The sequence below is a fragment of the Chiloscyllium punctatum genome, chromosome 13 (assembly GCF_047496795.1).
Source record: "Chiloscyllium punctatum isolate Juve2018m chromosome 13, sChiPun1.3, whole genome shotgun sequence".
In the NCBI taxonomy this organism is placed as follows: Eukaryota; Metazoa; Chordata; class Chondrichthyes; order Orectolobiformes; family Hemiscylliidae; genus Chiloscyllium; species Chiloscyllium punctatum.
In genome coordinates, this window is record NC_092751.1 from 106,398,026 (window position 1) to 106,460,595 (window position 62,570).

At 43.8% G+C, this 62,570-nt stretch overlaps 1 protein-coding gene across 1 annotated transcript; it reads left to right on the plus strand.

The window, feature by feature from the left end:
- The first annotated feature begins 56,551 nt into the window (after positions 1-56,551).
- Positions 56,552-60,717, plus strand: pcbd1 (pterin-4 alpha-carbinolamine dehydratase/dimerization cofactor of hepatocyte nuclear factor 1 alpha). The gene is made up of 4 exons (XM_072583549.1): positions 56,552-56,668; positions 58,784-58,915; positions 59,029-59,109; positions 60,384-60,717. Exons 1-4 carry the CDS (start codon positions 56,666-56,668, stop codon positions 60,477-60,479), a joined length of 312 nt encoding a protein of 103 aa, XP_072439650.1. The 5' UTR covers positions 56,552-56,665; the 3' UTR covers positions 60,480-60,717.
- The last annotated feature ends 1,853 nt before the right edge of the window (positions 60,718-62,570 follow it).

Below are 62,570 nucleotides of genomic sequence, written 5' to 3' on the forward strand. Positions count from 1 at the left end.
AAATAATCAGGCCACAACAGCAAGGCAGAGGATGGAAATTCTGCAGTGAGTAACTCACCTGCTCAACTTCCCAAAGTCTGTCTATCACCAACAAGGCACAAGTCAGGAATGTGATGGAATCCTCCCAATTTACCTGGATGTGTGCAGCTCCAACATTATCAATGGCAAAGTAGCCCACTAAATTTAGCACTGCATCCATCACAGAAGCACAAAAAAAAAGCTTCAACTATCCATTTTATCCATGCCTCCCATAATTTTGTAAACTTTTAATAGGTTCCCCCTCAATCTCTGACATTAAGTGAAAACAAACCAAGTTTCTCCAATCTCTTCTCATAGCCAGTTCCACGTGATCTGATGTCATAATGTCAGAGCTCTTTATGCAAATGCTCAGAATCTATCCTTAGAGTTAACGCTTTAATCTATGATCAGCATCAGGAAAACAGATCACATTGCTGTTTGTGGGAGCTTGTCATATAATTTGTCTACTGTGTTTTTAGAATAATGAAATGAAGGTGGGTATACTGTTAGGAATGCACTTATTTGTGAACTTCTTTGCAAAGGATTTATCATGTGAATGCTTTGAATTGTAAAGTCAAAAATTTCGAAGATATTATGGTATATTTATTGTTTACAAAAGAAACTGTGAAAATAATGACCAATAAATTTTTAGGATAGATAACAGGAGAGTTTTATTATCTTAATTGTTGCAGAAACAGACATGAGAAACCCTAATGGATTTGTACTGCCATTGCCTAGCAACAGCCTTTGGGCTAATGTACACACCTAAACATTCTGGGCAGTCTTTGGAGACATTTTGAAGGATGCAGTCTGTAAATGTCAGAGCTCAGAGCTGAAAGCACTATTTCCATATCTCTCAGTGAAATAATTTGAAAAACAATATCCTGATAAAGTTTCAAATATCAGGATTCTTAACCATTATTCATGTGAATCTAAAATCTGGTTTGAAGAATTCCCATCATGCTGTGATCAAGTCATCGCTAGAATCCCTATACTGTGGGAGCAGGCAACTTGGCCCAGTAAGTCCACACTGACCCTCTGAAGAGCATCCCACACAGACTCACCTTTCCCCTGTAACCCTGCATTTCCCATGGCCAATCCACCTAACCTGCACATCTTTGGACTGTGAGAGGAAACTGGAGTACCCAGAGGAAACCCATACAGACACAGGGAGAATGTGCAAGCTCCACACAGACAGTCATACAAGAATGAACTGAAACCCAGGTCCCCCAACACTGTGAGGCAGCAGTGCTAACCACTGAGCCATCATGCCACCCATGATCAACAGTTCATTGACATGAAACTGAAGGATCTGTGAGACGGTCACCTCATTCTGTTTTTTTTTGTTTCTTGATGCATAGAATTTTACCTATTTTTCCCCACTCAGTTTCTCTGCAAAGCTGTGTTATGTAGATCCTTGTCCTCTCAGTTTATGAATGTTTTGGGTGAAGGGAATAACATTTAATTCACATGTAAAAAGTCAAATCGCTATAGTTCCAGGGGAAGGGGGTGATTTCCCATGAGAGTGAGAAGAGTGAAAGAGGTTGTTTGTCCTGAGGGTCACCACACCTCAGGTAAGGGCAGAGGTTGAGAAGATGTGACCATCATGGTGATCTCAACCAGTGTGGAACATTGAATCCATGCTGTTGATGTCACTCTACACTGCACGCCAACTGAGCTAACCATCCCCACCCACTCAGTTACTAACCTGTCTTCCATTTGTGTGAAGAATAAGATTGTCTGCCTGTAAGAAGTACGTAATTTTTGAGTCTTTTGAAAATCCTGGCGAAAGTCTCTTTTGTTCATTGATAAAGGGAAATAAGTTGACCTTTTAGAAGGTGCTTGAATAGGACATTTATAGTTCCAACACAACTCTTAGACTAGTACAGCTTGATTGCCACCTAACTCTTCATCAAAACAGTATCAGCTATATGTGGTCAGGGAAGAGTGCTGCTCCCAATTTTCTTTCCTATGTTAGCCTAAGGGGTTGTTCAGTAGTCAGTGGTGAAGGGCTAACTGCAAAAACCCTCAGTAGATGAAACTCTTGTCTTATGGATACAGTTATTACATTTCAGTAACTCAGTAAATCTTACATTAACTCTTCAGTATATTAACTGTTACCAACACAGGTAAGCAAGACATGAAGGAGACTGGGCCAAATTTAACTCTTCCCAATTTCCTGTGGCAGTGCTTGCTGCTTAGCTCAAAGATTAACTCTTTCACATGCATTACCTTGCACAACGCATTTCTCCTACATTAGAACTGTGGCTAAACATTTTTTTTTTTAAAATCTATTATCCACTCTGTACCACCTTGGGGACACTGAAAAATGCTGAATAAATATAGAGTACTCCTTCCAAAATCAGCAGGTCCCAAGGCATCTGTCGTTATTACTGATATGATCAACACACATGTATCCCAGATGGTAAACTGGTGGATTTTCTTAGCAAGATAGCTACTGACTCTATTGAATATGACAATTGCAGCTTCAGCCTGCTTGTACAGTCACTGCAGGTTATTGGATGTTTGCTAAACCAGCATTTTTTCTAATGGGAGCCAGTTATCACAATGAAGACTTGAAAGGTACGACAACAAAACAAGTTAGGAAATATTCCAAGTGAAAAATAAAAGCTCAGAGCCAGTTGAAGATAATTACCTCAATAAATGTGTGTTCAAAGATCCCACCTTGCAAGTTGCTGAATGAAGTGACAATGGTGGATGCACTGTTCAGGTTTAGACACAAATCTAAAGAGAGACAGTTGAAATCTTCATTTTAATTACCAGCTTTTTCCCCACCCCCCACATCAGCTGTACCATACTTATAGAACAATCAGAAACACACCTTTAGCAGTGAAGGTATCACCAGTGCAACCAAGCTCATCTGTCCATGATATAGCTTGGAGCATTGGCTAATGAAGATAGATGGACTCACCCATGCAACCTAACCACTAGATGCTAATGAAAACTGTTTAATGGTCAATATGTGTCACTGGGAGATGATTAATTAATGCAGGGAACTGCTAATAGCACATTCCTTGCTATTAATAGCACATCAGTCAGTACATTCCCTTTCCTGAAGAGAGGATAACCTTCGTGTTGTACTTGTCCTTCATCAGGATTCCTTCTTGTCTCGAGGTACTGTCTCATACACAGACACGAGCATACACTCTCAAATACACACATACACACCCCACATAGACACCCACACAAAGTTACTCCCACATGCAAAGACTGCACAGTCTTTCACACACATATACACGCAGACGCAATCACATATTTGTATATTCACAAACACACACACACAATTACATTTTTGCACATACCCATTCACACACAAATATGCACACACACAGGCTCTGTCTCAAACTAACACACTCTCACTCATACACATTTTGAAACTTTCTCTCTCTTTCTCTCTCTCTCTCTCTCTCTTTTTCTTTCTCTCTCTTTCTCTTTATTTATTTTTTCTTTCTCTCTCTTCCTTTCTCTCTCTCTCATACATCCACCCCCACACACACACACAAACACAAACACACGCACTTGTCTTGTTTAATACAATCGGGTACAGTCTTGCTCAGAAAATCCACTATTTACCATCTTTGATAATTGTGAGTGTGTCATGTGTAATCAAGCTTTTTCCTGAGCCTGACACACTTTCCTTGTAAGCCTTTTTTGAGTAAGGCTTAATGTGGGCTTCTGCTCTTCTTTATACTAATTTGTTGAAATGTTCTTTGGAGCATTGGGGGTCAGCACTGTAGCACATTCAAAATTCAGAACCCAGTAGACCATGTGGCAATTACAGGCACTGAATCTTCCCAGCCTCACAGAGAGGCAGGACGGGGATGGGAGAATATATGGAGGCCACGCCAGGTTGGTTTCCCAATAATATTCTCGCTGTGAGGCACATTTCCCAGGGACAGTTGGGGAGACAGAGTCACTCCCCAGTCCCTGAATTCTTTGTGATATTCTTTTTGAGCTTCTATACCATTATAAATCCCAAGCCTAAAACATGGTTTGTCCCAGCTTCTTAATATCCTCTGAATCATCACCTTTCTAAGTATTTACAAAACAGAGGAAGACTATTGAGTCAATTTAACCATGCAAGTTTTATATTCCTGAAGAGAGCCACCCACACTCCACCTAATCTCAAATTCTCTCCCGAAGGTAGAACTGTAGAATCTCTACAGTGCGGAAAGAGGCCATTTAGATTAGATTCCCCACAGTATGCAAACAGGCCCTTCAGCCCAACAAGTCCACACCGACCCTCCAAAGAGCAACCCATCCAGACCCATTCCCCTACCCTGACTAATGTACCTAACACTATGAGCAATTTAGCATGACCAATTCACCTGACCTGCACAGCTTTGGATTGTGGGAGGAAACCCACGCTGACACGGGGAGAATGTGCAAACTCCACACAGACAGTCACCCGAGGTGGGAAGGGAACCCAAGTCCCTGGCGCTGTGAGGCAGCAGTGCTAATTAGTGAACCACCATTTAGCCCATCAAATTTGCACCAACGCTCTGAAAAGGATCCCACCAGATGTATTTAGCATGGCCAGCCCACCTAACCTGTATATCTTTGGACTGTGGGAGGAAACCAAAGCACCCAGAGGAGACCCATGCAGGCACAGGGAGAATGTATAAACTCCACATGTGGATAGTCACCCAAGGCTGGAATTGGTCCGAGGTCCCTGGCGCTAAGAGGCAGCAGTGCTAACCACTGAGCCACCATATTCACATTCCCTTAAAAGTATCACTGCAAACTCTGACTTCACCTTTTTCGTGAGTGTGTACATTGAACCTGCTAGGTAACGGACAGTCATGAAACTACATCTGATAGTTCAATATTTTCTATTCTATTTCCCATTGCAGAATCCGTTGTGAGGTCAAAGGTACATTCCACCAATGCTTTGGTTCCTGAGGTCTACCTGACAAAATATGATCTGCGGATTTTAATAAGACGATTCATTTTTATTATGTAAATTAAAGAGACCCATCTTTATTCCACCATAGAATAAGATGTGTCCCATCCATAATTGTTAAGGCCTTTTTTGAGATAACTACATGGGTATGCATCTGGAGGAGCAGACCAGGTAAAATGGGGCAGATTACCTCCTATCAGTGAGGCAGACAGACTTTAACAACAACTGATGATTAAAGCTCAGACCAGATTTACATTCCAGTTCCTGGTTACTTTCAAATGCCTTCAGAAGCCCAAGTGGGATTTCCACCAATTCCCTCAGATCATAAAGTCAGATCACTGGAATACTATCCCAGATACGGTCTCTCACGGCCAGACTGGGCAATGGCTTCTTCCACCAACCCATCAGGATCCTTAACACTGCATGATCACACTCTATTCCATTTGCAATTTTTGGATGACTTTTCAAGTTGCTGCTAAAACAATGGTTTATTAATGATTATTCATTGTAACACTGTAATTTGTCCACCATTGTGCCTATTGTCCTGTCAGGAATTACTGTGCTGTCTTGCGTGTTTTGCACTTTTCCATGCACTTTATGCTATCCTGTGTATGACTGTACTCTAGTGTAGTCTGTGAGTTCATAAAGCACCTTGGTCCTGGAGGAACACTGTCTCCTTTTTATTGTACCAGCTGATTATGGTAGAAATGACAAATAAAGCTACTCATTTCTCTATTATGCCACCAGCATCTCGCTTCCACTAATATATGTTGCAATTATTTGTATGTGAAATGATCATAATTTTATACTGTGCTATAATTTTAATAATTATGATTACTATTTTTATTGCTGTTAAAATTTGACATCTGTTACCGTGTTGATGTTTCAATAATTACCACCATCAATTTACTGCTCAGCAACAGTCTTTGTGTTTTGATCAAAGAAGCTGACAGCTCCCATTGCCTCGAAGTTTTCCAATTCCACCTCGTACCCAGAGCGTGTCTGCTCCTAGTGCTGGTGACTCCCAGCAGAATATCTCAGGGTCAGTCCCGTTCTGCCTAAACATGGAAACCTCTGGGTCTTGTACAGAGTGAGCAAAGTAGCATCACCAACTGGGAATGCTGGTCTAGTGATGGATTATAAACCCAGAACACTGGGCTAATGCTCTGAGTTTGGAGGTTCAAATCCAGCATGGTAGCCTGTGAAATATATATATACAGCTAGAACAAATCTGGTAATGAAGCCATTGCTAATTGTCATTAATAACTCAAGTGGCTTATCAATGCTCTTTGGGAAGGAAATCCAAGCTCTCTCAATTTCTCCAGTGTTGCTAGTCCATGCACCCACAGTATTTTATAGAAAGATTAATAAGGGAATTAAGGGTTATGGGGAAAAGATGGAAAAGTAGACTTGAGGACTATCAGATCATCCATGATCTCATTGAACAGTAAAGCACGTACTCTAATCCCAGCTCTGAGGTTCAGGTGGACAGAGGAAGTGCTTCAGGGATACCCTCAAGGCCTCACTGGGCGAAGTGCAGCATTCCCACATACTCCCAGTAATCACAGGCCCCAGACTGTCCAAAGTAGAGAAGGAGCATCCGGGAAGGAGTCAAGCACCTCGAGATTTGCCGTCAGGAAAATGCGGTAGCCAGGGAAAATAGCGAAAGGAGCATGCTGCCACCCCGATGCCCCACCCACCCCCTTCCCATGATCCACCACCTGCCCTTAGTGTAACAGAGCCTGTGCTAGCCCCAATTGGTCTGTACAGCCACTTACAGACTCACCCTGACAGTGGGAGAGAGTCATCCTCATGTGCAAGAGATCACCAATGATGATGATCATGAAGAATAGCGGAGCAGACTTGATGGGCTGAATGGCCTACATCTGCTCCTGGTGTCTTATGGTCTGTGGTCAAGAAAATCCTGTCAGCAGTTCACATTTACCATTCACCAATTTCCCTTCGGCGATTTATGGACAAATACATTCAGTCTTGATGCTAACGAGAGAAAATTGCTGTCCTGTTTGCCATGTACAAGTCACCAGTAATTCGTGGGGAGCTGTTTCAATGCTATAAAGAGGTGATGTCAGAGTGCGAACCCAGGGGTCTAAGCTAATGTTCCAGACACTTGAGTTTGGCAGACATGGAAACTAAAGACATAAAAAAATGGAAACGAAAGGGGGCTGAGAGATAAATAGTAGTGTGGGGATGTGGCGATAGGTGGATACAATGGGGAGGTGATTGTTGATAGGTCATGGGGAGGATGGAGCAGATAGGTGGGAAGGAAGATGAACAGATGGGACAGCTCAAGAGGGCACTGGTGAGTTGGAGGGTTGGATCTGGGATGAGGTGAGGGAAGGTAAGGTTTGGAAACTAGTGAAGTCGATGTTGATGCTGTGTGATGAAGGGTCCCAAGACAGAAGATGAGGCATTCTTCCTCCAGTTCTTGGGTGGCTTTGACTTGGCAGTGGAGGAGGACTAGGACTTGCATATCCTTGGTGGAGTGGGAAGGGGAATTGAAGTGGTTGGCCATGGGGCAGAGGTCACCCACACCTCTTCCCTATCCCCCTCACCTCCGTCCAAGGCTCTAAAGGTTCCTTCCACATCCAGCAGAGATTTTTCTGCACATCCACCCACCTCGCCTACTGCCTCCGTTGCTCTCGATGTAGTCTCCTCTACATCAGGGAGCTAGAACACCAACCCACAGAGCGTTTCTGGGAACATTTCTGGGACACACGCACCCCGCCACCTGATGAAGGGCTCATGCCCAAAATGTCGACTCTCCTGCTCCTCGGATACTGCCTGATCTGCTGTGCCTTTCCAACACCACACATTTCGACTCCAAGTCACAGTAATGTCCACTTCCCATGTTAGAATGAAGAAAAAGGTTTCATCTCCCAATATTTCCATGTCAGCATTCAGTTCTGAAATGCTATCATCATACCAAAACAGGTTTAATACACTGCTGGTTTATTCTACTCATCACAAACAATCTTTTTGGCAATGTTTCCAAATACTTCATATAACTGGTTATGATTGGACCGCAGCAGACTGATGTACAATTCAAACCTTGACATTAGAACCAACACAAAAAGAGAAGGAAGCATTAGTTCTGTGCTACATTCTGAATTAACCATGGGAATCAGTTAAAGCTGTATGCAGCTAAAATATTAGATTATGTATATATTTTAGACTTTATATTTGCCTATTCATTTCAGAAAGGTTTTCCATTCACTTTTGTGTGGAGCTCCACATTCTTGTACTGAATCATTTGATCCGTAAAGAAGTATCAACAAAATTACCGATAAACTGATTCTATCGTAACATATTTAATATTATTTTTATTGATGAGGAGTACTTAGAGATATTTCCAAAAACAAAGACAGTAAAAAATACTTTTTTATTATTTTGTGAAAACAAAACCAGTGTTGATGTTTGCACAGTTTGCAACTGTGTTATAAAAGTGAGGCAGTGCGTTGTGCAGCACCTCAAATTTTCTTTCCATCAAGCTTAGAGACATAAATTCCCAGTAATCAAGGATACATTTACAGTATATATGGACACTAAACATATTTTAGTCACTGGGGTAATGAGGGAAAGATGGCAGCTAATTTGCACTCAGCAAGCTCCCACTAAAAAACAAGTGGTATTGAGCTGACTGTGTGTCTCAGTAATACAAAATTAACCAAGACACCAAGGATAGCTCCTTGCTCTATTTTGGTATGGTGCCTGGCATTTTTTACATCCACCCGAGAATACCTACCTCCTTGCTTTAGTGTCGCATCCAGACGTCAATAGCACCAATAGTGCAGCACTCCCTCACAACTGCACTGGAGTGTCACAGAGTCATGCAGCACAGAAACAGACCTTTCATTCCAACCAGTCTGTACAGACCATAATCCCAAATTAAACTAGTTCCCACCTGCCTGCGCTTGGCCCGTATCCCTCCAAACATTTATTCTTCATGCACTTATCCAAATGTCTTTTAAATGTAATTGTATCCACATCCACCACTTCCTCAGGAATTTCAATCCACATACAAACCACTTTCTGTGAACAAATAAATTGCCCTATGTCTTTTTTTAAAAATCTTTCTCCTCTCACCTTAAAAATATACCCCCCAGTATTGAAATCCCCTACCTAATGGAAAATATACCTGCCATTCACCTTATCTAAACCACACAAGATTTTATAAACCTCTACGTGGTCAATTCTCAAACTCCTACGCTCCAATGAAAAAAGTCCCAGCCCATCCAACCTCTCCTTATATCTCAAATCCTCCATTCCCAGCAACATCCTAGTAAATCTCTTCTAAATCCTCTCCACCTTAATAATATCTTTCACATAACAGGGAGACCAGAACTGAACACAGTATTCCAGAAGAGACCTCACCAAACGCTCTGTACAACCTCAGTATAACTTCCCAACTCCAATACTCAAAAGGTCTGAGCAATGAAGGCAAGCGTGCTAAACGCCTTCTTAACCATCCTGTCTACTGGTGATACAAAGATTAAATTCATGTTATTAGATTATCAGCCTAGATTATGTCTTGCATGTGCAATTTAATTTGATATCTCAGTTCAATATGAAGGCCAAGAGGACTTGAACCTCAAATTTCTGGGCTATGTCTCTGCTTGCTTATTCCCAACCGCTGACATTAGCATAAATACCAGCATTTCCTAGCTACTATTAATTCTGAAGAAGGGTGACAAGGCTTGAAACATTAACGCTGCTTTCTCTCCAAAGATGCTGCCAGACCTGCTGAGTTTCTCCAGCAATTGTTTTTTAGCACCACCGTTCTTTGTCTTATTTATCAATTTCTGTGAGAAGGGGGCCATGGCAATGCTGATTTGGAACACTGGAGCAGAAGGTCATGTAGACCTTGAAACCTGTTCTCGTACTCAGTGAGATTGTGACTGATCTGAGACCTAACTCCGTATATGCACCGTATTCCTAACACCTTTGATTTACCCAAATTAATTTTAGATCTAACAGATCTAGCATCAATTGCTGTTCAATGAAGAGAGTTCCAAATTCTGCCAGCCTTGCTGTAAAAATATTTCCTGATTTCAGTCTGGAAAGATCTGGATTATAATTTTTATGCCATGGCCCCTTTCTCACAGAAATTGATAAATAAGACAAAGAACGGTGGTGCTGAAAAACAATTGCTGGAGAAACTCAGCAGGTCTGGCAGCATCTTTGGAGAGAAAGCAGCGTTATTGTTTCAAACCCTGTCACCCTTCTTCAGAATTAATAGTAGCTAGGAAATGCTGGTATTTATGCTAATGTAAGCGGTTGGGAATAAGCAAGCAGAGACATAGCCCAGAGAGTGATAAAGGAAGTTAGGAAGACAAAGGGATGGATGATTAGATTCGCTATAGTATGGAAACAGGCCATTTGGCCCAACAAGTTCACACCAAACCTCCAAAGAGTAACCCACCCATTCCCCTATATTTACCCCTGACTGATGCACCTAACACTACAGGCAACTTGACATGGCCAATTCACCTGACCTGCACATCTTTGGAGTATGGGAGGAAACCAGAGCAAATCCACACAGACAGTCACCCGAGACAGGAATTGAACCCAGGCCCCTGGCACTATGAGGCAGCAGTGCTAACCACTGAACCACCACCCTGCTGGGTTGATAGTAAGCCAGGGAAGAAGAAAGGTGGAAATAGTTCTTTCTATCTCCCCTTTCATTCTCCTCAATGCATTGAAAACGTTAATAAGCTTTAACATGAAAGTACAGTGCAGAGTGATTTGGATGTTTTCATACATGAAACATAAAAAGTTAGCATGCAGACATAGCAAGTAATTAAGAAAGCAAATGGAATTTTGGCTTTTATTGCTAGAGGGTTAGGAGTTTGAAAATAGGGAAATCTCGTTACAACTATATAAGGGGTCGGCTATGCTCCGTTAACTGGAGTAATGTGTACAGTTTGCTCCCTGTGTTCAAGAAAGTATATATTGACATTGGACATTGTTCAAAAGCGATTCACTCATTTGATTTCTTGACTTATCAAGAACTGCTAAACAGGTTTGGTCTTTATTCACTGGCGTTTTGAAGAATGAGAGGTGATCTTATTAAAACATACAAGAGGGTAACTAGGGCCATGTGGATCTCATTACCTAGTAAACAGCCCTGTGCCAATCAGGGAGCCCTGGCTTACAGATATAAACAGAAGACTCTGAAGGCTCCTCAATCTATGGGAAACCAAAAGAACTGCAGATGCTGTAAATCAGAAACAAAAACAGCAATTGCTGAAAAGGTTCAGTAGGTCTGGCAGCATCTGTGGAGAGAAATCAAGAGTTAATGTTTCAGGTCAAGTGGCCATTCCTCATTTACTCTGATTTCCCTCTACAGATGCTGCCAGATCTGCTGAGCTTTACCAACAAATTCTGTTGTTCCTCAGTCTAGGGACTGGCTCTGAGCTGGCTGGTCATATCCCACCTACTGTGCACATGTAAATAAAGGGTGACCCAGTGACTGGATACTGACCTCTATGCAGTTATTTCAGGGGGATTGACAGGGCTGATCTTGAGAAGATATTTCCACCTCTCAAACTTGGGAGTACAATTACAGAATATTAAATCTGAGTAGCAAATGATTTTCCTCTGCCACAGAATAGTGAAATTCTCTACTCCGGAGAGTTGTAGAGGTTAGATCACTGAAAGTATTTAAAATGGAGGGAGCTAAACATTTTGTAACATCAACAGCTCTCTTGAGCTGGGAAAAAAGTAGAGTTAAAGGCTCGGAAAGACCAGCAATGATTTTATAGAATAGTGGGGCATGCTTGAGGGGCTAAATGTGTAACTCCTGTCTGTACGTCTGGCATTCCTTTATTCAAAGGTATTCATAACTGAATAGCACTCAGTTATGATCTGACCTCAGCTATGTGAGGCTGTAACGTAACTTCTCCTTGGTCCACACAATAGAAAGGCAGTCCGTCACAGGAACAGCTTAGTTAGCTGGGAACGCTCGCACAGTAGACTGAGCATTGCATTTGCAATTAAAGCAACAAGAAGATAACTCTCTCCTGCGCCCCTTGTCTGATACCACAGGCTCTGGGCTATGATGGATCAATGACGATTACAAATTTACTCAGCACAAAAGCACAACCTTTTAATAATCAGACTGCCTTACATTCCCTCAGTGCATTCAAACTGCCAATGGATTACTTTTTTTTTAGGTGTAATTTCTGTTGTTTTACAGGCAGAGATAAGCTCAAGTTTATGGAGGGTGGAAGATGGGACGTTTGCCCACTGGAATAGTCAAGATGGAGGTGAACGAAAATGAAATTGGGTGCAGTGTGGATTTTCCTGAATGAATTCAGGCTCCTTTATTGGATAATCGGGAACAGCTGATGGGTAATAATAGTTTACGGTCCGTGTACATGAAGCATTCAGCCCAGTGACTGCTCGACTGGTTTAGATGTGCTGTATATGGTCTGATCAACTGTGTTCGACTAAGAGTAAAGTAATTGGCTCATCAGTCACAGTTCAGTGTGTGCATTAACTCATCCATCTGCACTTTTAAAGCTGCACATTGCACCACACCACTGTGCTTGGAATGTATTTAGGCTCTGGTCATGTAAAATTAAGCTGTACATAGTTCAATACATGCTAAATTAAAAATTAGGAATTATAACTCCAGCACAGGCAGAGTTTTGTTACTCGTAAGTCAATACTTTGTGATGGTTGCCAATGCCTCACTGATGTTATATTCTCCCATTTCTGCTGTGTCAACCATGTTTAATGAATAATAACAAATAATCCATGTATTAATTTATTCATGACACTTGTATATTCCTGATAGTATGCTAAATTATTCAAAAATACGCCCCAAATTTTATCTTCCAGACCTACAAAGCAATTGTGTTTTAAAGATGTAACTTTCTTAAACCAGGGTGTACTTATACAAAAGGAAGCATTACCCTCAACAATGGATTAATTTTCTATCTCTGCCACCTCATGGAGAATCAGTGCTATGTAGCTCCAGTGCCCCATTGGAACTGCTTAGTATTCAAACAAGGCCAAGTCAAGTAAAATAGTCTATATCACTCCAATCCGTAACTCGTAGCCATCTCTATTTTTATGTGATTTTTGTTTCAGAGTGGCATTAATATAGCGCCTGCACTTCTGGGGTTGCATTTTTGGAGGTTCAACTGCATTGTTAAGACTAAACTAAATGGAGTTTCCTTCTATATTAAATCCATCTTAATCTGGATCTTACCAACACACTAAAAGAAAGGTTAACATCAGGTTAGCTATTCTGTTCTCTGGTCTGTGCAACCATCTGCAACTGAGGCTAATGCCCAGTGAAAGCAAGCATTGGAAGCCAATTTCAGGAAAGTCTATAAAGTAATTGTGGAAGCTCCATAAAGCTATAAGACATAGGAGCAGACATGGGGGATTCAGCCAACCAAGTCTGTTCCTCCAATCAATGACATCACGGCTGATTTGATAATCCTCAACTCCATCTTCCTGCCCTTTTCCCCACAACCCAATTATCTTCATCTTGGAATTGTTCAAATCAAAAACAGTGCTTGAATACCAAGCAATTTCACAACTTGCTGTCCATTGGAAGACCGAAATACGACAAGCCTTTCTGCTTTTGATACAGGATTACACCGTGATGGAGGGGAGCACCTCATCCTGTCAGCACAGCTTTCCCCTCCCAGGAGGTCGTGAGGGAGGTCGCGAGAAGGAAAGACAATAGAACAAGTTGGTCCTGGTGAGATACTCACCCCTTTCTGGCCAATTTACCAAGTAAGTGCTGAGCAAGAAGGTCCATGGGTGGCCATGTCAATCTGCCATTAATGAAGGCCCTTAAATGGTCAATTAGTACAAATGGTCAATTGATGCCCACTTCAGGTCTTTAACTCACCATCTTCCCAATTACCCAACTTCCAGATGAGCAAGAAAAACAGCGGGTTTCCTAGCTAGGAAACTGGAGTGACCTAATTGCCAGATTCTGGGGGTGCTCTCTCATTTCCCCAATCTACAGACAACTGGAGTAAAACTTAGCAAGGGCAAAGGGCTGACCTCCAAATGCAACCCCTGTCCTTGCCTCTGACCTCTGGCCTCTCTTCTTCCAAACCTCACAACCATTTTTGTGAGATAACTTGCACTGAGTGTAAATTGAAAATTGCAGAGGGCCATGAGGCATTTGGGACTTTACTGATCATTGGATGCAACTGTCTATCTCCTTAAGAAACTAGAAGAGAATCGAGAGGGTGTCAGAAAAAACATTGGATGAATCAAAGTCAAATCAGGTAAAGAATGAGAAACAAACGTAGGGAATATAAAAGAAATGTCATGTGTAACACAGTGGCTCAGCAGTTAGCACTGCTACCTCACAGCATCATGGATCCAGGTTAGATTAGATTACTTACAGTGTGGAAACAGGCCCTTTGGCCCAACAAGTCCACACCACCCCACTGAAGTGCAACCCACCCATACCCCTACATCTACCCCTTACCTAACACTACAGGCAATTTAGCATGGCCAATTCACCTGACCTGCACATCTTTGGAGCGTGGGAGGAAACCGGAGCACCTGGAGGAAACCCACGCAGACATGGGGAGAATGTGCAAACTCCACACAGAGAGTCGCCTGAGGCGGGAAATGAACCCGGGTCTCTGGTGCTGTGAGGCAGCAGTGCTAACCGCTGTGCCACCGTGCCGCCCACTGTGGATTTTTTAGATTAGATTATTTACAGTGTGGAAACAGTGTGAGAACAGGCCCTTCAGCCCAACAAGTCCACGCCGACCCTCTGAAGAGTAAACTACCCAGACCCATTCCCCTGACTAATATGGAGTTTGCACATTTTCCCCATGTTTGCATGTGTTTCCTTTGGGTGCTCTGGTTTCCTCCAACAGTCCAAAGATGTGCAGCTTAAGTGGATTGGTCATGCTAAATTGCCTGTAGTGTCCAGGGATGTGTAGGTTAGGTTGGCCATGGGAAATGCAGGGTTACAGGGATAGGATAGGGGGAATCGGTCTGTATAGGATGCTCTTCAGAGGGTTGGTGTGAACTCAATGGACCAAATGGTCAGCTTCCACACTGTGGGAATCTATGAATGTAGATGATGAAGGAGAAGAAAAATGGAAAGGAAAGTAAGATTTTAAAGAAGTTTTAATTCTTAATCACTTTCAACAACAATTCACTACCTGAATACAAGAGTCTTACAATTATCAAAACTTCCTTCAATATAGATTGTTGTGAATCTTTGTAATTTGGCATTCTTGCATTTGTTTTGATGAGTGCAAGACAAAAAAAGCTTTGGCCACAAGTTTTTCATTTCAGCAGTTGATTCATCATTAAAACATAATCAGTAACTAGCACAAACTTCCTACTTGTGTCTAATGAGCAATTATTGCACAACATCATAAGATTCCTAAAAATAACAAGCAGGGAAAAGTCCAATTAACAAAGTAAGTATGAATTGTTAAAAAAAAGCTTTATATTTAATATTGCTTGAAGAATTACATTTGATAGATTTTAGAAAAGGAAATTATTTCAAGTTCTATGGACAATCCCAGACAAAAAAAGATCATTGAATGTTCACTGTGAAGATTGGAGTTTTTTTAACAAGACTTTCAAGAAATTACATGACCCTGCTGGAACCTTTTTGAATAGTGCCTGGATTGAAGGAGTTATTGCTTTCCATAGTTCAGTTGGAAGGAAGCCCACTAAGAATCAGCAGTGTTGGAGAAAAGCTTGCGAAGGACAAGTTGTGCAGCTGATTCATCCCATTTCTGTAAAGAATACCCTCCATATCAGTTCAGGGTAAAATATATTTGGTCTTTTGAAAGAGTGATTGAAAAAACACCTCAAGATTGTATTGTCAAAGTGAGCTGTGTTTGCATTGCCTTAGTGACACTTGTGCGAGATATTGACATGACCACATCAGATCATCAGAACAATAGACTTTGAACCCTCTCAATTTTATATTCTCCTTTTCAAGAATATCCCAATCACCAAAATGCTTTTTTTTCAGAAAGCCAAACTCTCTTGGTTTTCTTTTGGAAAGACATTTGTTACTTTCTCTATTTTACTGAAGAGGGTCTGTGTTTCTCTTTCTGATTTGAGCTATGTTTAGAGTGATAAATGTCTCCATATTACTGACTGTGTATCTTAACCAATTATTGCATCTTTATTGAATAATGTTTGTTTTTATATTAAACTCATAAGTTTGTTTATTAACTATTTGATAGATGGTTAATATTTAAAGCCTAATATAGAGATATATTTTATATTTATATATTTATATATTGTGGGCATCTCATTAAGAACATAAGAATTAGAAGCAGCTGTAGGCCGTTCAGCCCATCAAGTCTGCTCTGCTATTCAAGTTGATCATGGTTGATCTCCTCTCAGCCTCAACTCCACTCTCCTGCCCACTTTCTACAACCTTTTAACCCATTACTAATTAAAAGTCTATCTCCTTCTTAAATGTATTCAGTGTCTGTCTTCTACTGCACCATGGCGTAGTGAATTCCACAGATTCACAACACCTTGCAAGAAGCAATTCCTCCTCACTTTTGGGGTAGCATGGTGGTTACCACTGCTGCCTCACAGCATCAAGGATCCAGGTTCAATTCCAACCTCAGGTGACTGATTGGAGTTTGCACATTCTCCTCGTGTCTGTGTGGGTTTTCTCTGGGTGCTCTGGTTTCCTCCGACAATCCAAAGATGTGCCGGTTAGGGTTACAGGGATAGGGTGGGTCTGGAGAGTTCTTGTGGAGTCGGTGGACTGGCTGGCCTGCTTCCACGCAGTGGGGATTCTGTAAATCTGCTATCCCTCATCTTAAAACTATGACCTGTCATTCCAGATTACCCCACATGGGGAAACATCTGCTCTCCAGCTATTTTGTCAATCCCCTTTAGCATTTTATATACTTCAGTTAGATCTCCTTTCAACCTCTGAACTCAAATATGAGGCCTAAACTGCTCAATCTCTCCTTGTCCATCTTTCATCTTTGGAAGTAATCTAGTGAACCTGGAAGTGTAACTCGAAGATGTATTTTTATTCTCTGTTGTATTCCATGGAGTAATCGGACTAGAGTTGGCACTGCACCTCCTTCAGCATCAGTTATAACAGAATCAAGCAGCACGTTCCGAAGATTTACAACTCACAGTTTCTCTCTCAATCCCCTGACCTTGTTGTTGGCAAGTTTGTGCATTAATAATACCATGCACCGTGAATATGCTCTTATTTATTCGTCAATATCCAACCTATTCCAGCAAGTATTACACAGATTTTACTCAGGTTGCAATCTGGAGACACAGCACTTATTTTCACAAATCACAAGAGAGCTTCAGGTTATTTCAAGCATTTTATGTATCAGATTTACAACATCTGCAGTTTTCCTTCTTGGTGGAGATGCGCAGAGAGCCCAACGAAACCACAAGTGCTAAAATCATGACAACTATTAGATTATCAGTGAATTCAATTCTATCATTATTTATGGTGTGCATCTACTCTCCTTTAGACACAGACAAATTATTGTAGTAAATTATTAACCCTTCCTGGAGATGTATTTTAATCAAAATATAGGATTAAAACCTGCCTGTGTTTCTCCACAAATGATTTCTAGAAAATTTTGGCAATGAATCAGTTTCAATACTACTCTGTGTCATTGGAAGGACTGCCATTATCACCTCACTGTTTGTGGGATCTTGCTGTGTATCGAATAATTGTCATGCTGCCACCAGTATGATAGCAGCTACACTTCAAAAGGATTTAATTGGCTGTAATGAGTTCTCAGGCATTGTGAAAGGGCGCTGAATAAATGTTTTGGTGGAATTAGCAGAGGATCAAGAGAGACAGTGCAGGCTATGTGTGAGGTATCTTGGATAGAGTGTGGGATAGAATACTGTCTGACTCTCATGATCATCCAAGAAAGGTCTTGTGATGCACCTTCAGCCCAGATCAACTGTTTCAAGCTCCACCTGCCTTGGAAATATGTCATAACACAACTGAACAGGTTTATAGATGGTAATTATATTCAGCAAAAAAAAAGACAAACTCGGTCCCCTATTCTGACCAAGAAAAATTTGGCTCTTTGTTAACCTCTGAATATAAACTTGCTCACTTACATAGCTAATGAAGAGAGCAAACTTTGCAACATGGTATAAATCATTCCCGCCAGCGTTCCACAGTTGCTATGAGAAGACGGTTCGCATGTGTGTCTGTGTGTTTATGTTGACAATTCGTGGGCAGTGAGACACCTTGGTACATGTGACAGATTAAACACAGCTGGGAGCTGTCACTCCAGTGATTCATAGCCCCAATTCGAAATGACTGCTTGCAACAGTCCCACCTGTGTAGCACCCATTCCATATGGCCTCACTTGAGCGAAATATTCATCTCATCTGCCTGTGAAATGTTGCAACTCTGTCTCTCTCTCTCTCGCTCGCTCGCTTTCTCCACTCTCCACAGACCTACTTGCATCCTTCTTGTGCTACATTTCTTCATCAAATGCATAAATACATAAAACTGCCTCTTCATTTTCACTAAATTGTCCAATAGTGAGGAAAAAGTATTTCCTTTGTTTATAGTGTGCACATTTTTAAATTTCATTTTATTAAATGGTTTAAAAAAAAGTTTCATTCATTAAAAGTAAGCAGAGCAAATAAAGTATCATTAAAGCATGCTCAGCAGTTTGGGGCTCCTATCTCAAACAGAGAAGGCTAAGGATAGTGTAATACTGATCTTTAAAATTCTAACTTAGTTTCAATTTCGTGAATGTGGAGAGAATGCTTCTACTGCTGAGGAATAGCATGTACAGAGGCTGTCAGCATAAGATAATCACCATGAAACCCAATAGGGAATTCACAATTTGCCTCTTGCTGCCAAGTGTATTGAAACTTATGGAACTTGCTTCCACATGGAACCATTCAGAAGAGTTTGGTGCACCCAGGTATTATTCTGGAGAGGGGTCCAGGAACACAGTGGTGTAATTGTAATGTCACCGCACTATTAGCCCAGAAGCCCAAGCTAATGCTTTTGGGACATGGGTTCAAGTCCCATCATTTCAGTTCAGGCAATTCAGCCAGTGAAAAAATATGGTAATCGGAACTAGACCCAGAAATGGTGACCATGGAAGCTATTGTTGTCGAAACAGGTTTCTTGTCAGGCATTTGACATAATTCACATGCCATCTTAGAAATGATATTATAATGTCACTGTTCCAAATCACTTTCTGACACAATTTTTTAAAAATTCACAAAACTAACCAAAATGCAACTACTTTATTTTAAAACCCAGATAGTAATAATACATATTAGAATTTTTTTAATCTCATGATCATTAACCAGGTCATCTACATATACTCTTTAAGGCTGTATTTTTCTATTAAATCGTGCTTTTTCAAGAATTTTATTTGTTCCTCTTTGAATACGTTAGCTACTTCTTTTACCCTATTGCAAGCATTATCATTTGCTATAGTCGCAATTGTGTACGGAAGAGTGTTTAGTTTTACAGTTTCTGATTTAGAATGCAGTTTGTGTGTGTGTGTGTGTGTGTGTGTGTATGGTGCAGTGGGGTCACATGAACCCAAGGTCCTGGTTGAGGCCATCCCCATGGGTATTGAACTTGGCTAACAGCCTCTGCTCGGTCACTTTGCGTTGTTGCCTGTCACTTGACAAATCAGCCAGAGAAGCGCAGCAGGAATTGCTGTGCTTTTCCTGCTGCGCTTTTCCAGCAACACATTTTCAGCTCTGATCTCCAGCATCTGCAGTCCTCACTTTCTCCCCAAATCAGCCAGAGACCCAGGCTGGGGAGATCAGTTCAAATCTAACTATGGCAAAAGGTGAGATTTGTATTTGGTTGAGAAATCTGAAACGTAAGTCTAATCTCAGAAGTTATCACCATTACAGTTTTATCAACTGTTGACTAATATCCTTTAAAATCCATCATCCTGACCTGTTCTGATCTACATGTGATTCCAGACCCTCTTAGCGTCCCTCTGCATTTGCCTGGACAAGCCATTCAATTCATGGAGCAATTAGGGAAGGGTATCAAGAGCTGGTCTTGCCAGTGATACCAACATCTCATGAAAGAATAAAGATAAAAAAAAGCACATCTGAATAATGACCAGAGATGCAGTTTGCCAAAACAGTGAATGTCTGGTGATACCAACTCCAATTACCTTTTCCTGTTTGTAAGCAGAAGTGTAAAGAGTACATTTTTCCTTGATATTTTTATAGGGCCAGTGACCATCTGTTAAGACTCTGTTTATGCTGCTGTTCCTGCCCTCTCCTCCTTAAGATAGTTCTTTCCTACCCACACTTGCACGATGCTCTCCATCCTAACCCACCCTGTGAGCCTATCGGATCCACATGAGATGGAATTTTAAAAGAACCAGGCTTTTGGCAATGTATGAATTAATAAGTAATCCTTGGTATTTGGCATAAGTCAGTTCAGTTTTGATGCATTCCTGTATTTTGGCAAAAGCTTTCAGAAGTGGAACAATGTTGTTGGTGCTCCCTTTGGGTACCGTGATGGCTCTCTGCCTCACTGGTTGTTCTCTACATGTAACCCTGGCAGAGCCATCACTGTAGATGCCTCCAGGCTGCATAGCTAATTTTATTTCTGCCCCCCAAATAAACCTGTCAGGATGATGGTGTCTGCCCAAGGTCTGACTCAGCAATCTGCTCGAGCAGCTTCTCAGAGCTCCACCCCCTTCTCAAGGACAAAACCTGGGTCCCGCAAGTGAATAAAAAATAATTTGACCGGTTTCTCAACAGACAGCCTTCTCATATCTACCCACCTGCCACTCCATTCACTTTTCTTACCTGGTGTGAGCTTGGGAACACTAATGTCTAGGTCCATTACTGGGGATGCAATGGGATGACGACATGCCAATAAGTTAATTCACATGCTCTTGATGTTTTCGAGGGCTCTGACTGCATGGAGCTCTTGAGATGCAATCACTAGAATCTCTACCTGTCAGCCAGTGGGTTCAAGTGCCCTCCCAAGGCCCAGTGGCCAAGGATTAGATTCCCTACAGTGTGGAAACAGGCCCTTAACCCACAAGTCCACACTGACTCTCTGAAGAGTAACCACCCAGACCCATTTCCCTCTGACCAATGCACCAAACACTATCAGCCATTTAGCATGGCCAATTCACCTGACCTGCACAACTTTGGATTGTGGGAGGAAACCCACACAGACAGTCACCCGAGGCTGGGATCGAACCTGTGTCCCTGGTGCTGTGAGGCAGCAATGCTGACCGCTGAGCCACCGTGCTGCCCTAAATTAGTCTGACCCATCTTGTGTACTTCCAAAACAGGGGTCAGTACTTTCATTCCCCATGTATCCCCAAGGATGCAGCCAGATATCTTGGAGTTCTTTCCAAGAACAGGAAAGTTTAATATACGTTGGGAATGAAAGTACTGGACCCCTGTTTTGGAAGTACACAAGATGAGTCAGACCAATTTAGGGTGGCATGGTGGCTCAGCGGTTAGCACTGCTGCCTCACAGTACCAGGGACCTGGGTTCGATTGCACCCTTGGGTGACTGTCTGTGTGGAGTTTGCACATGCTCCCTGTATCTGCTGGGTGCTAGAGTTTCCTCTGACAGTACAAAGATGTGGCACGTTAGGTGGATTGGCCATGCTAAATTGCCTGTAATGTGCAGACTAGGTGGGATAGCCACGGGAAATGTGGGATTCAAGGAATAGGGTGCGTTTGAGTGGGATGCTCTTCAGAGGATCAGTGAGAACTCGATCGGCCAAATGGTCTGCTTCCACACTGTAGGGGTTCTATGAATTTATCTCATTCACCATTTTTACTGGGTTCTGTGTTCCAACACACATCATAGACATGCAGCAAGAGCAGGAGAAATCCCTGGTCAGTCACATGATGGAAAGAAATTCAAGATTTCCCTCTTCCTACCTATAGCTCCAGGTTACAACACACGTGTGAAAGTTCGTGTTACCACAGCAACACAGATTCACCATGTGAAATGTAACACATTACCACCAGATGTGATTTTGAAGAGGAGAATGAAACCATAAGCTAACAAAACCTAACAAAGAGTTGGTATCGGAATGTTTGTAAGGGAAATGACATTCTAATAATAACCTTTCACTCTGTTTCTCCCTGACTCCTCACACCAGTTTTCCAGGGGATCTAAAAAGTCACTTTAGGGAACAGAGGATCTAAAATAGCAAAGACAGGGCCAGGAGCAACAATCTGAAATCCAACAGGGAGCTGTGACTTTAAGGGAGATGGAGAGAAGGCAGTGAATATCTTCATAACCAACTGCTGCTGCTCAACGCTTACTCCCTTCTCAAGAACAATTAGGGACGGGCAACAAAAGCTGACCTTGATAATGGCACCACATTCTGTGAATAAATAAAGATAGCTGCACGTTATGCTTCAAAACTGATCATGGGGACTCAAATAGAGTCATAGAGTCATCAGGCTGAACAGAACAGAAACAGACCCTTTGGTCTAACTCATCCATGCCAGCCAGATATCCTAAACTAATCTAGTCCCATTTGCCAGCATTTGGCCCATATCCCTCTCAACCCTTCCTATTCATATACCCATCCAGATGCTTTCTTAAATGTCACAATTGTACCTGCCTCCACCACTTCCTCTGGCAGCTCATTCCACACACACACACACCACACTTTGCGTGGAAAAATTGCCCTTTAGGTCCCTTTTAAATCTTTCCCTCTCATCTTAAACCTATCCCCTCTAGCTCTGGACTCCCTTACCCTGGGAAAAAGAACTTGTCTTTTCACCCTATCCATGCCCATGATTTTACTAACCTCTATAAGGTCACCCCTCAACCTCCAATGTCCCAGGGAAAATAGCCCTAGCCTCTCCCTCAAACTCCACAACCCTGGCAACATTCTTGTAAATCTTTTCTGTATCCTTTCATGTTTAACAATATCCTTCCTATAGCAAGAAGACCAGAAGTAAGCGCAGTATTCCAAATGTGGCCTAACCAATGTCCTGTACAGCCCCAACATGGCATACCTACTCCTATACTCAATGCACTGACCAATAAAGGAGAGTGTACCAAATGCCTTCTTCACCTCCCTGTCTACCTCGACACCGCCTTGAAGTAATTATGAATCTGCACCCAAGGTCTCTTTGTTCAGCAACACGTCCCAGGACTTTACCATTAAGTATGTAAGATGGAGAGGGTGCGATTTCAGAACTGGCTCTTCCTCCAAGGTTACTGTCAACTTCCACAGACTTGGCAAGAATGGCCTGTCACATCTTGTTCAAAGATTCGCATTCAGTGTTTACACATTTCAAACTGTTAACTACATACTAAGACAAGAGCACATTTGAGAACCATCCCTGTATCTATGGTCTGCATGCTGCAGGGGTGAGATTTACAAGTTACCTTTTTAGAACATTAATTCAAACTCAAGGAACAAGTGAGCATTCAGGCGTGTCAATCAGAAACACAGACATGATCAGGAAGTTATCCTCAAGAGGAAACTGTATCAATGAGTCATAGTCATAGAACCATAGAGTCATAGAGATGTACAGCATGGAAACAGACCCTTCAGTCCAACTTGTCCATGCCGACCAGATATCCCAACCCAATCTAGTCCAACCTGCCAGCACCCGGCCCACATCCCTCCAAACCCTTCCTATTCATATACCCATCCAGATACCTTTTAAATGTTGCAATTGTACCAGCCTCCACTACTCCTGATGAATCATTAGGTGTTATACTTAAATTATATATGAACTTAAGTTATATTGATGTAGATTAGAGATACTTTACTATGTTTTCTTTTCAGATTTGTGACTTTGGAAGTTTATTTCTGTGTTACCCTAGTGCATGCAGCTCATTGCATTGTTTCTAGACATTCCTGCAAGGCAGGAGATTTTACAATATAAATGCCTCAACAAGTTAATATTTTCAGATTCCAAAAATAGTTTCTAGGTTTAATAAGGAAGATGATGAAATTGGTCTCGGGCAAAACAGGTAATAGTGAATCAATGTATCAGGGAAACAGAAGATCTAAAGAAGAGTCAGATCATATTTGAAACATTAACTCAGTTTCTCTCTGCACAGATGGTACCAGACCTGCTGAGTTTCCCTAACATTCTCTGTTTTTATTTCAGATCTCTGGACTCTGCAGTATTTTGCTTTTATGACAGTGAGTGTGTTCTTTTTATACTCACTCCAGCTTAATAATTGAACCTATTGAAGATCTGGTGTGTAGACTCTCTGACCTGAGATGCCAACTTTGAATATTGTGTGTCTCATCTCAAAGAAGCTGATCTTGGAGATGTCAAAGAGGGACTGGAGAAATGTCACAAACAACAAGAACTTACATAACACCTAAAATATAATGAACAGCTCTAACATGCTTCACAGCAGTGTTGTATAACTAAACATGACTGAACCACGTAAAGAGACTACTGTGTAAGGGTTTTAGAATCCTGGGCTGAAAATGTGTTGCTGGAAAAGCACTGAAAAGGAGTTCAGTGAGTCCCTCTCTCACTGCACCCCCCAGGTCATCTCCTCTGCCCAGAAGCTCTTCAGCCACGTTCTCAAACAGACTCGCTACCACAGCCACATCTCCTTCCTCAGCACCTCCTCATTCCTGAAGAAGGGCTCATGCCCGAAACGTCGATTCTCCTGCTCCTTGGATGCTGCCTGACCTGCTGCGCTTTTCCAGCAACACATTTTCAGCTCTGATCTCCAGCATCTGCAGTCCTCACTTTCTCCTTTTAGAATCCTGGAGCAACCTGATGATGATGTTACATAGCTGCTACCCACAGGATATAAATAAAACAGTATGGGTGGAGTTAGGCAGATATAAAGTGATACATCAAAAAATACCAGCCAGATGTGTGTTTGCATAGTAGTGCTGGAAAATCACAGCAGATCAGGCAACATCCGAGGAGCAGTAAAATTGATGTTTCAGGCAAAAGCCCTTCATCAGTAATCATAATAGAGTCCTGTCAGGGAAAAGTCTATGTCAGTTATGCCAACAGTGAAATCGTCATCCATTAATTTTGGTGAGGGAGAGTTATACAAAGTGTTTGAAGCAAAGCAGTGGGCCAGCTGAGAGGGAGCTCAACACAAAATCACCATGATCATAAATCTGTCTCAAACTTCAATGTAATAAATGACACAGCCTCTACAGCTCTCCACAGTGAAATATCCCACAGATCCACCACCCTTTCTCTCAGAGGGTTAGAATCTCCGCTGAGTAAAAGCAGGCTATTTGGCCCATTGAGTCCACATTCACCCTCCAGACAGCATCCTTCCCAAATCCAATAACCCTGTATTTCCCATGGCTGATTCACCTAACCTACACATCCCTGCACTCTATTGGCAATTTAGCATGGCCAATCCACCTAATCTGCACAGAAGTTTCAAGGCTGGGTCATGGACAATATTCAAGACTGCAATAGACAACTTTTTTCGTCAGTAAGATAATCAGTTTTACAGGGGAAAGGCAGGGACGTGGAGTTGAGGATTATCAAATCAGCCATGATCCCATTGAATGGCAGAGCCTATTCTGCTCCAATGGCTTATTACCTTGCAGTAATTCTAGGTTGATTTTTATGCTCCAGAGAAGCTTCTTTCCACCTTACCTCATCTAACTGCATTCCTGTCTCCCTCATGGACTTATCTAGCGGTCCCTTAAATGTGTACAGGTTATTCACCTTAAACACTTATGAAAGCATGTTCCACATTCTAATCACTCTCTAGACAAAGAAGATTCTCCCAATCTATTACTGGGCTGATCAGCAACTTTTGTATTCTAATAGTTCCTAGTCCATGTCTTCTGTGTAAATGGAAATATTTTCTCTGCACCTTCCGTCTTGAAACCTGTCATAATCTTATATGCCTCTATTAGATTACCCCACCAATGAGTCTCTCCCTCCCCTCCATGCCCCAGAGAGTGGGAACCCAACTGTTTGCCTTACCTGACATGTCCAAACCCCAGTCCTTGTCTGAGAGAGAAAGGAAAAATCCTCCAAAGATCAGAAAGTCTCACCTGCAAGAAGATATCTAAAAATGATTAGAATTTGTATCGTGTGTAATATCAAGCTGACCCTCCCATTATCACACCAGCTAACTTCCAGTAATGATTCCTAAGTATTCTGTGTGCAAACTGTAATAAATCGCTGAATCATTTGAGACTAATAACACTGCTTAAGAATTCCATTTAGTCAGCAAACTTAAGTTTCATTATCGGTAAAGCATTGGGCAAATCAGATCTGTTCCAGATCAAGAGAAATTATTCATCATGACTGCATACTTTCCAAACTTCCTGGACAACAAACACTTTTTTAAAATGCCCAATGTACAGAAATAACAATATATTTTTTCTCTCTCAGCCCTGGATTATTCAAACATGCTACTCATTAAAAGAACAGAGCACAAACCGTCAAGATATACATTTCCAGATGATATTTAGATCTTACTTTAATGGGCATCTCAGCTTCTCATTAAAATCTGTTAATGCAGAAAGGAAATGCTCACTGTAGACTCAATATTTCAAACCTGTATTTCAGGCACTTTGTCATTTGACTGTGAAGAGAGTTATGGTGATTTCTTTTTGCCTCTGTTGTTTTCACTTCCTGGCGATAATGACTGGTACCGTAATACCACAAGATAATAGGAGCATAATTAGGCCATTCAGCACATTGTGTCTGCTACGCCATTTCATCATGGCTGATCCTTGATCCCCTCACTAATCAAGAATTTACCTATCTCTGTCTTAAAGACGCTCAATGACTTGGCCTCCACAGCCTAAATACCCTCTGGCTGAAGACATTCCTCATCATCTCAGTTTCAAAAGATTGTCTCTTTGCTCTGAGACTGTGCCCTCAGATCCTAGTCTCTCCTACTGGTGGAGGCATCTTCCCTATGTCCATCCTACCCAGGTCTCTCAGTATTCTGTGAGTTTCAACGAGATCCCCCTCATCCTCTGAAACTCCACTGAGTACAGACCCAGAGTCCACAACTACTCCTTATATGACAAGCCCTTCATCCCTGGGATCATTCTCATGAAGATGTAGAGAAACGGGACAAAAGGTAGGAGCAAATTTGGGAAATATGATCCTGTAAATATTTTCATTACACACCTCAAAAACAACTCAGATGTTTCACATGAAGATCAACTGCTTAGAAACAAAGGTCAACACAGCAACACATTCTGATCCCAGGCTGGCTCAGCGCTAGAAGTGCATAAATGACAGCTGTCGACTGGTTCCAGCTTGGATTGGGAGGATCATTTTCTTCTAAATACTTTTTAAAATGCTGCATGGGTTCCAGCCTCTTGCAACCCCTCAGGCAAAGAGGTACCCCAGCCAAAGCGACCAACTTCAGATAGTCCCACAGTACACTCCACCTGCCAGACTCTGTCTATTCACTCCATCTATGTCCATCTGCAACTTCCTTATGTCTTTGTCACAACATACTTTTCCAATTATTTTGGTATTATCCGAGTATTTAGTTCCCATGCTTTCCCTCACCTTGTCTCAATCATTGATCTAAACTGTAAAAGGTTGAGGTCCCAACACAGAGCCCTGTGAAACTCCATTCATCATATTTTGTCAATAAAACAAACACATTTATGTATATTCTCTATTTTCTATTAGCTAATCAATCTTCTATCTGTTACCTACTACACCATGAGCTTTTATTTTCTGCAATAAACTTTAATGTACTTTACCATGTGACTTCTGGAAACCCAAGTATGGTACATCTAGAGGTTCCCCTTCATCCACTGTGCCTGTTACTCCACCAAAGAACACCAATAGATTGGTAAGACATGATTCCCCTTTCAAAAATTTGAACTGATTCCTCACAATTACCTTGTGTTTTTCTGAGGGTTTTGTTCCCCGATACCCGCTGAAAGGTTCACAGCAAAATTCTGCACTTTGTGAAACACCCTGCCAGTAAAAAACATGATGGTGACCAAATAAGTACAACAAATATGGCCAAACAGGACAGAACGACATGACGATGAGTGTTTGTAGGGGTACTGCATCTGTGCGGGTCATACACATGTACAGAGAGTATTTTTGATACGGCAGCAAACACTCTCTTTTCCAAGTGAATAGTTATAATCTCATCAATGGCTGACCCTAACATAATCCCTATGATAGATTTCAAGCTAACTGACTGAAGCTTCCTGTTTTCTGACACCCTCCCTTCCTACTTTCTAGTCAAATCTTTCCTGAATCTAGGAAATTTTGGAAAATTAAGATCAAATCTCTCCATTAGCCACCTGTTTTGTAACCCTAGAATGAAGTCTATCTGGACCCAAGACCTGTCAAGCCCCAGCTCCACCAATGCTCATACCACTTCCCTCATGGTTATAATTTCCCCAAGTCCCTCTCCCCTTCCCCCTCCTAATGTACAACTATTACTGGAATAGGTTTGTATCCTATCAAAGGAAGAGGGAAGCAAAATATTTGATCATTTCATCTGCCATTTTCTTATCTAATATTACTTCTCTATTCTCACTCCGTAGAGGACCAACACTCAATTTAAATATTCTTTACCTTCTTAAATACCTGACAAACTCTAGCTATGCATTTTTGCATTTCCAGCTGGCTTCCCCTCAAACTTCAATTTTTTTCCTCCTGATTAATCTTTTAATGATTCTATCCATTCTTTATCATCTGGCCTGCCACTCATAATTGCACAGTTATACATTTTTCCCTTAAATCTGATGTTGTCTCTAACTTCTATAGTCAACTACAGATGGTGGGCCCTTCCTATAGAATGTTTCTTTATAATAGGAATGTAGTTATTCTGAGCATTTTGAAAAATCCCATTAAATGCCTGCCACTGCGTCTCTGTTGATCTATCTCTGAGCCCCCAGAGAATTTCTTATTGAAATAATTAGAACATAGAACAGTATGGAACAGGAATGTGCCTTTCAGCCCATAATGTTGTGCCGAACATGATGCCAAATTAAACTAATCCCTTCTGCCAGACCTTGGTCCATATCCCTCCATTCCTTGCACATTCATGTGTTTATCTAAAAGTCCCCTAAACACCCCTATTATATCTGTCTCCACCTGTCAGCATGTTTCACATTCCCACCACTCTCTGTACAAAAAATGAGCCCCTCATATTTCCTTTGAACTCTCTCCCTCTCATCTTAAATGCACGCCCCCTAATTTTAGACATTTCAATTATATCAATGCATCTCACAATTTTATAGACTTCTATCAAGTCTCCCCTCAGCCTCCGCCACTCCAGAGAAAACAATTGAGTTTTTTCTAGACTCTCCTTATAGCTCGTGCCCTCTAATTCAGGCAGCGTCCTGGTAAAACTCTTCTGCACCCTCTCCAAAACCTTCACATCCTTCTGACCAGAGTTGAATGCAATATACTTTGTGTGACCTATCCAAAGTCTTATGAAGCTGCAGCATAATATTTTGACTATTGTTCTCAATTTCCTGACCAACAAAGACATTTGTGACTATCTTTTATTTATGACCCATGATTTTAATCTCAACTGCATGTGGAAACATCCTTTCTCCATCCATCCTATTAAACTCTTTCATAAATTTGTTTAAATCCAAAATGTTTCCATTGCTTCATGGAAATAGTTTGCAGAGACACCAGACATGACCAGAAATATTTTTAAGACACCAAGTAAGGCATGACTGAATATCATGATTTTAACATTAGTGTAACTAACAATGTCATTCTGAACATATTATTTTGTAATGTAACAAGACAGATTAAAACAATCATGCATTTAAGAGTTGTGATTTCTAAGCTAACTGCATACAGTCATGCAAATGGATCCTGAAATGTTCATTCTTAAATAATTAAAAGGATGCATAGTTGCTTTATCTGATTATTCAGATAAGTCGCAGGAACTTGGTTTCTGCTCCAGGGGTAGAGACAGCGGATTGCACCTAGTAGGTTGGTTATAATTTGCAAAAGTTTGGTGTCAGTGTTATTACTGTGATTCAGGAGGTATCACCGAGCAGATAAATACAGGAATATAAAAGGTTATGTAATATGGATAACAATTTGGATAAAGTGAATTGCAGGGGAAAAAGCAAAGAGCAGAGTTTGATAGCATCTTTCTAGAATGGTTAAGGATTAGTAACAATGTGGCACTAGGTTTAATTCTGGGGTCACTTCTGTTCCTGGGAATGAATTATTTCTGGAGAATAAAAATTACTTTGTATTACTTGTTGGAGAGCTATTGAAATTTGTATCTGTCACAACTTAACTGGGAAGAGTGCATTGACAAACACACCTCACTGTTCCACAAGACAAACGTTACAAAATGGATAAAATCCCAACTCAGTCTTCAAAATGACCAACTTGCCTGACTGAGTGCTACTCAGGACAATAGCAGTTCACATCAGGTTACTTCAGTAATGGAACAAATAACTATTTATTGTAACACATGTAACTTTAACAAGAGGAGTGAAAAGAAAGGATTTCCAATTTGTGCAGTTTAAACTATATCCCTTCAAATTCTCAAACACACACAAACTCAATCAGGATTAAGACAGACAAAAGACATGGCTTAACGCTATACTACTGATGGAAAAAAGAATATAGACAGGATAAACACACATTTCAAAAGTCTAAATACTTTTTTCAAAGGTGGAAAATTAATTGCCTCTCAGTCCTTTTCATTTTTGTAATGATGAAACGTTGTCATCTTTATGGTGATAGTTGTCCTTTGATTTGTCGGTTGATCAGATGAAGCTAGGAATTTTTCTTATGTGAGTTATTTCTTTTAAGCCTTCTTCTTTTTCCTTACATAGTGAGAAAGAGAGAGAGAGAGCTGCAATCTGACTGCAGACTCTGGATTGTTTCTATTTGCTGTTGTTCTTGGTATGTACAGCTTTTCTTAAACATTCTGCAAATTAACCAATTAGGGAGCTGTTGCTAGGTATACATTCGTTAACTGGTAAGACTCTTGGTGCTGTTCAGCTTTGAATTCTCTCTTTTTCCTTCCAAGAAGCGACGTTGTATTATGCAGCTCAGCAATATGAAACATTTGACTTTCAAGTTGCAAAACTTTTCAGGTTTTGTTCCTGTTTTATTGTCCAACTCCCAATTCAGCTTACACTTCCAAAGAATGCAAAATATGTGATCTCTTACATGATGCCAATACAGGAGACATGGTTCATTACTTAAGACCCAAATGCTCCAAGAGGGATTTATAATAAGATGGTAAACATTAGTTAAAATGTGACAGATAAAAATTCGATGTCTTTACAAAGTGCATTTGACTACAGCAATAGAACAATTACACTCTGAAAAGATTGACTTGATGGTTCGTAGCTCAGTGATAACCACAGTTCAGCATAAATTAAGGGAAGCTATTTCAGACTGAGATGTGGATGGAATTCATCACTCAGAGAGTGTGAATCTTTGGGATTCTGTACCCCAGAGGGTAGTTGAAGTTCAGTCACTGAGTACGTTCAAGATATAGATTCATAGATTTCTAGTTGCTAAGAACATCAAGAAATATTGTGTTAGCTTGGGAATGTGATGTTAAGGTAGATAGTACAGGATTGAGGAGGTGGATGGTCTGCCTCTGTAGCTCAGTGGGTAATGCTCCTACATTCGGAGCATTTAAAGCATCAGATGGCTTTAAATCCCAAACCAGAGAACTGAGCACAAGAGTGCCTGACAATCCAGTGCAGTGCTGATAAGGTGCTGCATTGTCAGAGACACCACCTTTTGGATGGGACATTAAACCTCAATCTTTCAGGGAGACAGAAAACAAGATCCAATAGCTGTAGTTCAGAGAACAGCAGGGCAGTTCTTCCAAGTGTTCTGGATAAACTCTACATCCTCAAACAATGCAATTAAATAATGTGGTCATTATCACGTTGTTGTTTAATGTGAGCTTCCTGTGTACAAACTGGCTGCAGCATTTTCTATTCCTCTGCTTTCAAAAGTATTCTATTGACTGAGAAGAGTTAGTCATGAAAGTACAATATAACCAAAGTCTCTTTCTTCCTTGCCTCGCTCTCTGCAGGCTGCTAGGTTCATTCCCTCTGCCTCTCTCTTTTCAGCATCACCTGTCATCAGTCCTTAATTTCACCCTCTTATTTCATTCACATTTTGACAGAAAAATGCCCTTCTTAGCCTTTCAGGTGACAGGGACCATCAGTTTTGACAACTCTCAGATGCCAACATCTAGTCCTTTTCCCCTCCTTCTTCATTTGCTTTAAGTGCCAGCACAGAGTTAACCCTTTGAAGACAACTTTGTAAATCTACTAAGTCTGGTCTCTGGATTATGACAGGTAGTATTGAGCATTGCTGTATACATTTGAAAATGACACTCACTTCATAAACCTGCATTGACAGAAAGTGGATTTGTATGTAAACTCCTCTCTTTGTGAGTTTGGAATTTAACAGCTTTAGCTAACGAGACAACTCCAAAGCAGAAGGCTTAATGCTTCCTGTAGAATATAGAGTTTGGCTCAGCTGGAAGATCTCCGGATTTGCTCTGGACGTTCAAGCCCACTGTTAGGATCTTTGAATCTAAGCTCAGAGAGAACAGTTTTAATTAGGTCTTGTAAAGAACTATAACAGTTCACTTCATGATACACAGGGATTGACTCTTAAATGGTATTAAAACCAAGCTGAAAAATGGGAATGTGGAATGGGATCCTACTGAACTTTCCTGGACAGATCCACTCAAAAACGTGGGACCTCCTAGCAGGTGGGAGGAGGAGGGGACACAGAGAGAGAGAGTGTGTGTGAGTGAGTGAGAGAGGAAAAACCTCAATTCTTCATTGAAGTCAGAAGCACTCATTTGCAGAGAAAGGAGGATTTTAGATTGAGAGGAGGTTGAAGCATATCATTAACTCTGCCTGGATGCATTCAATCAGAATTGGCAATCTAATTGCAGAGTTATCTCTCGACTGTTCCAGAGATAAGGGACATGACTCAGGTCTTATTTTCTGCAGAAGGGTTAATTGAAGAGGGATGGTGTAGTGCTAATATTACTGGACTAGTGATCCAAAACCCCAGGCTAATGTTCTGGGAACCTGGATTTGAATCCCTGCACACAGGATGGTGAAACCAAAATTCAATTTAAAAAATCAGGAATTAAAAGCTCATCCAGTGGTGCCTGTGTAACTACTGTCAAATGTTGTAAAAACCCATCTGGTTCATTAATGTCCTTTTGGGAAGGAAACCTGCTGTTTGCACCTTGTGTTGACTGTTATGTGACCCCTGGACCATAAATGCAGGCTGAGTCAGTGACTATCAAATTCCATGAATGAATTAAAAATTATAATTTCCCCTGCATTGTTCCAGGAACTTACTGAGAATAACCAGAAAGACTACATCATCGTTCTTATAAATAATAACTACTCTGCAATTCTAAAGAAGCATTCTTTTGATTTGTTTTAAACATCCCCAAATCACAACCTCAGCAGATCATGTTTCCACTAGAGGACATCTCCCATTAACACAGCGTCTGGTGCAATAGACTGAGAGACTTTTGGAATGTTTCCTTCAGTCAGGGTGCCACCATCTCATTTGCAGTGTACATCCAATCTGACAGCTCAAAACCAACATTTCTGTTTAGATTTAGATTTATTGTGACGTATATAAGAATAAATTGAAAAGTGTTTTATTGCCTGCAAATCAGACTGTCGCCGTGCTCTGGCACCACACTGAAACACGGAATATTATGCAAGATTTTACTGCAATAGAGTTCATCCTTCCCTTTTCTTGTTACCCTCCATAGCTCCTCTGTTCGCTGTTTGACATTGGTGGGGGTGACTGTAACACACCCCGGGGTCTCTGCAACACGCCCCGGGGTCTCTGTAATGTGCTCCGGGGTCTCTGTAACACACCCCGGGGTCTCTGTAACACGCCCCGGGGTCTCTGTAATGTGCTCCGGGGTCTCTGCAACACACCCCGGGGTCTCTGTAACACGCCCCGGGGTCTCTGTAACACACCCCGGGGTCTCTGTAACACGCCCCGGGGTCTCTGTAACACACCCCGGGGTCTCTGTAACACACCCTGGGGTCTCTGTAACACACACACCCCGGGGTCTCTGTAACACACACACCCCGGGGTCTCTGTAACACACCCTGGGGTCACTGTAACACACCCCGGGGTCTCTGTAACAGGCCCCGGGGTCTCTGTAACACACCCCGGGGTCTCTGTAACACGCCCCGGGGTCTCTGTAACAGGCCCCGGGGTCTCTGTAACACGCCCCGGGGTCTCTGTAACACACACCGGGGTCACTGTAACACACCCCGGGGTCTCTGTAACACACCCCGGGGTCTCTGTAACACGCCCGGGGTCTCTGTAACACACCCCGGGGTCTCTGTAACAGGCCCCGGGGTCTCTGTAACACGCCCCGGGGTCTCTGTAACACGCCCCGGGGTCTCTGTAACACACCCCGGGGTCTCTGTAACACGCCCCGGGGTCTCTGTAACACACCCCGGGTTCTCTGTAACACGACCCGGGGTCTCTGTAATGTGCTCCGGGGTCTCTGTAACACGCCCCGGGGTCTCTGTAACACGACCCCGGGGACTCTGTAATGTGCTCCGGGGTCTCTGTAACACGCCCTGGGGTCTCTGTAACACACCCCGGGGTCTCTGTAACACACCCCGGGGTCTCTGTAACACGACCCGGGGTCTCTGTAACGTGCTCTGGGGTCACTGTAACACGCCCCGGGGTCTCTGTAACACACCCCGGGGTCTCTGTAACACGCCCCGGGGTCTCTGTAACACGCCCCGGGGTCTCTGTAACACACCCCGGGGTCTCTGTAACACACCCCGGGGTCTCTGTAACACACCCCAGGGTCTCTGTAACACGCCCCGGGGTCTCTGTAACACACCCCGGGGTCTCTGTAACACACCCCGGGGTCTCTGTAACACACCCCGGGGTCTCTGTAACACGCCCCGGGGTCTCTGTAACACGCCCCGGGGTCTCTGTAACACGCCCCGGGGTCTCTGTAATGTGCTCCGGGGTCTCTGTAACACACCCCGGGGTCTCTGTAATGTGCTCCGGGGTCTCTGTAACACGCCCCGGGGTCTCTGTAACACACACCGGGGTCTCTGTAACACACCCCGTGGTCTCTGTAATGTGCTCCGGGGTCTCTGTAACACACCCCGGGGTCTCTGTAACACGCCCCGGGGTCTCTGTAACACGCCCCGGGGTCTCTGTAACGTGCTCTGGGGTCACTGTAACACGCCCCGGGGTCTCTGTAACACACCCCGGGGTCTCTGTAACACGCCCCGGGGTCTCTGTAACACGCCCCGGGGTCTCTGTAACACACCCCGGGGTCTCTGTAACACACCCCGGGGTCTCTGTAACACACCCCGGGGTCTCTGTAACACGCCCCGGGGTCTCTGTAACACACCCCGGGGTCTCTGTAACACACCCCGGGGTCTCTGTAACACACCCCGGGGTCTCTGTAACACGCCCCGGGGTCTCTGTAACACGCCCCGGGGTCTCTGTAACACGCCCCGGGGTCTCTGTAATGTGCTCCGGGGTCTCTGTAACACACCCCGGGGTCTCTGTAATGTGCTCCGGGGTCTCTGTAACACGCCCCGGGGTCTCTGTAACACACCCCGGGGTCTCTGTAACACACCCCGTGGTCTCTGTAATGTGCTCCGGGGTCTCTGTAACACACCCCGGGGTCTCTGTAACACGCCCCGGGGTCTCTGTAACACGCCCCGGGGTCTCTGTAACACACCCCGGGGTCTCTGTAATGTGCTCCGGGGTCTCTGTAACACACCCTGGGGTCTCTGTAACACGCCCCGGGGTCTCTGTAATGTGCTCCGGGGTCTCTGTAACACACCCCGGGGTCTCTGTAACACACCCCGGGGTCTCTGTAATGTGCTCCGGGGTCTCTGCAACACACCCCGGGGTCTCTGTAACACACCCCGGGGTCTCTGTAACACGCCCCGGGGTCTCTGTAACACGCCCCGGGGTCTCTGTAACACGCCCCGGGGTCTCTGTAACACACCCCGGGGTCTCTGTAACACGCCCCGGGGTCTCTGTAACACACCCCGGGTTCTCTGTAACACGACCCGGGGTCTCTGTAATGTGCTCCGGGGTCTCTGTAACACGCCCCGGGGTCTCTGTAACACGACCCCGGGGTCTCTGTAACACACCCCGGGGTCTCTGTAACACGACCCGGGGTCTCTGTAATGTGCTCCGGGGTCTCTGCAACACACCCCGGGGTCTCTGTAACACACCCCGGGGTCTCTGTAACACGCCCCGGGGTCTCTGTAACACACCCCAGGGTCTCTGTAACACGCCCCGGGGTCTCTGTAACACGCCCCGGGGTCTCTGTAACACGCCCCGGGGTCTCTGTAACACACCCCGGGGTCTCTGTAACACACCCCAGGGTCTCTGTAACACGCCCCGGGGTCTCTGTAACACGCCCCGGGGTCTCTGTAACACACCCCGGGGTCTCTGTAACACACCCCGGGGTCTCTGTAACACGCCCCGGGGTCTCTGTAACACGCCCCGGGGTCTCTGTAACACGCCCCGGGGTCTCTGTAACACACCCCAGGGTCTCTGTAACACGCCCCGGGGTCTCTGTAACACGCCCCAGGGTCTCTGTAACACACCCCGGGGTCTCTGTAACAGACTTCGGGGTCTCTGTAACACGCCCCGGGGTCTCTGTAACACACCCTGGGGTCACTGTAACACACCCCAGGGTCTCTGTAACAGGCCCCGGGGTCTCTGTAACACGCCCCGGGGTCTCTGTAACACGCCCCGGGGTCTCTGTAACACACCCTGGGGTCACTGTAACACACCCCAGTGTCTCTGTAACAGGCCCCGGGGTCTCTGTAACACGCCCCGGGGTCTCTGTAACAGGCCCCGGGGTCTCTGTAACACGCCCCGGGGTCTCTGTAACACACCCCGGGGTCACTGTAAAACACCCCGGGGTCTCTGTAACACGCCCCGGGGTCTCTGTAACACACCCCGGGGTCACTGTAACACACCCCGGGGTCTCTGTAACACACCCCGGGGTCTCTGTAACACGCCCCGGGGTCTCTGTAACACACCCCGGGGTCACTGTAACACACCCCGGGGTCACTGTAACACACCCCAGGTTCTCTGTAACACGACCCGGGGTCTCTGTAATGTGCTCCGGGGTCTCTGTAACACGCCCCGGGGTCTCTGTAACACGACCCCGGGGTCTCTGTAATGTGCTCCGGGGTCTCTGTAACACGCCCTGGGGTCTCTGTAACACACCCCGGGGTCTCTGTAACACACCCCGGGGTCTCTGTAACACGACCCGGGGTCTCTGTAATGTGCTCCGGGGTCTCTGCAACACACCCCGGGGTCTCTGTAACACACCCCGGGGTCTCTGTAACACGCCCCGGGGTCTCTGTAACACACCCCGGGGTCTCTGTAACACACCCCGGGGTCTCTGTAACACGCCCCGGGGTCTCTGTAACACGCCCCGGGGTCTCTGTAACACGCCCCGGGGTCTCTGTAACACACCCCGGGGTCTCTGTAACACGCCCCGGGGTCTCTGTAACACACCCCGGGGTCTCTGTAACACACCCCGGGGTCTCTGTAACACACCCCGGGGTCTCTGTAACACGCCCCGGGGTCTCTGTAACACGCCCCGGGGTCTCTGTAACACGCCCCGGGGTCTCTGTAACACACCCCAGGGTCTCTGTAACACGCCCCGGGGTCTCTGTAACACGCCCCAGGGTCTCTGTAACACACCCCGGGGTCTCTGTAACAGACTTCGGGGTCTCTGTAACACGCCCCGGGGTCTCTGTAACACACCCTGGGGTCACTGTAACACACCCCAGGGTCTCTGTAACAGGCCCCGGGGTCTCTGTTACACGCCCCGGGGTCTCTGTAACACGCCCCGGGGTCTCTGTAACACGCCCCGGGGTCTCTGTAACACACCCTGGGGTCACTGTAACACACCCCAGGGTCTCTGTAACAGGCCCCGGGGTCTCTGTAACACGCCCCGGGGTCTCTGTAACAGGCCCCGGGGTCTCTGTAACACGCCCCGGGGTCTCTGTAACACACCCCGGGGTCACTGTAAAACACCCCGGGGTCTCTGTAACATGCCCCGGGGTCTCTGTAACACACCCCGGGGTCACTGTAACACACCCCGGGGTCTCTGTAACACACCCCGGGGTCTCTGTAACACGCCCCGGGGTCTCTGTAACACACCCCGGGGTCACTGTAACACACCCCGGGGTCACTGTAACACACCCCGGGGTCTCTGTAACACGCCCCGGGGTCTCTGTAACACGCCCCAGGGTCTCTGTAACACACCCCGGGGTCTCTGTAACAGACTTCGGGGTCTCTGTAACACAACCCGGGGTCTCTGTAACACGCCCCGGGGTCTCTGTAACACGCCCCGGGGTCTCTGTAACACGCCCCGGGGTCTCTGTAACACACCCTGGGGTCACTGTAACACACCCCAGGGTCTCTGTAACAGGCCCCGGGGTCTCTGTAACACGCCCCGGGGTCTCTGTAACACGCCCCGGGGTCTCTGTAACACGCCCCGGGGTCTCTGTAACACACCCTGGGGTCACTGTAACACACCCCAGGGTCTCTGTAACAGGCCCCGGGGTCTCTGTAACACGCCCCGGGGTCTCTGTAACAGGCCCCGGGGTCTCTGTAACACGCCCCGGGGTCTCTGTAACACACCCCGGGGTCACTGTAAAACACCCCGGGGTCTCTGTAACACGCCCCGGGGTCTCTGTAACACACCCCGGGGTCACTGTAACACACCCCGGGGTCTCTGTAACACACCCCGGGGTCTCTGTAACACGCCCCGGGGTCTCTGTAACACACCCCGGGGTCACTGTAACACACCCCGGGGTCACTGTAACACACCCCGGGGTCTCTGTAACACGCCCCGGGGTCTCTGTAACACGCCCCGGGGTCTCTGTAACACACCCCGGGGTCTCTGTAATGTGCTCCGGGGTCTCTGTAACACACCCCGGGTTCTCTGTAACACGACCCGGGGTCTCTGTAATGTGCTCCGGGGTCTCTGTAACACGCCCCGGGGTCTCTGTAACACGCCCCGGGGTCTCTGTAACATACCCCGGGGTCTCTGTAACACGCCCCGGGGTCTCTGTAATGTGCTCCGGGGTCTCTGTAACACACCCCGGGGTCTCTGTAATGTGCTCCGGGGTCTCTGTAACACACCCCGGGGTCTCTGTAACACACCCCGGGGTCTCTGTAACACACCCCGTGGTCTCTGTAATGTGCTCCGGGGTCTCTGTAACACGCCCCGGGGTCTCTGTAACATACCCCGGGGTCTCTGTAACACGCCCCGGGGTCTCTGTAACAGGCCCCGGGGTCTCTGTAACACGCCCCGGGGTCTCTGTAACACGCCCCGGGGTCTCTGTAACAGGCCCCGGGGTCTCTGTAACACACCCCGGGGTCTCTGTAATGTGCTCCGGGGTCTCTGTAACACACCCCGGGGTCTCTGTAACACACCCCGGGGTCTCTGTAACACACCCCGGGGTCTCTGTAATGTGCTCCGGGGTCTCTGTAACACACCCCGGGGTCTCTGTAACACGCCCTGGGGTCTCTGTAACACGCCCCGGGGTCTCTGTAACATACCCCGGGGTCTCTGTAACAGACTTCGGGGTCTCTGTAACACACCCCGGGGTCTCTGTAACACGCCCCATGGTCTCTGTAACAGGCCCCGGGGTCTCTGTAACAGACTTCGGGGTCTCTGTAATGGCCCTGCCTCCATCATCACTGTCTCTCCCACATCCAACGGTGTCTGAGCTGGGGCTATGGGCCTGGTCTCTCACCTCCTGCTCCCCCTCCGATGCAACCCCACATATTGCCGCCGGTCATCTATCACCAGCGGTTTGGCTCCGGGCTCATCTACCTCTAACGCTGCAGCCACTATACCTCAGCGCCAGAACCAGAGACAGCCATGGATCCAAGATTATACAGGGCCAGGCCCCAACTGACTCCCAATAGGTGTGAAGGAAAATCTCCATTAGCGGAGATATCTCTGGGCAGTTCCAGAGATGAGGGATAAAGCTCAGTTCTTTCTTCTGCAGGAGGGTTGATGGAAACTGAGTGTCTTTGAAATTCATGTAAATGTTGCAGAGTCCTCCAGCAACCATTGGTCACACTGCCAGATGTTGCATTAGTGAACCCAATGGATTTTTATGACAAGAATGATAATTTCTTGGTCACTATAACTCAGACTAGATTTCAAAGTCCACATTTTTTAAAAAAATGAATTTAAGTTACACCATGGTAGTCCCCAGAACATCCTTGTATGCTGCCTGAACTGCTATGCTTTTCCAGCACCACTCTAATCCAGAATGTGGTTTCCAGCATCTGCAGTCATTGTTTTTACCCAGAACATCAGCCCTGGCCTCTGGGTTATAGATCCTGTGACTTTACTTATATAAAAAAAGTGCATCTAAATTAAGAACATTGCAGAGAAACAGAAAAATTATTGAAACAAGACTTAGGCTAACATTGGGAGTGTGAGGATGTTATAAATTCTTCTCATGCAATATGAATGACCACGGGCACTTGGTCCTTGCCTATGGAACCAAATTTATTCCTGAAATTGGTCACTTGGGGGTTTTTGTTTTCTCTTTATCTAACCCTGGATAATTGGTGTAAGTGTAGTTGAGTGGCAGATGCACTGGGTGGCATTTCGTATGCTGCGGGTGGGGGGGAGGAGGTGGGCAGTGATGGGTTTGGTGCTTGCTGCTCCTCCATCTTTCAAACATCCATATTGAAGCAGGAGTTCCCAATTCACATGACGTATTCAAGAAATATGCCCCCAACTGCGATTGTTGGCACTGGGGAACTGTTGAGAGCCATTGGTGATCTTTAGCACCACTTCTGCAATGGGATGACAACAAAGGATTACTTTGACCACATGGTTCCAATGAGTATGTCTACTTTTTAGAATAATACAACACAAAAGGAGGCCTGGTGCTGGCACACCAGGTAAGGATGGTAGGTCCCTTCCCTAAAGGACATTAGATGTGTTTTTCCAACAATTGATTCATGGTCATCATTAGATTCTTAATTTCATATTTTTTTATTGAATTCAAATGCTGCCATCTGCCAAAGCAGGATTTGAATCCAGACTCTCAGAACATTATTGCTGTACTCTTAATCCATCAATCCAGATAATGTCACTAGGATGTCGCCTCCCCCCTCAAGGGGGAAGTGACTAATTTTATTTGAAGAATGTTGGAGAAAAGAGGATTTTAGATTGAGAGGAGGTGGAGGTGTATCATTAACTCTGCCTGGGTGCATTCAACCAGAGTTGGCAATCTAATTGGGGGAGAAATCCTACAGAGAGGTGATCAATAATAATGGTCTTTTTAAGAGACAGCTGGACAGGCATTTGTTGAGAGAATCAATTGAAATGTGCGTACTCTGTTTTATAAACTCCAGAGCTTGCCAGACAGATCAAGACAGACCTTTCCAAATTGTATGTTCTTATGTGATCATGGGAAGCATGGCTTTGTTTTGACAAGAAATTCTATTTGTGAATTGTTGACATTTCAGTGAATATTTTAGCCTGTCAGATATCAGATATTGAATGACACTCTCAGGTGTGTGTGTATGTGTGTGTGACAGGCATATTAAATTCATCGCTATTCCTACAACTGCTAGGTTAGTCATGTTTGTAATAAGTTTACAAAAGGAATGTTAGAATAAAATTGTTGAAGAGAACCTTTTTTAATGGTTGGCCTACAACTGGAACCCGAAATTTCAAACACTACCCTCTGCTGCCATTTATTACTTTAGACATTGCTTCTCTGTGGGTCCTTATTTCGGGAGGGAGTTCTGTCATTCCTCCTGGGTCTGGCCAACATGTGATTCCAACACATCAAAAAGGCATTGACTTTTACCTGCTTAAGATACCACACAGTACAAGGGTAATTAGAGAATGACAATAAATGCTGGTTGGAATTACTGGACAAGATTACAGCTCAGTTGGTTCCACGGTGGCACAGTGGTTAGCACTGCTGCCTCACAGCGCCGGAGACCCGGGTTCAATTCCCGCCTCAGGCGACTGCCTGTGTGGAGTTTGCACGTTCTCCCCGTGTCTGCGTGGGTTTCCTCCGGGTGCTCCGGTTTCCTCCCACAGTCCGAAGATGTGCAGGTCAGGTGAATTGGCCATGCTAAATTGCCCGTAGTGTTAGGTAAGGGGTAGATGTAGATGTAGGGGTATGGGTGGGTTACGCTTTGGCGGGGCGGTGTGGACTTGTTGGGCCGAAGGGCCTGTTTCCACACTGTAAATAATCTAAATCTAAATCTAAATCTAAATCTAAATCTATTGAAATGCTACCATCACATCATCCAAAGAAGGAGCATTCTAATTACACCACTGGTCTCGGAGACTTCAGTTAAAGTCAAACTGTGAGATTGTACTTGGTTCTGAAGCACCATGGGAAATATCCCTAATCTCCTCCCACCATCCTTACTCAGTCTGGGCTTATAGGTGAGTCCAATCGCATACAAACAAATGCAGTTGAATGTCCTTATGTGCTCTGAACTTGGACAATTGAGAGGGGGCATCTCAATAAAAAATTAGACACTTGCAGCTTCAACTCTCAGTGTAGACCTCATGTTCGAGAGCCTGGAACACAAAAGGCATTGTCTCAGGATAAGGGGCCAATCATTTAGGGCTCAGATGAGCAAAGATTGATGTCCTAGTGACATCATTGCTGGGCTATGAATCCAGGCAGCCTGTTAACATTCTGGGGACCTATGGGTTCAATTCCTGCCATGGCAAACAATGGAATTTGAATATAATTTGTAAAAACTTCTACTATGCAGAGCTTAACAATAACCATGAAACTGTTGCCAGCAAAACCCATTCAGTTCACTAGCGTCCTTTAGAAGCAGAAATCTACCATCCTTATCTGGTCTGGCCTACATGTGACTCCAGACCCACAGCAATATGGTTGACTCTTAACTGCCCTCTGGGCAATTAGGGATGGGCAATAAATGCTCATTTCTCAGAGCATAAATTCCATTCTCTTTCACAGTCTTAGAGGGAGCCCAGATTGAAGAAACACAATAAAGAGCTTGCCTATAGACTGAGGTTGCATTGACCACACAGCTCATTGTGATAATCCTACAGTTTCTAAAGTCATAAATACCATCCAACCTCAGAAGTAAACTAACCATTCATTCCCAGTATCTATTCATGTGTGTTCCAAATGTAAGGATGCTTGCTAATGCGCAATTTGGATTACTTTAATATGTACTGACTGCATTATTTCCTAGCAATCAGGTTTAATTAATCACAGTAAAAACCTGCAGAGATCATGTCAGAATGAGGAATATTTCAGTGCAGACGTCAACATGCATCATACACAGATCACAAGCACAGGAGGTGGGGGGTGGGGGGGGTGGGGGGGGGTGGAATATGTGCCAACAGGCAGATGCTCACAAAAAATACTCTCTTTGCACAATTCCTCTTCAGGTTTCCAATGCCAGCTGTAGCTCAGTGGGTTAGCATTCCTGGAGGTCGGGAGGCAGAGTGTTCAAGCCCAACGCTGGTCTGAGCAGACCAGATCAGCCTGAACTGTATGGGGCAGCTCCAGACGCTGAGGTCACTCTCTGGAGGCTTCAAGGGATTTTATTTCAATGGAGTACAGCGGTCCTCACTGCCGGTGCCCTGCGCCAGTATTTAAACCCATCACAAAAGTGGACAATCTGAACACCATCAGGGTTCTGTATGTACGGTCTTCCTGTGTACAGATTTGCTGCTCCATTTCCTGTAAGACATTCCAGGAATTAACCTCCTGAACAGCTTTGAAAGGCAACACAAAAAAAAAGGACCAAACCTGTAGCCTGGCCGTGGACTCACCAGCAAGACAGCAGTAACAAGACTTTCCACCACCGATACCCCATCCCCCTTGCAATGTACAGCTCCTGGTCTCTGACTGTATACCATCTCAGTCCATGATGTCAGCTGTTCTTGCCAGATAACTGCCCACCAATCAATCCCAAAGTATTCCTCGTGCGGAGATAGAATTGGACTCCAATAACATGGCAGCTGGTGCTGAACTCATGTTTCAATATCAGGGTTGGAAGAGCTTCCTGGTTGGTGTACTCAACACTTCTCATTGGCTAAGGACTTCATGGACTTGTCAACTTGCTCTTCCATCTTCACAAGTTTATGCAGAAACCTTGTCTCTTTATCATTTGATCAAACTCTCCTTCCTCTTTCACCTTACCAAATGCATCAGTCCATAACTCTCGGTGTAGAATGTAAGTTTGCCAGTCTATTGACTATTCCACCAGTCTAGCTCCTCCTACAGCTGATTACACTCCCAAGGTTTGATGACTTTGTTATGTTTTCTAATTCCTGTACCTCATAATCCAAGTCATTCATATAAATCTAAATCAGCAACTTGTATTCATTCAAAAGCAAAATACCACAGGTGCTGGAGATCTGACATAAAAAGAGAAAGTACTAGAGAAACTCAATTGGTTCAAAGAGGCTTTAAATTGGACTCAAACCTCGATTCTGCTTCTCGCTCCATGGATGCTGCCAGACCTGCTGAGCTTTTACTGCCTTGCTGCGGTGTAGTGTTAATTAAGGAAAGACTTCCCTTTAGATTGACACTTCCACAACCTTGGGATGACCCAACATGCTCCACAGCCACTTGTGTAGTTTTGAAATATAATCACTGTGGTAAAGTGAGGAAAGAATGTTAAATTCACTTGCACAACCTGTCCTTTAAGCAGAAAAGGAATGCATTTAATTCATGTTCAGTCAATCGATTGTCAGACTATCCTTTCACCTCGGAGTTAAAATTCATCCTGAGTGAACTGTAAGTCTCCAACACACAGCCCATTTCCCACTGAGTAGATGGATGACAATGACAGAACCGCTAGGGGCAATCTTGCTAAGAGAAGCCAAGGCAATGGTTGGCTTGGGAAATAGAATAGATTTCCTTGATGCAATGGTTTCAAGGTTAACATATTGTTGGACAGATTGGAGAGAATAGAAGTCATGTTAATGACAATCTTCACATTGCTCTGGGAACAACACTGGGGCTGCTGCTAAATCACAGACCATTATTGCTCTCTGCTATGGTGCTACTATTGCTTCCTGAATAATTCCTTGCCACATCCAGCATTCCTTTGTATAATATTTAGCATTTGTTTTAATATAAAGGCACTACATCAAGGAGTTGTCTGTTTTCCAGTGGTAATATTAAAGTGCGACTTGTAGGGCAATTTATTCTCCTCAGGGTGGAAGCAAATATTAAACCGCATCAGGAGTAGATGGGTCATCCTTCTCTTTGCTGATTATGAAATCTTGCCCAGGGAGAGTTATTCTCTTCTGCAGATCAGTTTGAGTTCAACCAGGACCACTCAGTTCCTGCAACCTTGGTTCAAAAATGGAGAATGAACTCCGGAGGAGAGGGGAGAGTGATAGCCCATGACACTGAGATGACTTTTCACTCAGCGTGGCATCAAGGGAGCCCTAGTAAAGCTGGAGTCAATGGGAAAACTCTCCAGTGGTTGGAGTCATCTCCAACACATCGGAAGATGGTCGTGATTGTTGGAGATCAGTCTTCTCAGCTCCAGGACATCCCTGAGAGAGTTCTTCAGGATTGTGCCAACCGCCCAACCACTGCTTCAACAATGACTTTCCCTCCATCATAAGGTCAGAAGTGGGGATGTTCGCCGATGATTGTATAATATTCAGCACTATTCACCGCACAGATTCAGATGCTGAATCCATCTGCATCCCAATGCAGCACGATTCGGACAATATCCAAGTTTAGGCTGAAAGCAGTAAGAAACACGCACTACACACGTGCAGCGCAGGCAATGATCATCTCCAACAAGAGGGAATCTAATCTTCATTCCCTTGACAATCAATGGTACTAACCCATCACTGAATCACCCATCATCAACATCCCAAGGTTACCATTGACCAGAAACTGACAAGCCACATAAATACAGTGGATACAGAGCAGGTCAGAGGTAGGAATACTTCAGTGAGTAACACCTCCTGACTTCCCAAAGTATGTCCACCATCAACAAGGCACAGGTCAGGAGTGTGATGGAATACATCTCCCCATTTGTCTGGATCAGTGCAACTCCAATGGCACTAAAGACATTTGACACCGTCCAGGACAAAGCATTCTCAAAAGTCCTAAAATCTGCCCTCCATCCACCACCGACACTCAGTAGCAGCAGTGGTATTATCTACATGATGTACTGCAAAAATTCACCAAGGCTCCTTAGACAGCACCTTCCAAACCCACGACCACTTCCATCTAGAAGGACAAGGGCAGCAGGTATATGGGAACATCACGTCCTGTAAGTTCCCCTCCACTCATCATCCTGACTTAGAAATATATCACCATTCCTTCAGTGTCACTGGGTCAAAGTCCTGGAATTCCCTCCCTCAGGCCATTGTGGGTCTACCTCCAGCCCATGGACTGCAGTGGCTCAAGAAATGAGCTCACCACCACCTTCTCAAGAGGCAATTAGAGATGTCTAATAAATGTTGACCCAGCCAGCAATGCCCACAAACCCACAAAGGTAATATACATCAGTGGAAACCTTTGATAACTTTTTGTGTTTGGGGTGTAGTTTGTTCAGAAAGCCACCTCAAACAAAATCAGCACAAACAACAGCAAAGTTTACAAGTGAATTTCATGCCAGTGGAAGTCACTTTGGTGATTGCAGTTGTGTTGCTAAGAAACAGGTTCTGTCTTCTATTTCGCATAGTCTAGAGAAAACCGTGAGATAGCAGCTGATATCACTGCTCAGTTACCAATGTTCTCAGTGGAGATATCATCTCTGACAGCAATAGTTTTTAATGTAATTTAGACTTTAAACTACCACATGACTCAGAAGCAGCTCCCCAGATGTAGCCGAACTTGGACAGGAACTGGAATGAAGAGGCACAATTGTACCTGACAGCGACAGAGGATAGAAATGAGAAAAGCAAACTCACAAAACCCATGAAAGTATCACATCAGAAAAATCTGAAACCATCTGACCCTTTCCAGTGAGGCCATTCTTTCTAATGTAGCATGTTGATCATTAGCAGGACTAACATAAGATAATCAGTTGTAGGAGTAAAAGCATAGCATTTGGCTCATCAAACCTGCTCCACAATTCAATCAGATTGTGGTTTAACTCATATCCTCATCTCCACTTCCTGCCTATCCCCCATAACTCCTGATTCCTTTACTGATCAAAAATCTAGCTCCCTCAGCCTTGTTTATCGTTAACAACCCTGCCTTGAGAGCCTTCCTCAGTAAAGAATTTCACAGATTCACTGCCATCTGAGAGAAGGCCTTCCTCCTTCTCTCTCTCTCGTCAATGGAGACTTGTACTGGGGTGCTGCCTGCTGTTCCTCACTGGACAACACTAGACCCCATTACTTTTCGTTGAAAATTCTCAATTACCTTTGTCCTCACAGCTCCAAACCTCTTGATGTCTGTAACTCCCTCCAGCACAAAGACTGCCCTAAAACCCTCATCTCTCCATCAAAACAAAGAACTGTGGATGCTGGAAATCCAGAACAAAAAACAGAAATTGCTGAAGAAACTCAGCAGGTCTGGCAGCATCTGTGGACAGACAGAGAGAAACAGAGCTAACGTTTCAGTTCCAAAGAAGGGTCACTAACCCCGAAATGCTAACTGTTTCTCTCTCCACAGATACTACCAGATCTGCTGAGTTTCTCCAGCACTTTCCATTTCTGCCCCTCATCTCTGTTTATTCATTGTGTTTGATATCCCATCATTGTCTTTAGTAGCCTGGAGCCCCAGGTCTAAAATTCTCTCCCTGAATCTTGACACTTTTAAGACCCAATTTCAAAGCCATCCATTTGACCAACTCCTATTCACTTTTTGTGATAACTGGTCATCGACACTATTCATTCCCAGAAACTAGGTGTCATCTTTTTTTTTTATGACACCCCTGTAGACTCTTGTGAACTTTTATGACTTCAAACAACACTACAGAAGTACAGTTATTGGTGTGGCATCCATTTTGAATTGAACATGTCTCTCTGGATATGCTCTGAATCACCCACCGTGGTGGTCACACGTGCCATTTTACTTCTTCAGATGTTCATCGTTGGCTTGTAGATCACTTCTGGGACTAACAGGATGAGACAGGGTAGGCACAGGGAGGACCAGGGAGTGCAGGACCAGGGGCCACGGTCTCAGGATATAGGTTTGATTACCGAGAACTGAGATAAAGAGAAATTTCTTCGTCCAAAGAGCGGGGAGCCTGTGGAATTCTCTGCCACAGAAAATAGTTAAGGCCAAAACATTGAATGTTTTCAAGGAGTTAGACATGGGTCTTAGGGCTAAAGGAATCGAAGGATATGGAGAGAAAGTGGGAACTGAGTTTGATAATTCCCCCATGTTTATATTGAATGGCACAGCAGGTGCAAAGGGCCAAATGGCCTCCTCCTGCCCCTAATTTCCATATTTCTATGGGATATTCTGGGGTTGCAAAGGCAGCTATAGAAATGCAATCCTTTTGATTTATGATCCGAAGCTTTGTGAAATAAATCTGTGTCCACGGTCTGAGTGGAATTAAAGAGGAGCCACTACATCTCACTCAGCCCACTTCAGCAGCACACAGCCAGCTGTCTGCAGACCCCCCCCAAACACTCTGAGAGGTGCCCTGCTCCCTCCCTCAGACACCACAGAGTTTCTGCCCACAGCTAACGGCTCAGAGTGGGGGCTGCTACAACAATGGGAACAGGGAGAAGGCCTGTTTTTGAGATAGAAAAAAAGATATTTTGTACAGAGAAATACAGAGGGATACAGGGAGCAGTCCAGAATTGCTGCAGCAAGCAGTCTTTGCAAAGAGACAGGGGGTGAACAGCTCAGAGCTGCAATTGTCAATGGTTTTTGAGGACTGCGTGGAAAGCACATTGTTAAATATTTGTTCATTTGTTACCTCAGATTACATTCTGAATGCCGTGTTTATTTAATATTGTAGATAAATATTTCTGAAGAGAAAGATGAGGCTTGGAATTGACTGCATTGTTTCAGGTCTAACAGGGACAGAATGGTTTCTGATCACAGGCACAGTCAGTGGTCAAACTGTCTGAAAGGAGCAGATATTGTCAGTATTTATCCCTGCTCAAATCCTCAACCCTTCCCCACCTCAAACTCCTCTTGCCTTTTGCACAACCCCCTAATTCCCCTTGCTCCATCCTGGACCCTAAACCTCACCCCTTTCTCCTTTTAAATGTTTCTTTAAAAGCTACCTCCTAGACTGTGCTTTGGACTCACCTGCCCCATCTCTCCTCAAGAGGAGGCAATGACCTGGTGGTATTATCGCTGGACTGTTATTCCGGAGAGCCAGGTGATGTTCTGGGGACACGGATTCGAAACCTACCAATAAAAATCTGGAATTAAGAGTCTAATGATGACCAGGATGATGTCTAATTAAGAGTCTAATGATGTCGATTGTTGGAAAACCCATCTGGTTCACTAATGTCCTTTAAGGAAGGAAACTGCCATCTTTACCTGGTCTGGCCTACATGTGGTTGTCTCTAAACTGCCCTCTGGGCAAATTATGGATGGACAATAAATGCTGCTCGAGCCAGTGACACCCTAATTTCATAAATAAATTAAAACAAAAAGATCAGCTTCAGCTGAAGCCAGATGTTTGGTTTCAGGCACCCTGCAAAGCATCATGGGAGACCAGAACAGGAGTAGACCATTGGGGTCCTCCACCTTGCCCTGCTGTTCAACAGGAACGTGGCTGATCCAACATTCATGTTCATTTTCCTACTCATTCTCTATAACCCTTGACTCCCTGACTGATCAAGAATCTACCTCAGCCTTAAATATATACAAAGACTCTGCCCCCACAGCTCTCTGTGGCATGAAGTTCCAAAGACCCACAATCCTCTGAGGGAAGACATTCCTGTCATCTCAAGTCTTAAACTGGAGCTGTTTACTCTGACAGTGTGCCTGTAAACACTTTATCATACCCTCTGGTCTTAGCCTCTCACATGAGAAGAAACGTCATCTCAGATTGACCCTGTCAAGCCCCTGTACGTGTCAATGAGAGCCTCTTAAGAGATAGTTCACAACCTTTAAAAAATCGTCGTTGTTGGTGTTTAGCACACCAATTCTTTTGTCCAATCTGTTAATGTCTTTAATAATGTGTGGCTTTGTTTTTCATTGATTCATAAAGATACAGAAAGCGCTCCACTACTTAACATCTGAGCTGACCCCCCACCCCCACCCCCCCATTCCCTTGTCTGGTCTTCAAATATGGGCCTGATTCATAAACAGCATGATGCAGAAAACACAAAAAGATGTGGAAAATTAAAGTTCTCCCCTTTCCAGTTCCTTTTCAACCACATTTCCTGGCTGGAGTGTCCCTCCTTTTGCATTCCTGTCTCTTCCTCTCGCTGCAGAGAGTGGGCAGGTGAGAAACGTGTGGTTTACTCTTAGTCAATACCCACCGCATTATCACCAGGCTGAGGTGCAGTGCAGTAAAGCAGTAGATCATTCATCCAGGTCTCCTCTCCTAAAGCTGTAAGATCAGTTTAACTTAAAATAAACAAGACTTCCATTCAGCAAGAGTTATTAAATAAAGCAAAATGATGCAATGGAAAATTATTTCAAGCAAGTTATTGTGTGTTGTGTGTTTCAATACCTTTTCATTAGACAGTATTTTTTTCTTCCAGTAAATCAAAAAAACACAAAGTAAGATTGATAACAAATGCACGTTAAACCTTAACAATATTAAAAATATTAAAGCTATTAAAATGGTTTAAGTCTCCATGCCAGTACTTTGCATCAATGTGGGCTCCTCCTGCCATCTGCTGGTCAGAGATAAGAACAACAGAGCTGGACAAAGTCAAATAGATTCCCATTTCAATTCACCATGGACACTAACACAGTCTGAAAGGCGATGATCTAAGGCTACACAAAACAGTCAACTTTACAAATCATTGACCCAACACAGAGATGGCTTCTCTTTTGTGTTCAGACAATTGTGCCCTGAGCAAAAAGGTACCCACCAAAAGGATCTAAAGTCGATTTTCAAAAGAATAAGATCTCAAAGTAGATAAAATGAGCTTATGAGGAAAGATGGTTTGCTTCTGGAGGCGAGAAATAAGTGCCCAAAAATAAAAATCACCTTTAATGTTGTAAGATGGGCTGGGTTCGGAGTTTCTTTTTTTAAAAATAAGTCTAGTCCATGTTACAACTCAGCATATTATATGGGACTGATTTGGAGACACTGGTGTTAGACTGGGGTAGACAACATTAAAAATCACACAACACCAGGTTACAGTTCAACAGGTTTATTTGGAAGCACTTGCTTTTGAAGCACTGCTCCTTCATCAGGTAAACCACCACCTACTGAAGGAGCAGCGCTCCGAAAACTAGTGCTTCCAAATTAACCTGTTGGACTATAACCTGGTGTTGTGTAATTTTTAACTTTATATGGGACTGGTTCACAACAAACACAGTGATATACTGAGCTAGTTTTCAAAGCACTACCCATGGACAAATACTCGCAATAAATACAGCAATCACTGTTTTTCCTTTATGCTTTTCCTACTGTGCATATCCTCCTGTTTTGTTATTAATCAGCATTTTTCTCTCTTGTTCCATAAGGGAATAGTTACCTTGAGGGACTCTCCTCCTCAACTTCTCCCCTCGCCTGAGGTGCAGTGACACTCAGGTTAAATCATCATCAATCATCTCTCTCTGTAATGGCAGAGCAGCCCCTATCATCAGATAGGACTATGGCGATTTTACATTTTATAAAGCAATTATTCTGAAAGAGTTAATATTAGAGACTGCATTCAGGTTCACCCAGTCTGACGAAGTCACATAGTTTTGAGTGGGGCAAAGAATCATCAAACTCAAGATGCCAATAGCGATAGATATGTCAACCCTGGTTCCTCATTGTCTTAGCAATTATATCTAACAAGCAATAACTTGCAGCTGTTGTGCAATAGACTGTAACTTGGAATTGAGGCAAGTGCCTCTTCTTGTGAAGACTCACTGCTGGTTAATTCCCTGCTGCTGTTAACTACACACCCTTAAACCCTACATGGAAAAGAGGATTTGTGGCAGCACTCAACCTTAACTAAGAGTTGGTCATGGTTAGTTCCACAAAACACACACCATTACTGACTCCTATCACACCTGACTCTTCAAAGTAAAAGTGAAGGCTGCAACCAGAAACAAAAGCTTCAGGAAACTGGCCAACTGGAAATGGGAAAGCCATGAGAGAACATAACTAAGGAATATCCTTGCCGACAGCTGAGCACGCCCAGTCTGGGAGTGCTTTCTCTGTACAAAACAGGTACTCAATAAGAGCTATCAGAGCAATTACAATGAAGTTTACTAAAGTAGATGAAATATATTTGCTTGCTGCAATCACTCCAGCCACAGTAAGGATGTTCAGAGATGTTAGGACCTATCTTTGGCATAAATGGGATTTCAATATGGGCCTCCGAACTCAAAGGTATTTATGTACCAATGCACCCCACAAAATCCCTGACACTATTCTTTCAATTTTCTACACTATATTTAATCTATTGCTTCCAACAAACCTGTTTAGAGTTGTTATTACACACCTCTGGAGCAGATGGGGACTTGATCCCTGAATTCCCCGTCCAGGGATGGCGACACTTCCAATGCACCACAAGACGCCAAAAGCACTATCCTTTATCATTGTTCTCAAATGAGATCCATGTGTGATCATCCTAACATTCTTGTCCGTTTAGTTAACAATTTGAGAAATCGGTGGAAGTGGGGTTTCAATTTGTGCGTTTAAATTCCTTGGTTTCTGTAAGGAGGTCAGTTACATCAAGAGTAAAGCAGAACCTCATTTTCAATCCATACCAGGGAGGTTCACGTTGGGGCAGCTTCTGTAGCACCTGGTAAAATATTCAGATTGCGTCTGAACAGAGCCTGGACTGAGTTGCTTGTGCGCTATTCCGCTCATGCTGTTGGTAAGGGTTTAAATAAACCCAGTAGTGACATGGGAACCAGGAGAGAAAACCAGAAAATAATTCCAGGGTGTTTAACTTGCTGTGAGAGGCAGACAGCACCACAATAGAGTGAACAGTGAGTCAGTCAGTGGACTCAGAGTAAGAGAGGAAGGAATAGAATCCCTACAGTTTGGGAACAGGCCCTTCAGCCCAGCAAGTCCACACCAACCCTCCAAAGAGAAACACACCCAGACCCCTAAACCTCTATATTTACCCCAGACTAATGCACCTAACCTACACATTCCTGAACATTATGGGCAATTTAGCACAGACCATTCACCTAACCTGCATATCTTTGGATTGTGGGAGGAAACCCACGCAGACATGGGGAGAATGTGCAACCTCCACACAGGCAGTCACCTGAGGGTGGATTTGAACCTGGATCCCTGGTGCTGGGAGGCAGCAGTGCTAACCACTGAGCCACCATGCCACCCTAATCAAGATTACAGTACATGTGTATAAATGAATAGAGTTATGATTGGGGAGCTACAGTCACAGTTAAACTGAACCAGCTCAGGGTCTGTCACCTCAGGACTAGTGTCAGTCTATGCAAAGACTTTATAAACTTTGGGGAATTCTGACTTCTGTCCTGGATGGTGTTGGGTTTTGAGTGTTTGTGGATGTTTTATGGTGGATTAGGAAGCCATTTGATCCATTGTACCTGCACCAGCTCTTCAAAAAGTGCCATGACTTAGTGCCAATCTGCTGCTTTTGCCCTAATATTGCCTCATCCAGGCAAGTGAGCAGTAGTCCAACAGACTCCTAATTTGTGTTTTGTGAATGGTGTTTGTAACAGTACTGAATAAAGTGGACCACATAGATATCAGATAAATGGCCAAAAACCAATCTCTAACCACATTTAAAATTGGGATCAATAACTCAGGCAACACTGCCCTCGTGTGGCCGAAGTTGGCACGTTACTGTGCGGTGAACCACAGTCTGTCTGCAGCATTTTCTGGGATTACACTCAATGGAAACAAACTGTCTCTCAGTTAGAAAGTCAGTGACCCAGACATCTACCACCAGTGCAAAACTTTTAACCACATCAACAATAAGTTATAGAACACTGTCTCTCAATTCAAAGCATCAACCAATAAATTGAAATGAATGAACACTATCCTTCAGATATTTTATGATCCACTTGTCCAAGGATGTTACTATTCACTTCAGAATTATTCTGTTTTGCTTTGCAAATGTTTTGCTTGCTTGTTCATTTAAAGTCTTTGATTTCTGAATAATTGTTCAGGCAAATACAGTGAATAAATGTGAACCATATTTCCCTCCCTCAATTGTGTTTCAAGTGATATGCATTTTAGTTACTGCCATTTTAGTCTGCAGAGACACTTATAGCAGAGATAGAGGTCACATGACTACAGTAAGTGAACTAGTACACTGTGTATAACTCAGGCAGTGTGGTGGCTCAGTGGTTAGCACTGCTGCCTCACAGCACCAGGGACTCACGTTCAATTCCTGCCTCGGGTGACCGTGTGGAGTTTGCACATTCTCCCTGTGTCTGCGTGGGTTTGCTCCAGTTTCCTCCCACAATCCAAAGGTGTGCAGATTAGGTTAATTGACTATGCTAAATTGCCCATAGTGATCAGGGATGTGTGGGTTAGATGCATTAGTCAAGGGTAAATATAGAGTAGGGTAAATATAGGTCTGGGTGCGTTCCACTTCAGAGGGGTGCTGGGGACTTGTTAGGTCGAAGGGCCTGTTTCCATACTGTAGGGATTCTGTGTTGGGTTGAAGGGCCTGTTTCCATACTGCAGGGATTCTATGTTGGGTTGAAGGGCCTGTTTCCATACTGTAGGGATTCTATGTTGGGTTGAAGGGCCTGTTTCCATACTGTAGGGATTCTATGTTGGGTTGAAGGGCCTGTTTCCATACTGTAGGAATTCTATGTTGGGTTGAAGGGCCTGTTTCCATACTGTCGGGATTCTGTGTTGGGTTGAAGGGCCTGTTTCCATACTGCAGGAATTCTATGATCTTTGAACTGTACTTCTCCAAACATGCACTTTTTCAGAAAACAAAAAAAATGTTCGCTATTTACAGTTACACACATTCCCAATCCACATGGTCACAAAGAAAGTTATCATTTATTAAGACTATGTTAACTTTAGCCAGTTCTATTTTCATCAGTCTTTGCACCTGCCTGGCACACATAGTTAAATCCTGCAGGAACCCTACTGGAATGTCTGTGTGTTGGCATTGGCTGTTCCTCGGGTATCTGCTGATTCCTCGGGTGATGTGCCTTCTCCAATGAGTGTTGTTGCCAATCTATCTCTGCTGTGAGGAAACAGTGAGCCTCTGAAACTGATAATCGTTCTGCACTCCATGCAAACGGTGAGGTCGTTTCTTCCTTCTGATACAGCCTCTCTAACTGTACATGTGTATGCCTTGTTGCGATGATAGATCTGGTCAGTCATGGTCACCACACAGAATCAAGGTGTTGACTGCTCTACTGAGGTTTCAAATTGCCACGTAGGCTGACTTTTATTGAGAGGGTTGAACATCCGCACTCTGACGGACTTTCCAATGCCCAGCTGTAGCAGTTTTACTGAAGTGAGATCTGATTTTCTGTCATTTCATCAGGATTGCCTTCAGAACGTTAACTTTCTTGTTAACAATCTGTTGTTATCATACTTGGAATGTATCACAGCCTCACCTGTTCTCCCTAATAATAGTCTTGCTCATGATTAACAAGGAAAGGTCATGGCATGGTCGCCAGATTAGTAATTCAGAGACCCACAGAATACCTGGAGGACCCAGGTTCAAATCCCACCACGGTGGAGTTTAAACTTCTGTTAAAAGTCTCCAATTGTAAGTCTTATGATCCCTCTCACAAATACCCACCCAGTTCACTAATGCAGTTTAGAGAAGGAAATCCCCGAGCCTCAGGATAAACCACTGTCAGTTGTCTCTTTCTTTCTCTCTCTCTCCATAAGACTGGGACTATAGTGACTTTACCTCTCCATTGTGGCAGAATGACATTGCTACTGTGCTGAAGGGGCCAGACCTAGCAACTGAAAACTGAATACTCACTTTAACTCTCTCTCTCTCTGCACAGACGCTGCCAAATCTGCTGAGTTTCTCCTGACTCCCTGTTTGTTATAAACTCTTCCACATCAGCCCATCTAACCATCATATCCGAAAGCACACCTCAAACACACACCTCCCTCGGGTGCCCCCATTCCCTTGCAGCTTTTGAAAGTTGCCGTGCATATTGTCAGGATTGACTCAAACGAAGCGTTTCTTGCGAAATCGTTTGGAGCTATTTCTGGCAAAATGCTGGTTGCAATGAACAGGAACGTAAACAGACAGAAGCGCCGTGCCTGAACTCTGAATAGAGCCAATCTGACTCAAGAGCAAACTAAATTCAGGCAAAACAGCAGCCGATCACATCTTACTGACATAAAGTTCATTGCATGAGACCTGCCTCCTCTCCAGCAAGGACCCGACTTTAGGTAGCCTGAAATAGTGCTGAAAAGGAAACGCAAAACAGCCAGTCAGGCAAACATCACGGTGTAATTCAGCGTCTGCAATTAAATCTTGAAATGGGTAGTTTCTCTTGCATTTATTTATTTATTATTACTGTGCTCCCTCACCTGTTGCTGCCTCAGCTCTGGCCTTTATTCCTGCCACCTTGCACAGGTCTTAGCTTTTACAGATTGTGTTTATAGAGAGTGGGAGTGAGCAGTTTGTTGTCACATTGTGCAGGGTCTGAGTTCAGGGGGTGGTGTTCAAATCTTGATCATTGCCAAATGGTACGTAATCTCAGTGTAATTAATTGTCTTATTTTAGTTTTTTCTTTAAATTGTCTGGGTTTGGTGAACAAACGTATGTGCATCTCCGAACAAAAGCATTTTTTGAAGAAACGTGTCGGTTAAATTTAAGATTAGTCATTCATTGTTGAAACCCAAGCATTAATTTGGTAACTTGGCCCTTTAATTTAAATCTCTGTTTCGGAAAGGAAATTAGTGTTCATTTCAGAGATGAGCTGTAATTTGAGATTGAGGTTTGGAATAAATATTGTTTGTGTTTGGAGCTGCGCTATATTCATTGTCTTATTTGAAACGACAGACTGTACGGGATGTTCACTGAGTGGGGGAGTAGCAGTGAGGGGTGATGTATTACTTGTCAATGTCTGTCTGTCTTTCTGATCTTCCAGCAGCGATTCTCTCTGACCGATACGGCCATTTGCTGGCTTCTTTCTACAACAAGGTGAAGAGGGTAATGACCAGGGAAACGGGACCTGTCTCTTGTTTGTTTTAGTCAAACGTTAATGAGACTCTCTACATTCGCGTTCCTTGGCTGCAGCAAAGATCCCCCCCCTCCCCAGATTCAGGAGGTGGGAGCTCCAAAGGGTTTGGGGCAACGTTTCCAAAGCAACTGATTTTAATTCGACCATTTCGTTCAACGGCGGGAGGCTCATGGGGAAGCATGGGGACCCCCTTGAGCGGGGTAGGGGGCCACACACTGAAATGATAGAATGCTACTTGGGGGAGACACTGGTGTAGTGGTAGTGACACTGGCTCTGAGCCGTGGTACTCACCACCCTATCTGCCTTGCCGCTTTCAATGAACTATATACCTGAACCCTAGGTCTCTCTGTTCAACCACACTCCCCAGGGCTTTACGATAAGCTGTATAAGTCCTACCCCGGTCTTACCAAAATGCAACATCTCTCATTTACCTAAATTAAACTCCATTTATGGTCCTTAGGGATGGTGGTGGCAAGTGGTGTTATTAGTGGACTGTTAATATAGAAGCCCAGCCCTGGGTTTGAATTCTGCCATGGCAGATAGAATTTGAATCCAATAAAAATCTGGAATTAGGAGTTTAATGAAGACTATGAATCCATTGTCAATTGTCAGGGGAAAAAACATCTGAATCATCTAACCAAAAGAGAAAATGCTGGAAAATCTCAGCAGGTCTGGCAGCATCTGTAAGAAGAGAAAAGAGCTGACGTTTTGAGTCTATCTGACCCTTTGTCAAAGCTTCCGCATCTGCAGTAATTTGCTTTTATCTGAATCACTAATGTCCTTTTAGGGAAGGAAACTACCATCCTTACCCAGTCTGGGCCTACATGTGACTCCAGACCCACAGCAATGTGGTTGACTCATAACTGCGCTCTGGGCAATAAATACTGCTGGGCCAGCAACACCCTCTTCCCATGAATAATTTTTAAAAATGTCAACTCTCCCTGTTTCCTACCATCAAGCAAATTTTTGTAGCTCTCCCTGGATCCCAGGTGACCTAACTTTACTAACCAGTACCACGAGGAACCTTGTCGAGGGCCTTGCTAAAGTATGTAGACAATGTCTATTGCTCTATCCTCCTGTCTCTTCTTGGTCACATTCTCAAACAAAACTCTACCAAGTTAGTGAGCCATCATTCACATGTCGATCAGATTGGGTAAGGACATCGGATTTCCTTCCCTAATGGATGTTAATGAACCAGTAGGCTTTTACGACAGTGGACAGTGGTTATATCTTCAGTATTAGACACATTACTTATGACTTTTTTTTTTTGCTTAGTAATCAGGTGGAGAGGTAAGATAGGACATTGAGGTAAACTCTACAACTGCTGGATTAAATGTTTGGTCAGTGTTCTGCAAGTAAATACGGCAGACAGGAGTTATTTTAATACAGAGGATCCCAATTTATTAATGTTCACACTTAGAAACATGATCCCATACTGGGAAGTAGTTTTAAGGATCTGACCTGCAGCATTTCCTTGTCCTTCCAGACACCTATTTTTCATTGTCATGCATTGTGTACCAACTTGCGTACAAACAGACTTGAATGAAGATCGTTTACAAACCGGGAACGGTCTGTACTGATGTTACTGGAATCTAAAGACCTATTTTTGGCTTGTTAGGCAGGAAAGGCCCACAGACTGAGTGCTGAACAACGAGAGCAACTTCTTCCCAACCTTCAAGCAGTGGGTTGGTCTGATGTCGAAGGAAGAGATGCCATTTATAAAGAGTTTATCTTTAAAAACTTTAACCAGGTCAGAATTTCCAGTGGTTTCTCTGCTTTATTTTTTTAAATAAAGAAAACAGACAAAATGCATTTTTTTTTTGCAGCAAATCTATATTTTCCTATATTTTGTTTTACCAATAGGCCTTTGGTTTCATGACCAAAGTGGCACTACAAGCAGAAAAAATGGATCATCACCCAGAGTGGTTCAACGTTTATAACAAGGTAAAGTAAGAACCTGCATTTATATAGCATCTTTCAAAACCATGGGACATATCAAAATGCTTTGGAGCCAAGACCTTTTAACAAATTCTATCACTGTGACATAGCAATTACAGAAAGCTCCCACAAGCAGAAGGTAATGATCCTCCATTTAATTTGATCCAGAGATGTTGGAGAGTGAAAGTACCTGAGGAATGCCCTTTTTTAAATATTGCAAAAATATATTTTATAAAAAGAAACTCTTTATGTACATAGTTTAATAAAACCATTTAGACCTTTACTGCCTTACAGACAATAAAATGAACATTTGGGGTTTGGCTTTTTCTATACTTACAAATAACCAATAGGCAGTTATGAGGTAACTGAACGGACTCCTGTTGTACTTTGGAAGAAAGACATTAGATGTTGGTCTTTCCCCACTGCACCTTGGCAGACTATACCCTTATTCATCTTCATAATAGTGTCTCAAGATCTTTTGCATTCAGATGGGAGTGCTTATAGGGCCTCTGATAATGTATCATTTGAAAGATACCACTTCTGACTGTGTAGTACTGCACTCAGAGCTCAAGCTGAGATTTTATGCTCAGGTTTCTGCAGTGGGTTGTGACTCTTGCAAGGTGAAAGTACCCCCCGCAAGGAGCACAGTGGATGACCCCCTCAGAATCCTTGATTTTAGTTAAAATAGGGTGTAAATGCAATCACAGTTGGCATTGTTTTTTGTGCACTTACTGCACACTGATCAGTGAAGTCAATTTCTGTGTTAGAATCAGCCCCAATTTTAACCTAACCCACCAAATGGGAATGGGCCAGTTAGGACCAGTTTTTCAATATCACAGTATCTATGATCATTGATTTGCGTGGCTCAGTGGTCAGCACTGCTGCCTCTCAGTGATTCTACCCTTAGGTGACTGTGGATTTTTCATTTTCTCCCCTTGTCCATGCAGGTTTCCTTCAGGTGCTGTGGTTTCCAAATGTGCAGGTTATGTAGATTGACTATGCTAAATTGTCCATAAGGTCCAGGGATGTGCAGGCTGGCGGGTTAGCCATGGAAAATATAGGGTTGAGGCAGGTGTGTCTGGGTGGGATACTCCTCTGATGATGGCTGGTGTGAACTCGATGGGCTGAATGTCCTTTTCCACACTGCAGGGATTGAGTTCACACTTTTGAAGGTAATTCTCGCCAAGTTTTTGATTAGTGCACAGACTAGATAGGAGTCTCTAAACTAGGAAAGATAAAGAAACAGTAATCTTATTACCAGAAACATTTTGTTTTCACAGGTCCACATAACACTGAGCACACATGACTGTGGAGGTCTGTCTGAGCGAGATATTAAAATGGCTACCTTTATTGAAGAAGCTAAGATTTCACATTGAAATCTAGGGGTGTGTCTGTGGTTGCTGGTACCAAATGAACTGGAGTCTTCAGTGAGATTTATTTCAGAACAGACCCGTGTGTTCTTAAAAGATTTAAGGCTGGCAAATGTATGAAGTTTACCACAGATTAATCTAGAATCATTCTATTTAAATTGAACTGATCAGAGCTAGTTTACATGTTGTGAATGTACATACTGTGAGAAAGTTTTGTTATACGAATAAAATGCAAATCAATGTAGCCATGATTTTAGACATGCAGAGTCATTCCAAAATTGCAGATACTTGGAAAACTAAACCGCAAATGCAGTGCTATAATACTGTCTGTGATTCACTTAAATACAGAATGAAAAATCAGGCATGGTTTGGATCCTCTGTCTCAAACCATCGGCGGTAATCCCTACCTTTGCAAGCATCCCCCACCATTCAATTGTGAATGTGTAAATGCTGCTGCTTTGCTTTGACCAGTTTATCAACTGCTGGTTTTGATGTCACAACATGTAGAATGTATTAGTCAAGAAAGCTATCAAGTTACCCAAGGAGCTGTTGGGATAGATAACCAAAACATTTGGTCAGAGTTAGAAGCATGCTAAATGGAGAAAACAGAAGGGGTAGGGAGAGAGCCCCATCACCTGGTTAGACATCTCAATGTCAGAGTGAATAATGACCAGTCTTGTATTGCATTTTGAAGTCACAGGCATAGTACAATACCATAGATGCTGCAAATATGAAATAAAAGCTAAATTGTTACTCTGAAAGAGACCATTTGGCCACTGTGTCTGCTGACGTTCTGTATAAACAGATTACCCAAGGTCACTTCCCCAAGTAACCCTGTAGATTCATACTTTTTAGATAATAATCCAATTCTCTTGTGACTATCTTGATTGAACCTGCCTTCACTACACTGCAGCAGCACTTTCTGGATCTAAACCATTCAGTAAGTGTAATATTTTTCCATGTCCCTGATGCTTCTCAAAACCAAGTCCTCTTCTCAATCCATCACCTAGAGCAAGCTGTTTCTCACTATCTAGTGTTGGGAACACCTCTATCAAGTCTCCTCACTGAGAAGAACAGTTAGAGGAGGAGGAGAAGGAGAGACATCTGGTTCATTTTAGAGAAGGAAGTTACCATCCTTTCAAGGTCTGGTCTAGCATCACTCCAGACCCTAAACAATGTGGCCCAGGAAGCCACTTAGTTGTAAAAACTACTAGAAAGGAAGGAAAACAGGTGTGATAACATTGACTCATTCATTGGAAATGACAACAGTAGAAATAGCCCTATACATAGGAACATGCAAGTTCCCCTCTATACCACTCACGATACTGACTTGGAAATATATCAGCATTACTTCAGTGTCGATGGTCAAAATCCTGGAATTACTTCCATTGTGGGTCTAAATTCAGCAGTTTACTACCACCTTTCGAAGGGCAACTAAGGACAGGCAATAAATGCTGGGCCCAGGATAATGTTGTGGATGTGTTCAAATCCCATTGTAACAGATAGTGAAACTTGAATTCAATAAAATCTTGAATTAAACTAGTCTGAGAGTGACCACAAAAGCACTGTTAACTATTGTAAAATCCCATCTGGTTCACAAGCGACTTTTCAGGAAGGATATCTGCTATTCCTCCCACACCTTATATTCCTTCTAAGGCCGATCTATCCTTTCTAAGCAGGTTTACAAGAATGATACCTGAACGATAGGGGTTAAGTATGAGCAGAAATTATACAAAGTAGATCTGTTTTCTCTAGAATTTTTAAAATTAAAGGGTGGTCTGATCAAAGTTTACATGATGTTAACAGGAAAAGACAGGGGTGATAAACTATTTCCACTGGTTGGGGATTCTACAACTAGGGAGCATAGTATGAGAATTAGGGCCAGAGCATTCAGGAGAGATGTTAGGAACACTTCTGCATACAAAGGGTGGGAGGTGTTTTGAACTCTTTTCCATAATGGGGGTGGATGCTGGATCGTACATAATTTTGAATCTGAGATAGTTCTGTTAATCAAAGATATTAAGGGATATGAGTCAAAGATCAGCCGTGGAACAAGCTTGAGGGGCTGAATGGCCTACTCCTGTTCATTTGTACACA

Excerpts from the sequence above, each read along its gene's own strand:
- pcbd1 (XM_072583549.1), top strand. Across the intron at positions 58,916-59,028 it reads TCTTTAAAAACTTTAACCAG|GCCTTTGGTTTCATGACCAA; the intron begins GTCAGAATTTCC and ends TTTTACCAATAG. Across the intron at positions 59,110-60,383 it reads GGTTCAACGTTTATAACAAG|GTCCACATAACACTGAGCAC; the intron begins GTAAAGTAAGAA and ends TTGTTTTCACAG.